The sequence below is a fragment of the Varroa destructor genome, unplaced genomic scaffold (genome assembly GCF_002443255.2).
Source record: "Varroa destructor unplaced genomic scaffold, Vdes_3.0 BEIS01000001.1, whole genome shotgun sequence".
NCBI lineage: Eukaryota > Metazoa > Arthropoda > Arachnida > Mesostigmata > Varroidae > Varroa > Varroa destructor.
This window is the reverse complement of record NW_019211454.1, coordinates 1,312,089-1,384,177: the sequence shown is the minus strand read 5'-3', so window position 1 is coordinate 1,384,177 and position 72,089 is coordinate 1,312,089. Positions and strand designations below refer to the sequence as shown.

Below are 72,089 nucleotides of genomic sequence, written 5' to 3'. Positions count from 1 at the left end.
TCATCGTCATCCTGAATTTAATTTTTATCCATTTCAAATAAAGCACACGCGTAACGGAATTACAATTCTTGAACGCTCTTGACTGTTGACGATAGCACCCAGTCTATCGCCACCTCGTCATGTACAGTACGATTCCCCTGTTTATCTTGCCTCTGTTTCGTCTAATCAAGCAGCGTGCGGAGGCGGCAGTTCTTAGCCTATTTTGCCGCGAGACTTTTGTGTGTGAAGCGCAATTTCTGATTCGCTTCTCCGCTGGATATTATCACCTTTCTTCCTGCGGTTGTTTTCGATGTCATGGATTTTGTTGTCAGCGCGGAGCCCATTATTGCCGTCGCGGGTTCAGCTGTGCCGTTCGTATCAGCCCATAGCTTTCCGCCGCCTTAACAACGAACGACGAACAGAAGAACAAAACGAAAGTCCAATGATTTTAACGAAAGGTCCTTAATCTCCTCCACTGTGTTCGTACTTTGATCATCTTCTAGATGACCCGCTGTCATCATTGTTATTAAAGCTTCGCAGACGATTAAATCGTCGTCAGTGTGTGTGTGACATAACTAAATGTAGATTTGGCCATTGGTTCGTCGCGGCACTAGAGAAACGATGGAAGCACCCGGGAACGTAGCGGCAGTATTGTTAAGCCAGACACCTGGAGAAACAAGAGCTTAAATCTGGAATTTTCCATTCATAGAAATTAACGTAATGTCTCCGAATTCGTTGAATCTATACTACTTAAGTTTTAATTTATTACGATTTAGGTAGTGTCATGAGATATGTGGATAAATGTTTCTAAACAGATAAAAAAATATGACTACATTTTTTTTATTAGATATTTTCCAGTTGTATTCTCACTTGAAGATACGTGGATATGACAGTTTAATATAATTTAGGCACATCGCTTTCCATAATGAAGCCCAAAATACTCCAGAACCGGAAAACTATGACGCACTCCAGGCTGGGGTCGACCAGTAAAAGCACTTAATAGGCGTCAGATGCGAACGTCATATTGTTTACAACTCTCGTTTTGTTATCTGCAAGATCTATGGATGGTGTTTGTTTATTTACATAAGGACTATGGTGCTATCCTATAGTACGAAATAGCGAGGTGATCTTCCACAATGGCTCAGTAGTTTATCGCACTCTGCAAAAAGATATATTTAAGGAAATTAAGTCGGATTGCCATCGTGATAATTTCACGAAATCTCGTAGCTTTACTGCGGTAAAATAGTTCAGTTATCACGAAGTGTATCATCGTTGTCATCACTGAACGACGCGACATAAAATTCTAATGTTCAACACGCGAGCTTCACTTAAATGCATGAAACCATGAAACTACCTCATTGGCAATAAAGTGCAAATGATAGCAGAGCAAACAGGATTATAGGACTAGCAATTGCTTTTATCTTTTACTTGCAGTCTGATAAATCCTCCACGGAACCGGGATAATTGCATCACGTTTTTTGCTTGTTTGCTTGTTTAAAGCTTAAGTTGTATCTGTTATAAAAAAGAAACAGGGAGAAGGGAAAAACAATCTCTCCTCAGCCTTCGCAGCTACGTATCCTCAGTGCAAAAATTCACTCAGTAAATCACAGCTTCAGCTACTAATCCTTGGCCTCAGCTTCAAATTCAACGATCTTGTTTGAGGACAACCGATAGCAACCATTTTCGGCATCGTTAATTACTTTTTGGTATTTAAATAGGCTGTGAATACTAAGTACTTGACGGTGTTAGCGAGTTCTTGAAGCTGCGCTTGTCCAGCCAAATGCAAGCACAGCTCGAAATGCACTGCATTAAATAATTCTTAGTAATGTAATGTCTTAAATAATTGAGCTTCTTAGTATTTCTTTCAAGTTTCATTCTACATTATCATAAGTTAAATAAAGGCGTGATAAGCACATAAAAAGGGAAAGCATGATTGTGAAGACGGGACAAAAATGCGACCGCCAATTTAGCATTAAGCATAACTTTAGCAATCAATTTTGATTGTTTCATATCTCTCTGTGGTGATAGACCCAAAACCGAGTCATTGATGTAAACTTGGACTGAGCTATGTGGAGGAGACCGAAATTAGTTATAAGGACGTATAATGCCACACGGAATGAATAACGTCTTTTTGTAACATCATTGAGGTTATTACTAGTTCCCGGAATTAGTTCCACTTTTACGTTTTTTTCTTTTTTAGAATAATTTTCGTTACGAAATTTATTTAGGCGCCCTACGCCGTCTACCATGAGTTGTTGAACTTTACAACTTTAGAATGGGTTCAACAACAATCGCGACGCATTGCAGTGGGTTGATGGATTCTTTAGCTGCATCTGTAAAGAGAATCTACGATTGGGTGCCTCTGTAGAGTACGAACTAACCATATAATGTAAAATAAAGAGTGATAATAGACTAATGTGTGTCGTATCCGTCTCGGGGGACCAGATCATTTGACATAAAGTATATACGCTATAAGAGGTCATGTTTTCAAATATTATACATACATAAAACTACGGTTTTCCGTTGGTTTTAGTAACCCCAGTCGGTTCAAATGTCACTAAGCAGCCCAAATGTAGTTCTTTGCAAATATCTTCAACAGTGAGGGAAAGACAGGCGCTTGCATTAAGCGTTTTCCTCTTTTCAAAGCAGACATTGGCGATAAGGCAATAGTTACAGCGCTTCATCCATACAATGACGTTTAAGTTTAGCGACGCGTCAGGGCCAAGGATAGTTTCAATTCTATTAGAAGAATAGACGAAACAGTGGCCTACGGATAATGCTAAAAAAACGTACATCCTTTTTAACGTCTTTGCTGCTACGTATTCATCTCTTTAGGAAATTAGTCAGCGCACAATTCGAGTCTATCATTCGTCGATGTTCCGAACAACGTTAATGATCTCGACATTCTGTCTGTAAGTGTCGAACGCCACCTATAAAAACTGGTAAGCGAGTACAAAGAGATACGAAAACGAATTTCTGCCCTTGCTTCTACGAAATACAGAAATGTTATTTGCTCGGTCTGAAATTTTTTCGACGTCTGTCTGAGGATTGCGCTGTTCTCGGTCTGTTTCAGATCAGTCTTCTCAGCCTTCGAATTCATGAGCGTGGTGAAGAAAGCGATACGTCCAACAAACGTTCCGTTTTTCTATCTCCGGTCGCGTGTAAATGTTTAAGAAGTATAATCTTCTGTGCTATCTACAACAGGGCAAACATCCAAAGTCTAACTGACAAGGAGCAATGCACATGTCAGTTGAAACTTGCTGCACCAATGCAGCTGTCGGAAACACAAGTTGATCAGGCTGTCATGATAAACGATGGAAAATCTTCTAGTTTGACTTTAAATTAATATTCCAGTAATACGGAAAACTTCAGTGAGCTCCATTGAAATATCTTTTCATTATTTAATTATATTCGTCTTATACTATACGTCATCAATTTTATCGAAAAATTACGTAGGAAAGACATAAGTGAACCATACTATTTCACCCCTTAGGAACAGAAACGTTTGAGCACGAGTAAACGGCAAAGTCAGCATGTTCCGCCCGCAAATGTATATACATACAGAAGCCTAGGCTGAATTCGTGAAGGTATACAGAGACGAGAAGCAGAGGGATATTTCGTGGGAATCGTTAAAATGTTTATGAGGATGATAGCTTAATCTTGACTCTTGGCCCTGTATGCCGAAAGACGCTGCATTGCATTTTGGGCATCAGAACTCTAAATCACTCTATTACTTTGGAGAGAAGTTATCCTAACTAAGTCTATTATGAAAAATCCAGGTATACTTATTGCTGCTTTTCCAAAGTGGAGCGTTCAGGTGGCTAGAATTGCAGCCATCACTTTACAAAAAGCTAAGTGGATAATGCGAATGTATGTTCTCGAAGATTTTAAACTATATATGTTTAAAAAGTGTAATTTCTACGCTATTTACGACGGGGCAAACAGCCCGATGTATATATATATACGTATAACTTACTGTTATAATACACAGTTAGCGCTGAAGAACACATATGTATAGAGAGATGATTTTGGGAATGCAAAAGTTTTTACGGCATGCCAGTTACCACTATGACGTTAGAACGCACGACGTCCAGTATGTCGATATCTTTTAAAATGAAGCAAAATGATACTTATTTGTTGTGAAATAAACCGATTCTTGCCGATTTCCGATTTAATATGTAAGCCGGAGCAAAACGAACCAATATGAGTCAATGTTGACTCTGTGATGTAAGTTCTTGGATTTCTTTTGGCAGATCGCAGAGATTGCAATATTGCCCTCTAGTGCTTCATTTAAGGATTCCCTCGAAAATGCAACAAATCACTTAGTCTTCGTGTTACTTGGCAAAGGGATAAACGTTCCAATTTTGCATACTATCTGTATTTTCGAATATGTTCTTACGGAAGTCAAACTCTTACAGAGAACCAATTTACACCTGATAGTGAGCTCAACATACTTTATTTTGTCCTACTCATTTCCATCGCCTGTTTAGTTATAGTTTTCCTTAATAGTTACAGGCATTTGAGTCAGAGAAGCCTCATTACTCTAGTAAAAGTCTGTGCGAATTGCAATGAGCGGCAGTTAAGAGTATATATGTATTTATGTGAGTCTGTGTATTCCCTAGAGTTTGGTGGGACGAAACCCATGTTTTGCATAGCAACCTAGGACTTGCATGTCTTGGTTTAGTCACCTTAGCTAGCCTTGCATAGATGCCTGTTTCTTTACGCCACAGTTACAGGTGACGCCCGGAGTTATTCAAGTTCAGAAGCGGCAAAAGTCTTTGAAAAGTATGCAGCGTGAGACAGAGAGGCAACGTAGTTCCCAGTAGCCGTATGGCAGCTATATGGTGTACACGCACGATGCAAAGGCTATCTGCTGCGTTTCGGGACCCTCTTCCATCACCAGCCGCCATCTAAGAATGGCTGAGATTTTCTTACAATATGCGTTCATCCGTTGTCCATGTATATCTATGTGACGCACTTTTAAAATAGACAGAGTCAACTGTGTGCTCTGTACCAAAACGGATGGATGCATTTTAACGTCGATCCTGTAAAGCCCTCGTGTTATCAAACTCGAGCAAAAACGCCACCGCCGACCTCGACCAGCTAAAGAAAAGCCCGGGAATAAAAGGAAGGGCTGCCAGTACACGCTACAACAGCAGCGGCAACGGTAATCTTTTCAAACGTGAACAGGTGTTGCCGGCGCGAACAGTGCCTACGCATCAGTGGAAGCAGCTGTTACAAGAAACTCCGTTCTTGTTGTCACCTCCTTTGCTGTCTGAAAACGTTGTTGTAGCGTCGTCCACGCACAAAGAGTCGGCAACGTGCAAAAGCCAAGACACCTCGCTAAGTAGATTGGTCTCTTTATGCTTGTCCTTATCCCGTTTTGCCCCCTTCCTCTCTCCGTTAGCCCGTTTCTTTTACATTAAGAGCGTGTTAAGGTTTTTCGAAGACAAGTACTCTCCGTGTTTGATAATGATTCTGCTGTGCACAGGCTGAGATTGTTTTATATGGAAGATCTAATAGTTGAGGTGCAGTCCAGTTTAATTTTTATACTGCGTATAAAGTAATATGAGTTCTGTCTTTCGGCAAATATACAACGAATCTACATATATTCTATACGACTGAACGTTTATACAGTTTAATTGAACATCTTGTCGACGACCCTCGAAAGCAAGCATGGGCTGGCACATTTTAGTCACCGATGCTTTAAACCAGAACATCATGTTTTTTTTGTCAAGGTGTTTTTTTATTAATTAATTTTGACGAAGAATGAACTTTAATTACTTTGGGATCACGGGTTTTTTGAGTTAAAGTAAATCGCATCTTACTATAAATTTCTATGCCTTTGTGCTTAAAAATAGGCTCTCGACAGAGGGTCGTCCCGCTGTCATGACAACAACAACAACAACAATAATGCTTTCCGTTTTTGTTGTTGTTGACATTGAAGACTCAGAAAATGTCTTTAGCCAGAGGCTATTTTCAGCGACTTTGCAATATACGGGCAAGAGACTCGTCTGACAGACAACATCCGACACACGAAAACATGGCTTATAAAACTGTCTGACATGAAACCAGACACTTAAAGTGGAGAAGGATTCTTTCCTAAAAGGTTTCATTTTTGTGCCGAGGCACTTGCGAAGACCTAAAAAAAAAAAAAAAGATTTAAAGCAAATACCAACTTTTGGCAGTTCCCACAGGAACTTGTAGACAAGCCAGGGCAATCTTTTAATCATGAAGCTCAAACGAATTCGTTTTAACAAATAATAAATTACTTGCTTAAATATTAAATGTGCGCAAGTTAACTTCTATGCTAGAAAGTGGCTCCACAAAGTATGTTTCAATATTCTTAAAAAGGCTGACTGTGCTTAAAATATCAAAACAAAAAAAAAAACAGGTTGAATGGGTTTTGAAAATTCTATTTATTATATGGATTTATTAATTATATGGAAAGAACAATTTCGATCGAATGGGTGCTCAAATTCCGCCGATATTAGAATGGCCAACTGTCAACATTCTGAATGAGGGAACTCGATCAGGACTTGTATTATTGTTTGTGTATATTGTTTCCCACATACTCCCTAAGGAAGTGCCCGAGAAGCGTTAGATTACGGAAACGCGAAGGCTACAAGTAGACCCAGCTTCTGGCGCTTCGAAAGCAACTGCTTTCAATACGCTATCGAAACGCGCGCAAATGTGAAATTTGTTACAAACTTAACTTGTATGTCGTGTGTGTATCGTGCAAGAAGGATGGTGCTAACGGGTTCTCTGGACCCTTTTGAGACCTTTTCTATCATGGAAACAAAAGAGATTTATTCAACGGCTTACAAGCCGATCATGGCTTCTATAGATTATTGCTTCATATGATTTGAGGTACCTCAGATAGATTTGAACCATAGTCCAAAAAAAACAATGTGATAATGTGAACAAAAATTATATAATTATGGGATATTAGAAGTGCAAGCAAACATGACAGACAACCGGCACAGGGTGATAGCATTACTTATGTGTGTGTTACGCGTATAATATAGCTATGTACGCCAGAAATTATCGTAAACTTCCTCAAATAAATCAAAACTGAAAAAAATACAGTACAAATCAGGCAGAGTAACTATTCTAAATAGCATTTGCCACATGTTGCTAGCCTTTCTTTTGCTGAACTGGCACATGACGTAAATTGCGTATAAGGCCACTGTACCTAAATCCGGTTAAAAGGCAAAAGCGCGTACCTGCAATCATAAGTTCTTTATAATGCTTAAGTACTTCTGCTTTTTTTTGTTTGTTTATTAAAGAAATCATCAGAATGAACAAGTTCTATTAAACGGCATACAACTGCTCCTTAGTGTTATTGGCTGCCTTCAATTAGCCAGCTGTTCAAAGGACGTCAAACGAACGGAGGGTTCTCGAAGGATTTCGCGTCAAAGTATCAGTTAGCATTGCAACAGAATTTATTGGCTATTTATAGATGCGTTAAAAACAGCCCAGATATTCGGCAATGTGACAAGAGTATACGATATATAGAAGAGACAAAGGATACAAATAGGATTCGCGTTCATTTAACAATCGCTAAACGTATAATATATAATCTTATTCAGCTTCTACAACTGTGACGAGCACATTTTGGTTGCTTTGTTTTGGCCATACATCGGAACCTGATAACTAATATACAGTCAAAATTGTCATATAGACAAAATGATAGTCCTTTAAACGCTTTCAAGGCTTTTGTTAAACGATTAAATAGCTTAGGCACTCTTTTTTAACCGATTGTAGTTTACCCACTCATGTTCCGTAAGTTAAAATTACGGGAATGGATATTATAGCGTTTAAATTGTATACTAGTTATTTCCTAAACTGGAATACCAACGGTTGCCCATTTTTAGAACTACCTTACCTTCATGGTCTTTGCTAATAACGCGATGTCCTATTCATTGTCTAGTGCAGTCACCCCCTCTCCTTGATACGCCTATCTTACTTGAATCTAATTCAAATACTCCGACTCCGGAAGTACATGGAAAAATGTGTTTGTTGGAAACCTATGATACTGGTCCTTTTTTTGTTGTCGTATGACGTGGGAGCTCCTGCGTGCCTGGGCGGCCTCGCAACTTCGCTGCGAAAAACACGGTGACCATCGAACGTGTGTTTTAAAACAGAACCCTGGCAGCGTTGGCTTTACTTTGCGTGCTAAATGCGTATGTTGCGGGTATCTATCAACGCCAAGGTATTCGCAGCACCGTCGAGCGTATGTCGTCATGTACAAGGTTTAGCATCAACTAATTTACCAAAGAATCAACCGGACAGAATGACAGCTGGTTCGTCGGCTGGATCGAATATGAGTAGGCCACAGATGGGGGTTAGCACGCCTCATACTAGCGTTGTATCGTATGCACAAATACCCACATACACGCACCATATATAGAGACCGACGCTGAGAGTGAGAGGAACATAGAAGACAAGGTACACTAATGCGCTGTCTGTCGACAAAGGGCCACATTCGCACCCATCCAAAGCTCATAATTGTCGTCGGGTCGGTTGCCCCTCGAGGCCAACGATACAGGTTGCTCTGGTAGATCCTAACGCCGAGACCACATGTTAAAGTCGGTTAACATGTGACAGCAATATGAGATAGATAGTTATGTACAGATGGTGTTTTCAGGTCACCCTTTAAACTATCACTGCTCGACAAAGAAATATCGGAGCTTTAGTTTGATAATTTAAGGCATTTATTCATAAGATGGGTTTAAAAATTCCTTCCCATATCTTTCTTTAGCGTATACGTATAAAGAAGACAATAATTTTTGTAGTGCTATCTTACGATTGACTTATAGTAAAACGTTTATTGAATAAATACGGCCATTCTTTTGCGACGTCGTCATTGAGACGTCGGCGAATTTAGTGAAATACTTTCGAGCTGATTTCCGTCACCTCAAATATATATATATATTCCCATTATGATCTACTCTCCGGGTCATAGCATTAACTTCGAATCTCTTTAACGAGATAGAATAAGGTAACTCTGAATTACTGGTTGTAACCTTCAGTTGTCGGTAAATTTTCCATTTCAATCAGTACTGAGATTCAGCTTGAAACTAAAGTTCTCACCATTGTACTTCTACATCAAAACAATTTACCTTTACAAAATGATAATCGAAGCCAGACTAGATAATCTTCCAGGTGAATCGGTTAAACACTTAAAATGGGTAAAATGATAAAGCAAAATTACATCAGGTGTGATCGTTCATTTTTAGAGCGTTGTTTTTAAGTTACAGTAAATGATGACAGATGACGAACGCTAGAAGCCCAGAAAGTATGGACAATGACTGCAACGGGCAGTTTAGTTATTTAGACTGCTTATAAAAAAAAAAAAAAAACTAATGAAATGATTTTCCTAAAATATAAAATTCTACTAGAAAGAGAAACGAATTATGTGACAGACTCCTTTGGTGGTGGAACAGGTAAACGTACATCAGCATAAACATTTTGAGCTCGGTAGCGTAGTTCATACGATGACACATGACGTGTCTTTTTTCGTTCGAATTGAGGCGTTAACACACTTCGATCTTCCACTAAAAAATCGGACTGCATGCACAAATATATAGAGCACTTCCTTTCTCTTCTTCTGTCTTCCCTGACAGCTCGAATCATACATAGTCTTTTTTCAATGAGTACCTTAAAACAGTGCTACACCACAATGTGCTCTACGAGTAGCCCTATGCTGGAAAGAACACTTAAGAAGCTATTTAGAAAAAAGTTTTTTCTTCTACGTTGGAAATTGCATCATGAACTGAAAAAAAGAACGTTTTTTGCTCGTACTAATATCCTGATGAATTTCGTGAGCAGTCCGTGTTGGCGTCTGCATGGCTAATCACGATCAGGGTACTTCTATATAGTCCTCTAATAGGCACAAAAGTGTTAAAAAAATTCCAAATTTCAAATCGATTTCTTTAGATTATATTACAGAGTGTCTGTATGTACAGTACATGATATCGTTCAAAGCACAATTACAAGTGGCCTGAAAGTCAGAGCGAGATCTGGGTTAAAAAAGGAGGAGAGAGAGAGTCTACGTTTATCCAATAAATACCAGTATTTAAGAAATCCAGGGAAAACGCTGGAAAAACAGTGGTGGCATGCATGTACGGACAACGGAGCAGGATTGATGTCGACAGACAATCGTTAAAAACCTCTATGTGCTGATGTATGAAATAGAAAGCCAGCATTGGTGCCGTAAAGAATAACATGCTTGACCACGCAATTATGTCCCTGTTGTTGCTCAGTCTGTATATACAAATAAATCTATCGCAATTATTTTTGCAATCATTTTTTCGCTGTTTTCTGTGCATTCTAAATAGCCCTCCGGACCACTTCTGACACCATACAATATGTGAATGATACAAACTTCTCTTTGTTTTTCCCATTTAGACTTTAGCCTTTTTCCTTTTTCTGTGGAGATAAAGCTAAACCCAGCTTACATAGTAAGGACAGATTAAATACGTTAAATTTTTATGTGTTGTCTAAACCATACGATTAATGAAGAGCACAAACATTTCTAGTATGCACTAGCTGAACGCATCCGTTGTCTTTATACAGAACAGGGTAGTTAGTCAGTTCTATGGAAGAGTGTAAAAAGCGTTGGTTTCAATGAAAAACTATTTCTTTTCTTATTTATGCTTTAGATTCGCAAGGTTTGAACCGATGCTTACTTAAATCTTAATCCTTTACAATAGGTTTTTTTTAATCTCTATTTTTTTGTCTTAACATGTAGTCAGCAATTCAGGTAAACGTCTACCCAACAAGAAAATAAAACTATTATTCGCAGTAAGAGCTATGATAAAGTTGCACAAATTTACACACAAAAGGGTACACACAATTTGAGTGGATGTTGTGTTGTATACACCTTTAGAGTAATTCCTAAAAGTCTGACGGTATACAATTATGTACAACATTTTATTAACATAGGTCAAACGGCCTATATTAAGTTAAGCAGCATGTGAACAGGGGCAACATGACGTCCGGTCTCTAAAGGAAGATGATTTAATTTAGCTGGAAATTATAGTTATAGCCAACGAATCTTAAGAGGAATATCAAATATGAAATAATATTACTATCACCCATTTCGCTTGAAGAGGAATCAATGGTCACCCATTAGTTTGAAGCCGAAGGGGGCGTGCTTTACTACGTGACTGACTTATACATGGTATTATTATAAGGTTTTATTTCTGAGATAAGGGATTCGTAGATCATCCAGGTACTATCTTAATTTCTCGATTCCATTTCTGAATGAGATCGTAGTGGTGACGAAACCCGACATATTCTTATTGCATGTCATCATTACACCTGTCGTATAACAGCAAAAAAGGAGTTGAGCCTTCTATATTAGCGTTCCGGTCGAATTAAGATTAACTCTAAACAAATAGTGTTTTTTTATCCTTACTCTATGCAGACTCTATACGATGCTACGTATAGATTAGTGAGCGAATCGAGCTCTTGCAGGTCATTCGTGGTACTGTCGCTGTTGAGGAAGAGACCCAGAGAAATAAAAAAAAAAGCTCCAAGTTCTGTAAAAAAGCATTAGCTTATATACATAAAAAGTGTCATGTGCATACAGCAGTTTTGAGTGCGCTTATTAGCAGGATTAGATCCCATCGATACAGGTCTGAATGAAAGCTTGTTATAGTTTGATGATACGGCTTGCGAAGCCTTCTTGTGTTCAGCTCCTAAGTCTGTGGAAATTGTCAAATTTCAACTGATATAGGGTCCAAAGAGACGGTCTAGCTAGTTAGCTCGGTCGCGATAGAGATGACGGATGGTCGACGTTATCGCTACCAATCTGAATTCTAGCTAATAGAGATAATTAATGATCACTATTGCCGGACACGATGATGGTTTCAATATATTTCGTATTGATTACAGACTGAAGATGGACTCTTACGCACATCAAAAAAAAAAAAAAGAGAAAGACTCGTGGAAATGGGATCGGCGCCCTAAATATGGGGTATATAATCAAGATTAGTCAAATTCGATGGTGCTGCTCGTACAGATAACTCCGTCAAACGCATAATGTATCAGCTGGGATCAACTATACTAGAGCCCTCTTCGTTACTTAATTTGACTTTAACTATCGAACAGTATTTCGTTCCGGTAACACAGCAAGCCTATTTGGAACTTCCTTGAGTATTCCGTGCACTAAGGAAAGTCGTTTTACCAAGCGTTTTTTCCAGCGGCTTGTATCGTAGTCAGCAGGCAAGGGTCGGCCCCAGCTGTGCCTGTTTTCGCTTACGTTGCCTACAGTTACTTTCATTGGCTTAAATGGTATTCTTATTTACAACGTAACAACTGTTACTACAAAACTAAGCCAAAAAATCCAAACGTGGAAGGAACATGTTTCGTCAGCGTGTCAATTTGGCAAAAATACGTACAAAAAACACACCATTCTTTAAGTCCCCATATTTAGCCGCCGTATAGCGAACAGTTTATAGTATTCTTTATTCATCGGAAATACCTGTTGGAACCTTATCGCTAGTATTCTACATGCTGTGAAACAGCTACGTAATCGAATGCGCGTAGTAGTGTACCAAGTATCTGCTGAAACACCGTTGCTGAAGCTCCAGTTAAAAAAGATGGGCTTAATCATTGCAACGCGTAACTGTACATACGAAATGCGTTTGCAGGCACTTCTTCTTGTATCCAACCTCAATGAATTATTTACACGGTTACGTAGAAGTTACGTCAAGCATATTGATTGTAGAGAACGCCATCAAGCTAGCCAAACAATGAACAAGGGAAATTGATTTAAAAAAGATAGGTATATAAAAACAGATTAATGTTGCCATGTGTGTAACCCAGCTTATGGAAATATTATATTAGGTCGTTAAATGTGGTGAGCTTTTCCTTGTTGAATCTTTTTAGAGGTTTGCCTTTCATCGAAGTGTGAACTACTGTTATCCACAACTTTTTGTTGAGATTTCAGTTATTCTCTTATCAAGAAGTTATCGAGACTTTTCAAAAGATGATAATCTGTAGGAGCAAAATTTTTGGCTAGTATGATGGCCAACAGAGAGCCTCCATCGGCAACACCTTATCCATCCGCCCCAGAAACCGTTTGTGGTTATCGTAAAATATGAATTTTTTCAGTGAAAAAGCACGGTGCACAGTTTGGTGCAAGCATAAATCAGTGCTGAACTGGGACAGCAAAGAGAAGCATGCGTCCCTTCGTTTCTGCTCTTGATCCTCACTCAAATTACCGGCACCTATTTGTCCAGTTTTTCTACCTTATTTAATTTGATCGAGGAAAACAGGTATGGTATTTTCGCATACACTGGACCTGAATGCTGATATTTGTACATTTTGAGATAGGTTGCCCCCACCACAGCCTCCAACTTTTTCCATAACGTTCGCAGGGGCCCTTCCACTTCAAATGACATTTGAAACATTTTTTTAGCACATGCTCATGATGCTTATAAGGTTTAGACGGCAGGCTGTCTCCAAGATATATGTGTTCCAAGATGAAACTTTTACTTATAAATCGACTCGAGTTTTGCGTAGTTTAGCACAACTCGACCGACTGACGACAACCGGGTAAACGGTTTCAGATTTTAAGGAACGCACCGAATAAAAAAAAAGCGTCACAAGATGTTGCACCGTTATAGAATATAAGATTAATATTTGTCACGCTTCATATTAACTGATTTAGCATCTGAAACAGCAGAAGACGACCTCCAGCAACTCAGATGTATACGCGAGGTTTAGCTTAAATAACATATTTTCCATTCTAAAAAGGTAACATTTATAAGTTAAGCTTTTCCAAAGATTCACTAAATTACGGATTCAGAATGCCGGCAAGCCTACGATGACGATAAAGTGCATATATAATATTGAGCTGTTGAAAAGGCATTGACCGTCTTAAAGCCAAAACAATGTTACTGATCAATAGTCATCTGCTAATTTTCTAATAACATCACTATCCTATCGTTTTGGAACAAAAATGGTAACAAGAGTTGCTTACAATTTTCCATTGAATCTAAGGGAGCTTTAAGGATAGTTGAGCTTGTTCTAGTTTTATGAACGGCTCAAAACCTTTGAGTGGTGGGTGCTTAATTCCTCGGTGAGTCGATCTGATTCGCTTCCGCAATGATTTCGTTAACTTTTTCTATAACTGGTCAGCTATTACGAGGAGGATCTTTCACGTTGAAATCTTCAAAGCAAAAAGAAAAAAGCTATTTAACTTATTTCTTTCGATAAAGTCTTTTAACCATAAACAACGTAATCTTTTTGTGGGCCTAGGCAGCATTACATTAAAAATACCATGATATTTTACAGGAATCTCACTTACTTTCAAGGTACGCGCTTTAAGTACAAGCATTGAACGATTTTTACAACGTCTACCGGTACCAAACCTCAACCTTCAATTGACGTCGACATCAATCCAACGCGACTCCTATTTTTCGAAGTATGTCACCTGGCAGCCACCTAGTTAGAAAAATGGTCAGCACCTCTCCGACAGCCGAGTATTTCCACTAAATACATAATTATATATATGATTCGCTGTTCCTACCATAAGCTGTCGCATTTTGCACGCTGTATAATAGTTGCACAGCCAAGATGATTGGTCTTGCTTCTTCCTAGAGAAGAAACGGAATACCATACCATACCATACCGTATCGTACTGGGATGTTTGTTGTTACATGGAGCTACATATCCTGGCTGTTTCTCGTTGAATTGTAAACTCATCGACTCACTCATCCTTTCAGCTTTGCAGCGGAACAGTGGCGCGCACGTTCGTTATCGTATGAGGCCATGTGGGACTTCATTTGTGCCAGATGGAACGTCAGTGTTACGTGCCTCACTTGGGGGTTTTGTCCGTACACAACAACCTGATACAAGTAGGCCTCTGTAATAAGATGGCATGGAAAGCGTTGTCGCCCTTTACCGAGGGTGGGCTTCTCAAATACCCATTGAGCAAAAAAGCGATGAAATTAGGTAGTGTGACTTAGTCGTCTTGCTCGACACGATAACTGCATTTGGCACTATACCGCTGTAGATGCAGTCGCATCCCTAAAACAAATAGGTCCAGGCCGAACTTAATAATAATACTCGAGCATACGAGGGGTAATATAATATAATACAATGACCGGGAAACTAGCGGGGTACCGACAGGCGCTAGCCGGGTCCTGAGGCTTAATGGTGCTATGTGGACTAGGATAAAGCGTAACTCACAAAGACGCTGACAGCAGCCATGGTAAAGTTGCCAAAATTCGAGACAAGATTACAAGAAACACAATCGCGCAGCCATCGATAAACAGAACGATAATGTAGCTTTCGGAGCGTCGTAACGTTCGGTAACGTCATCCATCGACAGGCCTCAGCCAGAAAATATTGCTTCCATGGTAATAGCCGTCTTAAAGGTTTTTTTATCCACTCGAAGTTTACAGGTTTCGAGTCGCAGAACATATCAGCATCGATGGTTCAGTATTCTTTTCGGTTTGCATGATTCTATTGCGTGATGAGTCGCAGACGACGTACTTGCTCGCACAGTCGTCTGGATCAAAGTACGTCTATTTCGTACAGAATACTAGCAATTTAATTATGACCAGTGAAATGCTGATCCCCAAATGGTCGTAGATCAATAACATCATCATCACATAAAGTAACAAGTAGCATAAATACTGGCGGATAAAGCATAAACGTAAGGATAGCCAATGGTCATATAGGGTCTAGCGATGAAGCCAAAAGGGACATACTTTAAAGCCTTGAACTTGATCATTTTCAAGCGCCTACATGCTGTCACCCTCATTCGTATAAGGGTAGCGTGCCCGCGCAAGTACCATGAATATATAATATGGCAGAGGTAATTTTTATACGATATATTCTTACATATAATCAGAAATGATCGTGGGCATGCCATTGTATCGATACGTCGTACAGATTATATTTTGGCGTCCTTTTGTTGTTAGCCCTTTGCCGCGGAGGCCTGTTTGCACAGCTTAACTCTTCACTTTAATTAAGATTATTTGTTTTAGGGTTACTACGGCTGAAGCGTTTGAATATTCGTAGTGGATCTCTGAATTGAAATTGCCTGTGCATTCCAAAAAATATTGGCTGCAAATATTTAGTTTATATTGACTTGTATCAAATTGTTTGCATCATTGTCATTTTTAATGGTTTATTATTTAATTTGGTCGTTTTTTTAACAATCCAATACAAATTTTACCCATTTGGGCAACAAGGGCTAGAGTACTGGGTAATTACTGGCAAGTGACTGTTGTCGATTTATCGCGGGCTCATCGTCTGTGAGCCGCCTTTTAATGAATGGTCTTTGAGCGGAGTCATTGAATGCTGATTATATCTCGTTTCTATTACAATTTAAAATTAAATGGGTCATCAATTTTACCAGAGGTCAGCGGATTTACAATCGCTTATAATTCGTGTGTACCATTTTTTGCGCACTCCACAATGTTACTAATGCTAATTATGTATAATTATAGCGTCAATGTACCTGTAAGTAGCTCTTGGCCGAAGTTATCATTATTGCGAGTTTACCATTATTATACTAGTGCGGAATAGCGACCCTACTCCCATATTTTAATGTGTGTTTTTTTCTATTGCCGGGCTAATTTGTTTTCTTTTGGCCTGTCGCCCATTTTATCTTGCTTTTTTCATCGATTGTTGACCACATATTATTGTTGCTCGGTCCGGTCTTTTCAGTCACTCGTACCGGCGGTGGGACCCTTGCATGGAATGACGCATCACTTGTAGGCCTGGTATCGCTTGTTCCTTGTTTATACCGAGCTCGGGCTTGTTGTTTCTGGGTTTTTGCGCAACCATGTGCTTAGTTGGTTTGCGCGACGATGTCAGTGCGCGATTCTTTAGCGCGCGGATAGAAACAGTTGTCGTTCTCGCGTTTTACTTGGATGATTCGATTGTTCCGATGACAGTCTGCCGATATCTTTGTTCCTGCTGGTACTAGCTCTCTTAACCGATCACAAACGAAAATAGCGCCTACACATATTTATTTAGAAATTTAACCGTTTGTGTTGCACTGAACTCTAACCCATTTTTTTGGCAATATGCCGTACTGACGATACCGTATGTAGGACCGGCATCGCATCAGCCGAGCGCATGGTCACATCTACATTCCCATTTATTGCCTCTGTGGCTCGACCGGTTTTACGATCGGCCTCTGTATATGGTTCAATACTCTTATGTTAATTATTAGCTCGATAGTTATCAACATCATTCGATGTCGACCTAAGTAGTAAGTATCTTGACTACCTTTACTTTATTCTCGGTGCAAATTTCGTATGTCCTGAGCTTAATTTCTCGATGTAGGCTTTTGTCGTCCATTCGATCGCACTAGACTTTATTGGCCTGGCAAAATTTTTAAGAGGTCTTTTGTTCCCTGATGATAACTTTTCTTTGCTTTTTATTGGCATTTTGAGTTTTTTTGTATGATACAACAAGGGTTTCAGGTTCCGTATTTCAACTCAAGCTGTGTCTACGCAGCCAGAAATGTTTTTCTTGCAAGCGATAACCCATCAGCTTTTTCTGTTACTCGTTACTTCGACATATAGACATCCCTATTATTTGGAGCAGCCTTTTCCGCTAGGTGCTTAGCTATTTTAACTGCACGTTCAGTCTTACCGTTGGCTTGATGATAGTAAAGGCGCGTTTACTATATGTTTCATCGGCCATGTTGCACAAAGCCGTTCGAAGCGTTTAGATAGACATCCTAAATATGAGTGCATCAGTATGTTGCTAGGTCTTCCATTTCTCTCAAAACAAATACTTGTTTTTTCTAGCTTGTGTTGCTATTAGCTGCCGTATCTTGTGCAACTTAGTTAAGTTCGAGCAAGTCGCTGTAGTTATCTAAGGTGACTACGTAGAATTTGTCGACCCGTACAAACTTGTCTTGGCAACTACTATTGCATTGGTCAACTATAGGCTATTTCTAATTTCACCTATTCCATCAAGGGATGTGACGTTTGTCTATAGTCACAGTGCTCTGTTTCTTCTAGCTCTAGTCTGCATATACTTTTGTGCGCTTTGAATCTTTCTAAGGAGTGTTTACTAAGTGAATCTTCCTTCAGGATTGTCTGCTGTGGTACACGCCACACTGCCACATCGTACGTTATTATTTCTAGTTATGTATATATAAACATAAACTTAGAGATTTTAGGGGCATACTTTTCAAAAGCTTTTCTGTGCTTTGGTCGTCGTAGATTTGTAGTTCTTGAATCTCCGCATGCCGTAAGTATGGCTAGGCACTATTTTTCTAGATGTGAGCAGCCTTTTTCCATTGCCTTTAATGAAACAGATGTGTATACTAAAGATTTTCCTTTCGAACTAATACTCCATTTAACCCGTAGTCGCTTGCATTCGCTTGCTTTGTTGTAGCGCTTTCAGAATACAAGAGCGCAGCGGTTTTAAAGAGTTTTTGTTTGGTAGGTTTAAAAGTTTCCTCCTGTTGGCATTATCATGGGAACGGGTGCTATTTTTGGATATACGTTCAGGTGGGTTTTCAAAGCACGGAGAGGTTGGGTACAAGTCACAATGTACCTGAGAAAATTAATCACGTCTGAGATCTTTAAGAGCTAGTATTGTCTAGTATTACCTTGATTTTTTTAGCCTTCAGTCCTTCCCTGTTGATTTTGTTTCCCATATATTTTCCCTCTTACGTTCCTAAACGTAGTTTGCACTTGTTGTGTTGCAATCCTATTCGACAAGTTCTTTCAAAGAGCACTTGTAGAGTTTCATACAAGTTTTCCTATAGCCTCAACGACTTCCCCCATGCAACTGTGTCGCTTGCGACTACTAGTACGTTTTTAAACTTATCATACGCTTGTATCTGACGTCTCTGATATTTCGTAAAAACCCTTGAGGTGCCTTAGAACACTAGTATCGATCTACGAAGGTCAATAAGGCAGTGTAGCTTCGGATCTCGGTGCTTTACACCATTTGATATAACCCGCCCCTAGCAACGAGTACTGAGAAAGCTTTTATTTTGCTTAATCGGTGGTGTGTCATTGAGCGCTGGCATGGGATATCGCGTTCTTTCTTCGGCTTTGTTCAAATCGTATGGATCTAAAACGATTCTCAACTCACAAGCAGGTTAATGTAAAGGTGCAAGGTTGAAAATTTACTCCGTTGATTTAGTCCACTTTTTGTACTACGTTGAAGTTCTCAAGGTCCTTCATGTAATTTACTATTTCCTCTGCAAAGAATTGGCATGAGCGTTTAAACGAATTGCCGGTATCATATTCCTCGGACCCTTTTTTGCGTTAGACTGACCTGTCTCTGTGCTCCTGTCTAAGTTTAGATTTGTACGGATTCTTTTTGCCGTATATTCGATACTATACTTACATATTATATATATTATGGGGTACTCGTATGTTGGGCGAATCATCCTCGTTGCAAGTGTGTCTCTGACATTTTCGGCACTTCTTTTCGATTGATAAGCGCGCGTTAGCGAACGTCTTTTATGTTACATGCTCTGCTTGTAACGTTAGTTTACCCCCACTATTGATTGTTCCGTGGCATTCTTTGCCGGTTTTTTTTCAATGACTTGCAAATCTCATTTACATCACTGGTTCGGTTGTAAGTTTTTTGCATTCTTTTTCTGGAAATAGCAATCCTGCAAAGCGGATCCCAGATATCAGCCTGTCTCTTCTTTTTATTATTCTCGCACGCACACCATTTCACCTACTGACTGATACCTTCTTTAAACTCCCTGACTATCTCGGTGTTGCCTTGCGTCGCTATCTGGAACATGCAGCTTTTAAATATGATGTTCATGTGGCATATACCATATATATCATTTGTGACCATTTAGGAATACGTGTGTCCTCGACAACTGGCCTAAAGCGGGCGATTTATTTGCAAAGACTTTCTTCTATTAGTGCGTAATTTGTCTAGGGTTCCAGGAAAATTTCCCGAACGATCACCTTCATTGCTTATTGGTCGAACAACGCCGAATCTTTCGACCCCACCGTTTTTGTCGCTTCTTTTCGTCCTTTCGCATTGCCTCAGGTCGGAATGACGAGACCTGCGGTCTTATCCTCTGAGTGCGAACTTCCTTCTCACTTTTCCCGGGTTATCACTTCTCACTTTTTTTTTTCATTTTGCTCCAGAAGCTTCTAGTGGCAGAAATACTTTTTGCGCAGCTGGATAGTGTCGAAGCCCACCTGTTCGCAGCCTAAAACATAGCTTTCTTGATGGCCTGAGTTGGTTACCCACTAAAAGCCACTCCCCTTTATATATATATATATATATATATAGTGCTTGTTGACAGAAGACGTACGCTGGAAAATCGTCGGAACTTCACTTATCACTGTCAGGCTACGCTATGCTGATCTCTTTGGTTATGGCAACAAGAGTGCTGAGTGTCTACTAACCGTTGCTGATTTATTGCGTATGCATCGTCTACGCATTACCCTTTCTTGGAGTGTTTATTGGACGGGATATTTGGGTGCTGATTACGGCTTCAAAGAGTTTACGTGGTACCAGTAGTGCTTAAGGTCTACTGCACATAATGCAGCACATGCTGCACACTTCAATTTTTGAAACATTTTTCATGAAAATCACGTGGCAATGAGAATTAAATTGATTATTACGTATATAAAAGGCATATATATATATATATATATATGTTCTTTACTGTTTTAGGGTAAATGGGCTTGTAATATAGAGATGCCCACAGAGTGCACAGCTACCCAAACTTCTTGTTCGATCTTTCCCAGCAGATACCTTTGTTTCTCATGTTGCATAAAATAGAAGTAGTTTGATGTCTTTCCACGGACTTAGGAGTAAAGCTCTATTTAAAATCCTTTATAAAAAAGGAGACAGCATTTCGCTTATCTGTCTCAAGTCGGCAAATCACAACATTATCGAGCATCATCAAATTCACCTATTTAATAAATCAATTCTTAGAATTTCATTTATTTTTGGGTCTGTTATCAGTCACAGGGAACGTCTGTGATATCACCTTTTATCTAAAAGGTGAGGAGGTTTTAATCAAACCTACGCTAATATGTTTATCATTTTACTTGGGCGAAACTAAAAATTTATTTGTTCACAAATATAATTGTAATATGCATATAGTTTTGTTATTATCTATTAGGCTTGAAAATGACATTTCATAAGGCAAAACAAGGAAAAAAATTTCTCTTTTTTAAGGATTAGGTATCTTCAAGTTCGGTGATCAGCAACGCTCTTATTGCCATTCGCAGGACATTATGTTTGTTTTCATAATCTGACAAGCCCGTGCAGACATGACGCTGCGGATCATTACAAATGGATGTAATATAATGTATTATAGCATCGTAATAGTCCTGTATGATAAATATAGCATCATAATAATTAAGCCAGCAGGACTGATTAAGTTGATTTGGAGTTCGTTCAACGAGCTGGTATTGGCTAGTTCAACATGCCGGCTCCCATCTTGGCTTGATATTAAAAGACTTTAAGCTTGAGAGAGAGTTTGGAATGTTGGTATTGCCTAACTATTTACCCCCCACACTTTCATGTTCGATGATGTGAAGCGGTGAAAAGAGGGCTTCTGATGCTGTAGTATGTGTTAAAAGGGAGCTGGCAATTATGGATATTGACAGCCTTGCTGGAATGACTAATTCTTCCATTGGCGTTCTAATCTTCGCCATTGCGACTACCCCAAAGCGAATAACTGCGAGCCACGACTAAAGCGAGAATGCAAAAGAGGAATCGGGTGAGAGATAGAACAAGAAAGGGAGACGGAGGGTGGAAAGGATAGCGGGAATTTTAGGTAAGAATAGAAGGCGAACGTCGTGTTGGGTGGAACGGGAAAAATCCAAATGCGGGTTGAAAGAAAATTGCGGAGAGCCCTAGCGGGAATATGAGTGAATGAAAAATCGTGTACACTCCCCCTGGCTAGGGGAAACACCCAAGAAAACCAGAAAACACCCGAATTGCTCTCCGAATAGAAAATCCGGATGACCATTTCTCTACGTATCTTTCACCTAACGATATCTATACGCGGCCATGAACCAGCACGAGGCTTGAATATCTAACAGCATAGCGTTGTGAACGATATCGAGCAGGCAATGTGCTTCTTTCCAGCGACGTGTTCCAGTGATATCAGATGCAATTTAAACTATCACTATGGCCACAGTCATACTTACTTACAACCCAGCATTGCTGATTCCGCGCTCTGCTCGCGGCATTGCAACCATCGAAGGAAACCTAAGTGTTTAGATATGTGTGTAGTAGTATGGGTGTAATAGGATAAGAACTAGCAACCTTGCATCTAAGCATATGTGTTTACCTAGCTATATACTACTTAAACTCTATGGCGGTCTGTTTCCTATGGCTAAAATAGATATTTTTGGCCTAAAGAGGCCAAAAACCGAATATAGTAGCTTTTTCTTAAATTTCAATTTATGACTGAAAATGCCGTTTAAAAGGTGAAAACTTAACACATTGTTTTGTGTTTTTGTTGACACTATAAGCTACAGATCTTGGTGAGCTGAGCAATAATATACAAATGTTTAAAGTAAATGCTTCGGTATGAAAGAGCAAAAAAAAAAAAGTCAAAGCGCATATGTTTTCTCCATGTGACAATAAAGAGCAAATCTATCCCGAAAGTGTTGTTTTTTAATTGGATTTATGGTAAGTGTCAATTAGAAGGTTGTAACGGCTGATGTAGCAAATATATAATAACAAAATTTCTTTGCGAAAACATTCTTTGAAAGAGTCGCGAGGATTGAGATGGACTATATTTTGTTGAGATATTTATCAAAGATGTTTTGTGTTTGCCAAAGAACGACTGAAACTTTGCAGGAAGCTCTATGTAGGAGCGTTATCTCAATGCCAATTGAATGCTCCCGTCAAGCTGAATTAAAAGGATATACTTGTTCCTGTACCCAAATCTTAGTTTTCGGTTCAAAAGGAGGGAGGACTAAAACTTACTACAGTATGTGGAGAGTTTCTTAACCGCAATTGGTAGATTTAAATGTTTCTATACCTAAAATGGATAATTCGGTGTAAAAGGGTTCGTCCAGCCTGCGTGACTATAGAATAAACATGCGTTTCGAGCTATTTTTTCTGAGCAAATTTTTATAACTGTCAATTATATAATAGATATTTTTTTAATATTCTCTAAGAGATTTTTTATTTAAATATCGAAAACATGCTTTCTACGCAAAGTACAGCCTTGTTTATGCCAATTCCTTGCACCAATCGGTAGATGGATAACTTAAGTAAAATACAACATATCTTTATACATGAAATGGATATTTAAGGTATGTCAACGGTATAAAAGCGACTAAAAAAACAATCTGTAACTCTCGTGGAGCAATTCGTCGCAAGAGTTTTTTAAACAGTCTTTAATGGAATTTTTAATGAAATGGAAAATTAAAGCGCTTGCTATGGCGGGTGTTTGATGATACAAATTTTTCCAAAATATTTTATAAGAGATTATCTAAGGGAAGCAGCAACATGTTGACAACATTTTTTAAATGCAAATTATCACTTTTTTCACAGTTTTCTCAATGCCGGTCAATAGATCTTGACGAGCTGAGTCAAAATTCGTTGTATCTTCGAATATTTAAAGTGGGCATTTTGGTATAAAAAGGGTCAAAAATTGAATGTGGTAACAGATTCGCGCATATGACGCTGAGATGATAATTTCTACAGCCAGGGGGATATTCTTTGACATCAATAAAAGCTCCCGATGAGCTAAATTAAGATGAAATGTATGTTCCTGAATTTAAATTTTAGTTTTCAGGCTTACTTCTCTTGTGTCTAAAATGGCTAATTTTAAGTGAGAATGTAGAAAACCATGTCGGTTTACCTTGTTGTGAGGTGTTTTTAGCTGCTTTTGAATGGTTTTTGAGCAAATTTCTTATAAATATAGGTTGGAAAGTTGTAGCTGTTGTGAAGCCAATTTTCGTTAAAAAAAATTCCCTAATTGGTTTTCAGAGAAATATGCTAAGATTCAAAGAAATATATGTAAATATTTATTGCACGAAAAATATAGAACAGTCTTTCATCAATCAATATCCTAACGAGATATTTTTGTCTTAACTGAATATAGTATATGTAACTACTTATTACCTAATTAAAAATAACCGTATTGGTGCCGCGTTAGCAATGGAGTCAGCACGGTAACCTACAAATATAAGATTATAATGAAATATCTATTACATTCCCGTTTAGTTTGATACGTACTGGAGAAGCGAAATATGGAAAGACAATCTCTTTAATGAGGTTCCGGAAACGAGATCAATACAACAGGCATCATAAGTCTATTGAATCATATATATATCTAAGTACGCGTATATGTCTTCACTTAATAGGATATGTACCATAAAGATTCAAAAAAAACTCTTAAATCTTGCTGGCATCCCAAGAATAAAATCAATAAGTTGGCTGACTATATTAATTGCAATTCCATTAAAGATCGGTTTATGGCCGATCCGGTTCACGTTTCTGCTGGCCCACGGCCAACTCTGTTTGCGTGAGTCCTGCAAACGGAGTCAATCAGCGAACAAAGGAAAGCGCCGTAATCATGTTGTAGAAATGTACCAAAAGCCAGTACCTCACGGGCTAGACAAATCCAGAGCTGATATACTTTTCCGGCGAATATTCTAGAACAATCTGATGAAATAGCTGCAAAGAGGCGACTGCTTATGTGGGCAGGTTAATTGCAACGAGATAACGACTGATTTGTATTCGACCTATAGTTTTCACTTGCCTGGGTGAACGAATCAGATTAGGTAAATTAATTAATGACAAAATAGCTGCAGATGAAACCTGCGGGTCCTTCTGATATTTCTCTAAAATTAATGTCGTCAGAGCGATGGCAAGCCGAGCCGCTCTCAGTGCATGTGCTACCTTCGATTTGCCTCAAATGAACCAATGTTGGTTAGCGCGTAGAGGAGAAACACAACTAAGCCAACCCATTTTTAACCCAGATACGGCCTTACAATCCGCATCACGGAGGAGGGCCTCCATTTAGAGATCCCTCTATATATTTGATCAATCTGGCTACTGGCTATTAACCGATTGGTTTCTACAGACTAGTCTATTTGCTCGTTGGAACGTCATACCTTGTTGCAGGCCAAACCATCAGTTTAAGAGTTAAGAATATCAAGGGGGCTCTCCAACATGCCAAAGGTCGTATATCCAGGTGAAAACATAAATGTTTTCCTTTTAATAAAACTTACAATTGAGGAATTTTACAATTAATTATAAGGGAAAATTATTGAGTCACAAAACTTGAAAGAAGAATAATGCTGGAGACCTGTTTTGGAAAATGTAGTAAACGCAAAAACTTCGATGGCCTCGTATAGCTGTAGAAGTTTTGGTGTTTTTTTCTTTAAGTAAATCTGCGGCGGCGACACAAAGGGATGCATTTCCAAAAAAAATCCAGTGAAAAACAAAAATGATACATAATTTTTTTGTCTAATTAGATGATCGTTCATTTGCTGCATTAATCCGATCCTCTGATACAGAACCTCTAGAGTACCCATAGTTCAGTGATATAATTTTTTCAAGTAGAGAGAACGTCTGAGCGGATTAATCGTATGGCCAATATGCACGCTAGGGGGTACTACAAAATAAAATACTTGGAGCTTTGTCGCATGTAAATTGTGTATTATGTTTTCGACGATTGATGTAGTAGCTTGTGTTAGAAGATTTTGGACAAATTAAAAAATTATTCTTCTTTGTGTCTATTTTATTTCCTCGAAGAAACACTTACGACATATGAATAATAGCTATACCTCAACTCTATATTACATCTTAAAAGAATTCTGTCAGGGAAGACCTTCAGCACGGCCAAATGTACTCGCTATTATCATCTGCACACGTGAAGACATTAAACTAATAAATAGTCGTTATTTTCGTTGAACGCAGAAAAGGCCAAAAACAACTATAATTTTTATTTGGTAAGAGGCATATAAACTTTACTTATTTTTTCTTTGTTTTTTTTTTATCTTACAGAGTTTAATGTGAAAATCTTGTCTACTACTTCATACCACGGGTATCGGCTATACTATATCTTCACCTATCCTGGATTTTAGGTCGGTACTCGTTTCAACACTACTACGACTTTTTTCTCATGTAACGCACTAGTGACAGAAGTTCTGCCTTCTGAAAATTTTTCGCTCTTATTTTCTATGAGCTTTCTAACCTTTACCATATACACGGCGATCACAGCCCAGCATGTTTCATTTTAAACATTCTATTTAATTATAGAGTCGGCATTCAATCGTGCCGTAATTGTCTTTCAATTTCCGCTTTTTTCAAAAAAACACATCCAGTCTGTAAATTGCACTGTTGCAGGCACAAGCGTTGCGTGTTGTGCATGCCTTTCTCATTATATAAAAATACCTGGCATTATTTGTGAGCAGTAAAAATCGGCACTTTATGGTAGGGCCCTCTGAAGTGTTTCCCGTACTACTCTTTAACCTCTGGTATCGCTTTTCTTATCTTGGCAGCGGCCTTTGCTGTGACCATTTACTTTCGTATAAACTTTCCATGAGTATTTTTTTTCAACCAAGGTAAGCGCCTTAATCTCACGGAACGATGGAATCTACCGCTGAAGCAAGTATTTTTCCACCTTCGTTTACTCTCGTTATGAGCCTCTGTGTGAACAAAACCGCTTCACTTACCAACTGCCTCACCATTTTCTCTAGTTGGGTGTCTTTATTGTTATTTAGGTTGTTTATGCTTTGGCCTCTAGTTGCGTCTTGGTGTTGGTTGTGTGACCAGGAACGGTAAGTCATCTGCATACGCCAGGTCGGCTATTGTATTTTTTCTTCTAGAATAGATTGTCCGAACACTCCGTTGTGGGCGAAGCTCTAATCAAAGTAGAAAACTTTGTGACATTCCCACTGTGACATCATACTCAGTGCGCTTTTTCAAATCGCCTAAATTTCACTTAAATGCGTGTTCAAAAAAGCCTATACGCAAAAAAATTCCCGAAAAAAAATATTTCATCTTCCTTGAATTTGCCTTAAAATTTTTAGTAAGCCCGCTTTGTTGTTTCTTAATAAAGAATAAGCAAATATATCACTGCATTAACGGTATATTGAAAGCGTATAAAGCCAAAACATATAAAACAACCAAGGAAAATCGGGAATGCTTTTAGCGTAAAACGTAGCGCCCATATTCGTAAGCATTATACAGAGCAAATCAAACAATATTAATGAGCTGATATACTTAGTATTCTCTGGGTGTTACTGTTTCTATTTCCATAATTTTCTTACGAAGATATATTTTAGAAATCAAGGAGGACGTAACCCTTTGAATTTTTCAGAGGCAGCATATTGCGGGTAAAGAACTCGGCATATATTTACCAATCTGCATGAAACAAACCTTCACTGACAGTGAAATAAATGAAATAGTAATTTAAATTATTAGTTTTCGATAATTCTATTTGCATTTTTTGTATTTGATATGTGTAAAAGCCAAAGCATCAATAGACACTGGCTCGAAATTAAATTCTGCTTGAAGGTCAAGTCGCGGAATTTTTAATTCCCGCTTTCGGTCTGATTACACTTACAGGTTGACAGATACAGTTGGTTCGTAAACAGATATTACAGAAAACTAATCTCTAAAAAATATGTTGTACCCCCTAAATTGTTTGTATTGACTTCACTATACAGTTCTCTCAGTGTTTAAAAGAGACTTTAGTGATCTTCTTTTAGTTCCCCTCCTGTGTTCTAACTAATATCCATCTAAGTTTCGGTATCAAGAAGCGTGCATATCGTTGGCGTAGGCAAATGAGGCACCAACTCGTCATGATATACCAGAGTCTAAACAGTTTTCGCTACCTACGGTGGCATTTATTTTGTTGAACTGTTTGTCTTCAAGCACTGCATCTTTCGTACACCTATATCTTCTGAATGCATCATGCCTGCATGTCGTGACAGCCTTTATAAATAGTTTCCATAAGTGAAGTAACTTCGAACGTCAAGCATTTTATTAAAACGTCTATTAAGAAATTTGCTGTTTTATATACTATGTATAATTACACGAATTTATAAATTCAGTCCCATTCTTTCTGATTCATGTTTCGTCAAAGCGCATTACCTCAGTTTATATCTCAGGTCTCGTCTGTAATATATATATTACCAACCTGTACGTTCATGTCTTGGATAATACACTGTGTGATCCAGCTTTTTATAGTCCCCTTAGCCCTTATTCGTAGTTGTTTTTGTAGGTTCCTCAGACTGTTTCTGATTCAGTCTCTTGAGCACTACAGACAGCCTGTTTGTGAAATCAGTTGCATAGCTGTAACTTCCTATCACAACAGTCGGCCATTTATACTGTTATCAACATTTTAAATGTAATATAATGCTTGTAATGGCTGGTGTTCAAATAACACAGATCTTTTGACGCAAGCATCAATCGCAATATGCTTAAAAACGGAGGCCGTGACGCCATGTTGTATGATATGTGTGAAGTTCCCATTTTTACTTTACGGTTTTGCAACTCGCATCGAGCATCTATTGCAGCGTTCGTTGCCCAATTTGTCTTTGGGACAGTCGATGTCCAATAACCCATTTTATATTGCTTACCTGCCAAGTCGCCCAAGCAGTTCGAATTGTTTTCTAGGAATTGCCGCTGGGGATTTTAGCTTTTAAATCAGCGCTATCTAGTGCGCTGGTCTTCCTGACTTGGCGTAAGTTTTATCAGTTCCTCTAAGTCTTTGACTCATATTGAAACATGTGCGCGCTTCAGCTTAAGCTTACAAGTTTGCTTTGGTGTCAACCTCCCGGATTAACGTCCTGCTAGATCTGATCTTAAGCTGCTTTGCCTCATTGTCGTCATCGCTGGCTACGTAAGTTTCTTTTGTATTAGCTCACCAGCAGCTCGAATTGATAACCCGTTTGAAACTTTGCAGCTTGCCTTTGCAGTAACTATTTTTTGAAACTCTTTGTGACTCGCATAGTTTCAGATTTCGTCTCTTTTTCCCTTTTAGTCTAATCACTACTTCTGCCGCCCGCCGTGCGTATAGCCTCCGAACGGTAACCTTGCAAATGACATTCCGGCACCTTTTTGCCTTCATTATGGCCTAGCTCTGCAGGCAAGTGGATGACTGAAAAGGTTCCTTAAGGGCTTTTCCTACTTGCTGAAGTCGGTATACCTCTCCGAGGAGTTGGCAGATCACATCAATAATACCAGTCTTCGCCTGCACTCCTAGTTCCTTCGCGATAACTTCAAGTTTAAGACACGTTGATTACAGTTGAGCTCAATGCTGTTCATTAGGACGCTGCCTTTGACAACGACACTAGCCACACTTTCTGCTAGGACGACTATGAGAATCCTTAGCTATATTACACCTGGCAGCGCTTGTCCTAAGGGCCCAAGGGATTTTTTAGACACCACGACTATCTTCAGTGCATTTTTTTAAAGAATCCCCTGTGTGCTACTTCTATCCTTGTGTGTGCATTCTCCAGCCGCATTTTCTTAACCACGGATGCTACGTCGTCGTTGAAGATTTTCTTCTTGTATCGTCTTTTGAGATTTCGGATATGTTTATGTAAGGTCTTCTTCCCACTACTAGCCTTACGGCACCAATCGGACGACACTATCATGCGTTTTTTTCTGGCTATCCGTTTCTCTCTGCTTTTTTTGGTTTTCCTTTTTTGGACCTGCGTTTACCTTTTTTTCGCTTACGCCGTCCGCCATTTGTTATCCTTCTTTGCTGCTTCATCTATGTCCCCCCCCCCAGAATGTTTGGAAGCCTCGCGGTGGAAAGGTTTTGAATTTTCAGAACTAGTTTGTAGAATTTTTTTTAGGTCAATAGAAGCTTTACCTTAGTCTTTCCGTGCTTCCATTTCGTCGGCCCTCTTTTTTCTTTCCACATACCGCCCGTTGGAAGTTAGAAACTTTCCTGATGTACGTCCGGTTATCGTCCGGGTTTTGTTCATTCTAGAAAAGCCGCATGGGTTATTGAGCGGCAAAAATAAAACATTGCTCACATATCAGTCCAAGCTCTGCAAACCAATACAATGTTGTCTTCTGGTGGAATATAAATAAAATTATTCTGAATTTTGAATCATCAATGGTTTTGACGGTAAAAAGTGGGCGCTCATCCGTCTTTTTTTTTTATATTAAAGGGCTCTTTCCCTGCGTTAGGTAGCTACCTAAGGTGGTAGATTGCGGCGCCTAGTCTTGGTGGCAGCGCAAATGGTGTCCTCCTCCCTGAGGAGGAAGCAATCTTCGGTTCTCAAGAACCCAACACAATTTGTGCTAATAGCTTGAAAGGACGACCGTCTCACCATGGTCTCAGCAGGTAACTGCTGGGAGGATAGGAAACATCTTCGAAACTGCAATTAATATGTTACCTCCTACGGTTTGTTCACCATCATGAGATTTGGTAAATTGGAATCTTTTATTAGCAGAATAACACGCACATAAGGATCTACCGAAAAACGAGCCACAAGGGAAGCAAGCAATTTTTATTTCTGTGGATCTTTATTAGAAATAATAATTTTTAAGCACCCTATGTTTTCTCAAAGGGTATCAGATGGTATCACCGAAGCATCGGAAATTTTACCTGATGAACAATCTTAGTGTCTGCTCACTGTGTAGCCGCCTAAAAAGTCTGCATGAAAAATACACGCGCTTAGAATTCAGCAAGTTCCTGGTATTGGAATCCTGCTTATGTGCAGATCGCAACATACAGCCTAGATGGGGCTGTACAATGTATTGAAATTTATTTAGATTTTAGACAGATAAGTTTTGAATTAATGCATTTACGGCCATTACAAAACCTAGAAAGCTTCTTCTCAATGAAAGAAAGTTTCAAAGCTTCTCTATTAGAAGGATGAAACATTGGCCATATTGGGTACGTCATAAACGAAATGCATTATGGTTATACTGCAACGCGTAACTGAATTTATGCTAGTCTAGACAGGCTACACTCTACATTATATATTACAAATTTTGCCCTTCACTTAGTGATTGAATTGTGTACGAACATTGAACCATGTCTATATTATAGATTATGGTAATACGTGGTATGCCAGCAATAGCAGCAGTGCGGATGTTTCGGCCTGCGAAAGGAACCCTTATTCTTAACTATCAACTACTAAATAGCCTGTTTCAAGGCTGAATACATCTTAATCGCCTATGGAGCGTCCTTCTACATACATCGAAAACGTAAATCTTTCGCGTCGGAAAAAGATTAAAATAGTTGAAAGCGTAATCATGAATATTCATCTAAAGCGGAAGATTCTGATAACTTCTCTTACCTCAGTTATTTTCATATATTTCGCTCAAGCACATCTATTGCGCAGAAATATATATATATATATATATAGACGGAAAGAACTAACACACGGCTCCGTGATAATAAAGCCAGAAAAAGATGCGCAATCGTGGCAAATAAGAGCAGAACGATGATTTATTTGAGTTGACCTTATCGAACGTAAAACAATAATTACTCAGAGCTGTACAAGCAATAGTGAATTTCCTAAACTTCTGGGTTCTTCTCTTAAGTTTGAGAATGGGTAATGAATCGTCTGCTGTTTAGTATATTTATTTGCAAGACACAAAGAACAGAACACACAAGATACCAAATTTGTATTTAGCGCTTTTCTTAAAAACAGAAAATTGGATAACTTTTTTACATTTTGTCTAAAGTAAATCTATTAACTGTGGTTTTAAATCAATGCCAGTCAAAAGAAAATTTTATTATTCTGTGATTATTTTTGAATTTGCAGTAGGACTACACAAACTGCCAAAGTACATTATTAAATATCATGTTTCAATCAAAATACAAAGTTGCTTATCGGACCTACTAATTAAGAAGACCAAAATCTTCTCATTTTATTGAAGGTAAACAAAATTTTTACTCATTCACTAATCATTAGCTCTGAAAAGATACTTCAACATTGAAGTTAAGCTGCTTCAGGAGTAAATGAAGCTAGAAAGATTGTTAGCTACTCCTGAAACCTCCAAGCATAATTAAATATAGTCGGAAGCGATGCTATGATTTGTTTTAGTAATGCCTGTCAATACTTTCCTCCTGCAGTTTCATCAAATGAGGTCTTTAGAAAAAAAAATTGATTAGTAGGTTGCTTTGTTATTTATTATTACCATTCCCGTTAGTACTATCATATTGAGCGAAACGAGTTGTCTATACGGCGGTGTTTGTTCATCACAATAAGGCATAAAAATCATAACAACCCATAGTAGAACAAAATATGTTTATACTAATATTTATTTACTATTTGCCTATCAAGGATGATTGTTTAATATAAACCTATCGTTAAAGCTGCCATTTACAATCGATTCAGCTTAAACGTTACGAGCATATGTTATTCTTTCCCAGGACCGACTGCTATGCGTCCAAAAAGTACCTTCGCACGTCCAAATCACTTGGTGATATCCTGCAACAGGACAGCACCTATAATCTCGTGTGTATCTTTTTACAGACAAACTTGGACAAAGTTCAAATTGAGTTATGGTTTAGGCGATAATGGAAAGCATAATTTCTGCCTGAGGGACGTTTCTCCAAGGGCCATTTTCCAGCACGCTCAACAAGAAACGAAAATTCCTAAGTATAAATCCAATTCACCTTGAACGCATTTTCTTTTGCTTTTTATCTAATAACTGCCTCGCATCGACTCAAATAGAACTAATCCAATATTTGTTCAATAAAATTCATGATAATTTTCTATCCCGTCGCCACTGAGTTCTTTTTTCACCGTTGCGAGCCCCTCGTTCATCTTGCAGACTAACTTTTTTTATCGTATAATCAATCCAACAAACGTGCTAACTCGTAGCTGTTTGTTGCTCATAAAATAATCTTTTAAGAGTTATTTAATAAAATACTAGACAATAATATTTAAAACCCATTCTGTGGAACTTCGATGATACTGTTCATGCGATGCGATACAATGAGCTCCTCTTGCAAGGATATTTCATTACAAATAATAAGCCGCGTATACATGAAGAACACCTTGTTTGAATACAAACGCAATTTCTTTATAACGTTCATTGTACAGCTTACAACGTTTTATCATATACCACCCTACCATATGTATGTATATACATACAGTATACGACAGGTACGTATATGTGTATAAAATACAATGTTGAAGGACTATAAGCTTGTCGCAGACAAGAAACATGTCTAATTGCGCACCAGCCGCTCCAGCTATTAAGTGCAAACAGCCGCATAATTTTACTGCTGCCAGCCGCTTCTCGGCCTGTTGGTTCACCTTTTACGTAGACTTTGGGAGTAGAAGTAGGTCGTTGTACAGATCGGCAGAACGCCACTGGCAGCAGCGTCGTTGTCAACGTGTTCCTCTTCCATTTTGTTCAGGTAACCTTATGTGTTCGTTTTATGAAGTAGACGGTAGGAGAGAATCAAGGTACAAGCTTGGAGAAGGTCTTTTGCAGTCGACCAACGGAAAGCGTGAGGGTCGGACACGTTGCCCAGAGGGCAGTGTCGTTAACGGCGCAAAGATGATGGGGAAGCTCGGCCCAAGAAAAGGAATAAAGACAAAAACGCGTTCGCGTGTACGAGCGCAACGGATGACGCTCAGTAAAAAAACGCTGCCCTACTGCCACCGGGCGGTTGTAGTATTATTAGCAGCAGCAGTAAAAGGCTCAACGCGGCCGGGATTTTTGGCGTTAGGGAAGCTGAGCATGCAGAACGCTTTAAGACCGTACTGAGATTGGCTGAGCGTGGTCGGTGTGGAGAAAAGGTGCTTAGTATACTGTTCATTTGTCTGCTAATTCTCTGCGTCAGTTAACTTGCACATGTTAACCAAGGCAGGCAGAGGTGATCTTTGCTGCGAAAATTCTCAATGAGCATTGTTACGCGCGTTAGAATTGGCGCAATCATGCAAAAGTAATTGCTTCAACTTGTATTGCATACGACCATAATCGTACTTCATTAGTACCTGAAAATAAACTTTTTGCACTCATCGAAAACTGGATTTCATGGTCTGGTTATTGCAGATGGCAGGCATATGTAACTGGTCACACTAGGTACTGGGTGTCCTAAAGCAGTCGACTCCCGTAAGAATGAAGTATGTTTTTGTGTTAATGGAATCAATTATAGAGTGCGCACATTTATATATTTATCAATAGATATGTGTGTTATACAAGCCTTCCACAAGATAAGAGCACAGGTTGAAAGGCCACTATTTCCAACAAATTTAACGACTTTTTCAATTACAAGGGTTCACTGGTCACTAAAATATATTGTGTACACATATTATATTGCGGTTAAGTGTTGATCAATCTGAGGTTCGGGTAACATTTGTGGTGCGCCCTGTACACCTGTGCGATATGATTTTCAATATGACAATAAAGCTCAAGATTTGGCCGATAGTTTTTGCACTTCCTGTATTCAAAGACAGTTCTGCAGCCTTATCAGAGTTGCTACTGAATGGCGGAGAGACTCGGCATCATTCTCAATTCAAGTGACGCGAGCTACCCTAAGCTAGCAAGGTTGCCTTGTCATAATAGGAGAGAGACAAAAAAGGAATGGGGGTAGGGGGAACGGGTATAACTAGAGCAAATTATAAATTGCGCAAGTAGCGGAACTGGTTAACTGGCTAGTTTGTTTGTACGCGTCATGCAATGATCACTAGCGCTGCTACGCACGCAGGTACGTCAAATCTTCAATTACCTAGCGCCTCGGCCTTTATAAAAGTTGCAGCAGCTTCTAATACACTAATTTTTAAGTTCTCGCTGTAGCTGTTGAACAGCCTGCCTGCTTTATAGAGAAACGCTCGGATATTACCTCCTGCTCGCACCTTGGACTCGATGCGCTGCTTATCTAGAGAGCTAAACGCGTAGGGGTATGTTAGAGTTTCGGTGGGAACAACAAACAGCTGCCCCCAGCTACGCGCTAATAGTAGAACTATCTGTGCTGCACGTTATGTTACGTGTGCAAGAAATGTGGGCTGAGGCTGAGCAGGTTTTCGACGTGTTGAAGTTAGTAAGGGCATTTAGTCTGAAGAAGGCAGCTGTCGTACTGTGAGGCTACAACGCGACCGTAAAAGATCAGCCGTAGGGCTACAGCTTTGGCATCAACCAACACAACGAGCAAAGAGACTGCGGTCTGTATGGCGGCGATGCTGTTATGGTGCCAACGGTACAAATATGCATGCTTTGTCTTCATGCTTTGGCAGCGTTTAGCAGTCTTGCCAGATTTGAAGTATGGACGAGCTGTCAGGCGTACAACAGCCGTTCTTTATGCGCTGTAAGCACGAAGTTGATGGTTGATATGCGAGAGATACAAAGAAGAAACCGGATATTTTTTCTTGGGCCCTTTTTCTGAGGTGCCGCACTAAACATTCGCCTACCCGTTGATTCCAGACAAAGTTAGGACTATAGGAAAGGAGAGTGGGGTCCTTGAAGAACGCAGATACCTTTAACTTCTTGCCAGGCGACATTCTAGGCTCTCAGAAGGTTTCCTCTACCACTTTTTATTGTGCACTTCTTTTTCTTCTTCCTTGCTCTATTTTTGCCTTTTTCGCATTCGGTAGTTTTTCCTTCTTTTCGTACAGCGGAAGAGGGCTGCATTCGCTTCTCGGGAGTGTTTTTCCTTTGTTTGATAGAATTTGGGCATATCAGCCAATGCTGCCTATGGTAGCTAAGTGTTAGTCACATTGATTAAGGAGCTCAGCTTGAAATTGGCCAGTCTTATGCGTATTACGAACCGCCTCATTGGAAGCGTTTTGTAGCAATCGTATACGAATAATTATTGTCCACAAAGAAATAATGTCCTGTCAGATATTGAAATGTTGTAGGAGCTTCAATTGTCCAAATAGAGTAAAAGAACTAATCTGCATGTAGTAGTTATTTCCAAACACCTAAGGACGTCTTAAATATCGTTGAGCGAATGAAGTACTGTCCATATTTAGGAGTTCATATGTCATTCTCAGCAACAAAAAAAAAGCACCCACACCAACAAAGCCCAACCATATATTACCCTCCCATACTACAAGTTGTGCGAAGATCTACGCATGTCACCTTCAGGTCTAGCTTGTAAGGTAAGCTAATATTATGTTAATAGACAATCAAGCATTTTATTACTTACTTGTTTCAAAATTATCTGCTTCACAACCTTCAAAGTGAGATGCTGGGTTAGCCCAGTCTTCGCTTTAGTTGTATTACAGTTAACGTCTTCAACCCCCTTTAATGCTAGGGTCGAGCGTCGTTTTGTTCTCTTTGATTAGGTAAACTTATCTTTGGACCGATAAGAAATTTTGCTGTGCTTAGATGTTCTGTGTTAGTCCGTCTGTGGGAACGCAGGTTAGGGGACTTGGCGGGTGGAGCAGCAGTGCGTATCGCCATCTGTGGCAGCAGTCGGTGTGCGTGCATTTCATTGGTTGGTTAAATGTTTGATTATCTGTGCACAAGAAGGCTGATGTTTGCATCACCGAATCTATCATTTTCTTTCTATTAAGCCGACTATGACGCACCACAGATGCTGACACCAAATTCTTCACTAAACGTCCGTCACCGATCCATCGGTACATGGTCGTTAGTGGTGTTAAAACGCTGCCTTACATCCTCCTGAGACTGCTGATAGAGACGCATACATATAGTGGTGAGCCAGACATGAATGCTAGTAGTTCGATTGTATAATCGTGTGATGATGTACGGCGTTTCTTGATCTTGGCATAGTTTGGACTCCTCTGCAGGCATCTTTCGGTCTCCCCCTATGTTCACTAATAACTGCCGCAACGCTTGCGTCATACGATGGGACGTGCGACAAAAACGGACTCTTTCTTGTTGGCACGCCCCTTGGGAAAAGAACCTTAGATGAGTCTTGCTACGTTAGCCTCCGGCTGAAAGCGTGCTTGTCAAACCGTCATGGGGCGCTTGGTCGGGAAGAAGCAAGAATAAATACAGGAGGGATTTGCTGCCGATGTGATACTTCAACAAAGAATAGTAGCGGCCACGGTTTTCCAGCAAGTAAAAGCAAGCAGAAAAGTCAAGCTACTTTCACTGAGCCAATAATAAAAATCTTTGCTATATATATATCACCTTATTACTAAAATATGGTAATTTTTTTTTATTATGTATGACTCAGTCTGCCCGGAAAAGAAAATAAGGACTCGTTAGCAAAGATGTCTCCGTTTCAAAGCTAGAGTCGCCTGTGGCTACCTATATACATTCGATAAATCATGCACCGGTGATTTCTGGAGGGAATTTAGGAACACTGAACACACACACCTCAAACTAGGTTAGCTAGTCTACTTGGCTGAACAGACAATTCTACAAAGATGTGGGGCGAGCACGAAGACCTTGAAATCGTCGACAGTCGACTGGATCCTCTCGCTGGACAGTGGGCAGAAATGAAGTTTTTAATAATGCTTATTTTTCACTTGCTACGGAAGTTTAGGCTACCAAAAACGCTAAGTGAATCGACTAAAGGGGGACGGCGAAGCTGAAGAAAAAGGAGTATCATGTATGCCCGTGTAGCAAGATGATGTTCCGGGAGATGCTTTTCTCGCGAAAAAGGAGAGGAAAGAAAAGGTGTATAGTAGTTCCCTAAGGAATTCCAGTGCCGTCGCTATATTAAACGGTACCAACGAAGAATTTGCTGGAAGCACAATAACTGGTCCATCGAGCACCAGGTTGCTTGAGGGAAATCCGCCAAGACAACTAGTAAGCTCTGGGTTACCAGGATTTAGCCTCCTTATGATGTACTATCGCTGGTTACGCTTCCTATCGTTCTGTCTCGTTGGTCTTCTTCTTACTTTTTCGGTCTAGTTCTTTCTTGCCGATGGTTGAAATACAACGTTGAGGGCTCCACCACCCCCCACAGACGCGGCTTGTCGAAAAGTCGAGTGTGTGCAGTAGTGAGTTTTCGCAGCTGTTTCAGTCGTATTATCACATTTTAACCCCATGTCTTCGGCTATGCTATCCACTTGCTGCTCGATACGAAGTATAACAAACGTGGTAGCAAACGACGCAAGAGAATGGACGAGAAGACGGTGCCCTTAGAGACGGGAAAATAGGGCAGTTGAACGGGGGGCGTAAGGAGGAAAGAAGTTTCATGCTGGTCTGTGGCTACTGCGGCCATCGCGGCAACCGCCGCCGCGGATGCAGAAGCTGCATCGCTATGCGCATGAGAGTGGGCGCAAAAGAGAATATTAATTTGATAAAGCTAAAGACGAGATGTTTATGACTCTCCGAGGAATTGTGAAATATTATTAGGCGGAAAAATAGAAAGCAAACCATACACAGGCACGGTGGCACTTTGTGAGGCTAGGCCTCATCGTGCCGATGTAGAAGGGACGGGAAACACCATGAATTCTCGTTTGCTTCTATATGCCGCTGCTTTTGCGATGCTGTACAGGCTCTGTAGGAAACCTAGCTGAAGTCGGGCGGTCCGGGGGTGGGTCAGGCCTAGCTATTAGTTAGGTGGTAGTGCCAAGACGATGAGTGACTACCAGCTCATCGTTACTAGCTTCTTGTAGTGTACCGTAGCATAGCATAGTAACAGAGCGTAACACGATCGTATGGCTTTGACGGCATGTAAAAAAGCTAGCAAAACTGTAAGAGTGCAAAAATGGAAACTTTTTACACCCATCCCGAGCTGGTTCGTCTCGTAGCTCCGTGCGACCCGTGGCGCCTGAAACAGGGACTAGAGAACAGGCTGGGGCTAGATAGAAGGATAGTTTACCCCCATTCGTCGCCAACAGTTCCAGGAGTGGCGATACCAGAAACGGTATGAAGCCAAGCATTCACAACTGCCTTTACTCGTCGGGTTACAGTGGCGGCTTCGCTGTTATTGGAGGCGTCGATCCAGGACACCATCAAAGTGGCGCTTCAAGAAGGGGCTGGAGACGAATGAAGGGTGCCGACGGACGAAGCGGGCGGCTTTTTGCGCCTTTTTCGTGGTTGTTTCCATAACAACACATGCGGAAGCTCACGGCTTTGGCTGTGTATGTGTCATGTTGGCAGCTAGCCATATATTTCTACAGCGTGTGTTTTCGGTATTGGATGATACATTGTTGCTCATAACAGAGGCTGCAGATTGGTATTGGAAAATATAAGAGAAGTACCCTTATACGTTGTTATAGCAACAGTTTTGGCACGAGGACTCGAGATTAGATTGATACACGGACGTAGCCGGGAACTTGTCGTATTCCATATTGTTGTTTCTAATGAAATTTGATGACGACTATTGGAGTAGCAGTGCGCATTATAGGTGCAATGGGGAAATATATGAATCACCTCGCTTTATTTTAAGGTAACTCATATACTAGAAAGCCGTTCTGGGATCAATAAAAATTGGTCAGCACATCGAACCGGCTATTCAATATCTAAATTCAGTAGAAGAGCTACGTAGGTTGATAGAATTTTTTCGACGATTGCGGTAGTGATGTAAAGTTCTAGAATAGGAAGTCTGACAAGTCTACCTATTCACCATGTGCTCCGATACTCTGGAGGATGCGTTAGAGTGTAGTTAATTTCACCGAGAGATTAGATTCAACTTTGTCTGAATGTGACTAGGACGTCCTTAATATGCTGGTTGTATACAAATACGACTTTCTACTTCTATGCAGTCTATACAACCGCCTTGCACCACGTAGCGTAGTATAAAATAGGTGCGAAAATGCTTTTTCGTTGATTCTGGGGGCAGTTAAGAGCAGAGGACCTTCACAGCGTTGCTCCACAAGCCCGAGGTCACCGAGGCGGTGTCAATACATGAACGAAGTAAATCAAATCATTATTCAAAAGAACCCTCTAATATAATTTGTCTCATGTCATTTTTAATCACTACTAATTTATTATTCAGCAACCGTTCGACATCATTGTGAACGACGCTTATCTAAAAGCCAGAGTGTTCCGTTCCGAGTAAGTTGCATTGTCGTCTAGGCAGACTGCCCACAGCTGTGGTTCAAACAAAGTTTTATTAAGATAAAATATTCACATAAAGTATACCTAACTATAGCAATGGTGTGATAGATAAGAGCAGACCGTACAGCTATAATAAAAAAAAAACTTGCCAAAGAATCTCACGGGAACGAGCTGAGCGACGTATAGCGGGTTTCTGATGATTAAGTATATCAGCGTCTTGTGGATCGTTGGTCGTTATACCTACTGATCGATAGGTGTGAAAATGTTGTATTATATCGTGTTATAAAATTTCAATTAGTAAATTGGAGTATTAGAATTGTTTTAGCGATTGGAGCTTGAGGGGCACATGTTATAATAATGCTAACTTCAAGTTATTGTGCTTCTGAATAGAAAGTGTTCTTATGTCTCTTTTAAAATTTCCAGTCCTTACAACGGTGACCAGACCGTTCGCGAGAGCAAGCCAGTACAGTTTCCCCGTTCCTTAACTTTAACTTTCTCCGCGTTAATAACTTTGCGTTGAATCTCGTTCTACAGCAGTCTACAGATTACTGATAGGCCCCAACAAACTCTTTCCCAGAACAGCTTGATGATGTACGCTTTATTCAATAATGATTAAACGCCGTGTTGCAGCCATATAAAAAAGTCTGGGAGTACATGAGCATACTAAGCAAAGCTTAGTACGTCCCGTCGGTAGGACATAGATAAATGTGTCTTATACATTCAACAACCTAGGAAATTTGAAAAGCAAAACGAGCAACGCAGATTTAACATGGGTGAAAAAACTAACTGATGACTTATAACTTTATACTAGGGATATAATCACGTAGGTTGACTGCCTCCTTCAAAAAAATATCCAGTTCCATAACTTGCGATTGGGTTCTGTGCGCATGTGTCAAAAGTTCGAACTATGTACGTTATAATTCCGATTCCATAGATGTTCTGTAATATTCTTCGTTACTTTATGAATATGGTTTTACAAGACTCACCTCTTCGTGTAACAGATCATTTAAGTGAAATATACATATGTCAAACAACATTTGCGTATTAAAAATATTTTTCCAATGCGTTTTCATTTGAAGTGTGGCGTCGTATGAGGGATTGAACGATGTATTATGTTAGAGTCACTATTACATATGAACACTTGAAAGAATCGCAACTTAAAAAAACATTTGAAAAGCTTTTTCGGAAACGACCGGGTTTTGCTGCAGCTATTCGTTTTGTACATAGATCTATTAGATAGATATATTCGTTTTATTCAGATTCATTCCACCCCATTTGTGGGGTTCCTGTTTAGTATAACTATATACAAAATAACACAAGTATTTTAATTTATTATATAGAGCTGCGTCCTGTGAACATAGTCGGGGAGTGAATGGTACTATGGTGGTGAATAGGATTAAATGCAATTATCGTCAATAACGCTTTTGTCGATTAGAAATTTTTCCCTGGCTCAAAAAGGATTCGTCCTTGGAAGAAGGTACACTCAGGTGCATCCTAATGGGAGCTTTTTCAGTTTTTCGTTACGGAGCCTGTTAGAGGGAAATATTCGGTGCTTTATAAGTTCATAATCTCTTATCAGATTCGGCCATTAATAGATAATAGTCAATAGAGGGAGTACGCTCAGAGGCACTGAGCCAGTCGTCATTTGGTGATACGGCTCATACAAACAGACCAAAAAAAGGGTTTGTGCGCATTGCAGAACAGAAAAAGTAAAATAGGTCTTTAATAAAAAAAAATCTATATCTTCTAATCTAGAAAAAAATAAATGCCTGTGTTTGAATGTCGTTTGATGAAACAACTCGGTCTGATCTATATGTGTGATCTTATAGTAGTGATTGAAGCTGAGCTAAGCAAGGCTTCATAAAACTAAGACGATTGCAAGCACCGTTACAAATTTTACAGATTTATAATATTTTGTAAAAACTGCAAAGAACATTATAGGCAGTGAAAGCTAAAAAAGGAAATTACGCAGTGTCACAGTTATTCGACACGCAATTGAATATACAGGTGAATTACGGTAAAAGTTAACGAAACCGTAATAGCAATGTGTTTTTTTTACATAAGTTATGGATACGTAATGTCGTTTAGGTTCAAGAATTGGTATGCATACATCTTATTTCGCACTGAAGACCAAGCGTCTAACAGCAAGAAGAGCTCGAAATATTTTTCAGTCCTATTGTTCAAGAACCCAAGAGAATAACCTGTTAATTCATGGGGTCCTTACACAAACGATCATTACTTTATTTGCTTTTTTTTTTTTTTTTTTTATTAATTTAGCAGAGGAATCAAACAGTGTTTAGTGTATTAAGTATGCTAAAAGTGTCTAGTGGCTACGTTACAATATCCAAAATAGAGAATTTTGGAGTGAAGTCGTTCTTGGGGTGAATACATCACAATTTCTACCTAAAGTCGCTATTGGGCTTCGTCCTCGAATTATATCATGTCATAATGTATGCACAAAGATCAGAGCTCCACTCGGAATTTAATATGGCTGACTAAGAATAATGCCGGAATCAAGTGGCTGTTGGCACGTAACGTTGGAGTTTATGGGAAAGGTTTCTAATGTGTCTTAAATGTACACCAGGAATTTTCTTGTCATTTTTACCATCCTATTTTTGAGTACACAAAAACAGTCATGAAAATTATTCAGAAAAGAATTTCGACACCTACGTCAGAAAAAGGTCGTTGTTAAGGTAAACCTAGATTTTATAATAGTTCTGAAATTATTGACATGTCTCTTATTTTTACTCCACTTTCATAATTGGAAATACGATACATTTCTTACCTAGTATAAAATTTAACTGTATATTCTAAGCTTCTGTTAACGAAATTTGGATCTGTCCAGCGAAGCGGCGCTGAAAACGACGAAGACTATTCCTTGGTAGCTAGGCTACACAAACCCAGAACGGTACTTGCACTAAAAGCTTATTAACTAGAACTTGTTAGAGCTAATAAAGTAGGAAAAGAAATTTAATCTAAGGGAGTTATTCCTCAAGTACTTCTGTAGGTGGTTTGCATACAAACCCTTAAAGAAACAGCACATGCTAGATCTGACCCGGAAGCCAACGGCCACATCGATACGTACATATATCCACCTACCCTTGTACAATGCGTATGTCGGCAAGCATGCATTTTAAATACAGATGTTCCATATGAGCTGGAGTATCTGTGTAGCTACTTCCCAGTTCTTCGTCCATGGATATTTACGCTTGCGTAGGTGGAAGAAAGCTCAGTGTGACCCTTTTCCCCACCACAGGCACGGCAGTCCTCTAACTTTGCTGCTTTCAGTTTGAAAGGCAGGGCGTTCGTGTTACGACTTGGTGACCGGCCGCAAGCAGATATATGGTAACGATGCTTGTGTACTCTGTTCCCGAATCGGCGATGGAGTATACCTGCTCCTCGATGTACGTGGCTTTTACAAGTTATAGATAAAATGCCAGCTAAACCCCGATAGTACGGCAATTTCGAAGCAAAGCGAGTTACCACAACAAGCGGTAAGGTTGTGCAGCCTTGCTGTACAGACATTGTCAACAAACATTGCCAGGTAAGGTGCGGAAGGGGCTTGCTACACGAAATCGCCAATTTTCGACAGACCCACCATGGCCAATTCGAGCTCTCCATATGTTGGAAAGTTACTCGCATCGACTGCAATCGACAATCTGTTTGCACACATCTGTGACTGGTGATTTTTAAGTTAGTAGTTTAGTTAGACGGTTCTCAAAATGTTCGACTGAAGTATTTACTGCGCGTCTTACGATTGTTTTTGTTTTTACCAAAGGTGGTAACTTCCAGTTAACTGGAACAAAAAAAATTGTTATATCTGCATAGCTTTTATTGTAACGTATAGTAGCAAAAATGGTATTGTCTCAACCTTCTATAATTAGGGAAGCTTTCTTTCAACCTATCTGCTGCTCTAATAAATTTCAAGAGATTTTAGGAAACAACTAGTCGGTTTGCGCCTGGTTTTTTCATCAAACATTCTTTATTAATATTCATATAAATTCTATACTGACCATAACCAATCCATTTATCTGTCTGTTGAGAAATTGTCGTGGTCTATGCTTGAAAGGCAGTTGGCACACCATACCTGCAGGCTTGAAATGTTTTCGTACTTTGGAGATTTGTGGTTTAGCGATTGCACAAACTGGGAGCTGAGCAAAAAATAAAATGACGTCTTATGAGCTACTGAATAAAATGGAGTGGACCTTAGAAGGCGCGCACCCTAAACTCTGCCCTTTGTCTTTTTCGACCTAATTAAAGATAATATTTTTCCTATTAATATGTGTTAATAAACTCCGATAAGCGAACTTGCACAAAATATTTCTCATCAATCTAGATTTAAGTTTTTCGACTCATTGTGAAGTATGCATCCACATGAACGGTACTCTATGATGTGTTGCTTCTTCCTCGAATCCTACTTAATAAATATAATTCAACCTAATGATTCAGCTGAAAAAATAAATCGACCTTTGAATTCTTTTGGCGTTAGTTTAAATAATTAAGCGAGGTAATAGGGGCCTCTCCATAAGGAAATGTAGCATAAAATGAAAAAATTTGCCAACGTATTCAAATTTTTTTTTTGATACTACTTTATTCAAATCACCGTCTCATAGACCACTTGTACCTGCAAACGGCAGCACTTTTTGATGTTAACGGTACACTTCGTCTGAGCGGGCAAATAAGATAGCAAGCATACCCTACATATGCACGTGCATACGTACATAATCTCAGCCGAATCAGAACAAGTTCTAACATGTCGAAAAAAGAATTTTTTTTCAATAGTCTTAGCTGAAAGGAGGATCGACACATTGAACAACCTCTTGTGTGCTTGCATACAATCCACATTACCATTGACCTTATGGATAGTAGCCCGGCTTTGCATCAAATTCAAATAGTAGAGCCGAAACCATTCAGAGAAGTCACTCTGGTACATTAGGCAAACACTATTTTGATATACCCGGTACTAACGTTTCGCATAAAAGTTTTAAATCTGCAAAATAGAGATATTGAGTAGAGGAGGCCTCGCAACTTGCGGAAAACGTCATTGTAGAGCAGAAACGGGTTCTACGAATATTCAACGCTGTATCCCTCCCGCTAAGCATCTTCGCACCGATCTTCAACTCATGTAAGCAAAAAAGTGACAGATTGCTGCAGGTTGTTCAAATGCATGATTAGCCGTTTATTATATATATATATATATAGAGTATCGCCTTTAATTTATGTGCTTATCCGTATGACCTTCAATTTCGTTGTCAAGATTTCAAGAACGCAACTGATCCGTATCTGGCGCAATAATTCAAAACTTTACGTGACGTTGCCTCATTTGACACGTCTGTCTGTCTGTCTGTTACGTGGATGTATATTATACCTTTGAAGCATAATAACTGTTGACATTTTATATAGAAAAAATAGTGTCAAAGTCTGAACACAATGAACAGGGACCTGGCGTGCAAGGTCAAAAACCTAACTCTGCCGTCTTGCAAGCATATAAACTGGATCTTTATAAGGGAGACAAAGCGTTCTATAAAGCTTAATCAAATAGATTTTCTTAGATGTTGCATCAGAGAGCTTTAGGTTTCAATTGTCTATGGTATTCGTACCGGTAGAGTTGAAAATCGTCATGGTTTACCATTCTAGAATAGGCCTCTGTGCAGGCAAAAAGCTTAACAGCTTCTTTAGGACAGAGGATACTTGATATAAGGGATGTTAATCAATCAATGCATTATTTATCACTAATATAGGACACACAAACCAAAACTGAAAATGTGTCAATAAACGGCCATGGATATACTTTACCATTCCAAAAAATTATTATATTCAACAGCGAAACATACATTTATCTGTTGTTTTGTTTATATCATGCAGCTATTTTTCATTGATTCAAATAAACATTACCCACTATGGATTGTAGTCGAACACAAAACATTATATACATCAGGAGAACGTAATGCAGTAGAAAGCAAACTTATGCAATTATTAATTATTATTTCTCTCTTAAACCCACACACGATTTTACTTGCGTATATTTGCGCGGTCCCAGTAGAACCTAGAACGAAATTAGGCAACAGGGTCTACCTTGTTCACGCGATCCCAAGATTCTTTATCATGTGTACTTTGCCCGTTCGGATTTGAAAACATTGTGTAGACATCACCCTTTAAACATGTTACAATAAACCGTGTAATTCTGTGCATCCCGGCCGAGTGAGGACACGGTTTATCTACATGCAAATTTTACAGTACATGAAACTTAGCCAGGAGCATGCAGCTGTACCAATTAAATTTTGTACCTATTTAAACGGTACATCTGCTATTGACGGATCAGTTGATCCGAAACGTCAGTAATCTGAGAAAAATCAAAATAGCTGTCGACCGTATTACCATCGAAATTTTAGTATATGGTATTTAGAAAGTAAATTTATATTATACAATACAAAGTAATTATTTCATTCATTAAGGTGGCAGGACTGCTCTTTTAATTATCGAAACCTTCATGGACACCATACTTCATCCTTTGGCCACAGTTACTAACTCATAACATTATTCAGCGTCTTTGCGGATAAAACTTCAAACCTACCGACCTATAAGGGTGCTGGTCTACTCGTCATATCATAATTTTTAGTTCATTAATTATGAGCTTAAATTTTCATTACGGAGATGGATAGATCTAAAAAATCTAGGCACTTATTTTAATCCATCTTTCATAATAATATCTATAACTTATTTACGTTGCGACAATGTGTAAGGTTGTACAAACCTGCACAAATGCTTGCCATGACTCTCGGCTGTAGAGGTCTCTCTGCGGGTCATCCAATCACGACTTGTGATACAGTATTGCACTGATTCCCAAAATCAACGTTGACGGAGCACATCTCATTAACAGAAAGCGCTTGTTTTAAATATATCATCCATATATATGTGTGTGCGTTCATGTAGAAGTGCGTACCACCATTCTTTTTAGCTTTGTTTTGAATTTCAATGTACAGCTTAACTCGTTCCATTCGAGGTAGGAGAAAATGAGTTACTCGCGCCGACTTTCCTACGTCGTAACTATGCTGTGGCCCGTATAAGATCCAAAGAGCTAGCTCTCTCGAAGCCGTTGGAAACACTATTCAATCTCTCGTGGCGTTTCACGGCTTGACCGTCTACTTTCGAGACAAAGAGTGACCCGCCAATCTTACGGACATCCCGACTAGGCGCCCGCGGCCAGATCGCAGAGCGACTCGGACGCTCCGTTCTTTTTGGCTCCCTAACTTGTTACCTTTTTTCTGAGCGTGGCCTCTAGCGCCCAAGCCCGTCAACGGCTACTCACACAAATGGACATTTGCATTTCAAAGGAGTTCTCTGTCCAGTTCAGTTACTCAGATAGCGCACCAGCCACCTGAATATCCTTAACACATATTCTCCGCAGAAGCATCAGTGACGGGTGAGGAATGCCGCCTTGGGTGCCTTCGTTGTTTGCCCACCTGGTTACTATCTAACCAGAAAGGTAACAAGCGATTTGGTTCAGCCATGTCTCGTCCGTTCATCTCATCTTCTCGGTCAGGTCGCTCTATGGATCGGTCGGCTGCCGACGAACCAATGGACGTACGCATACACGCACTCAACTGCTCGGGCGTTCGTTGCAGTCAGAGTCGTTCCGACGATCATCTCTACACCTCGTAATTAGATTCCACCGTTATTTCAAATGCGTCGCCCGAATGGAAATGTATATCATTTATTCATACATAGTTTGACATAGATAATCCGTTAAAGACAAAATAAGTAAGGTTTCGTATTTCGGAAGCAACGGCTTTTGTACAGGTACGTACTTTATACTAAACAGTTTGTCAAGACGCAGATATGTTACCTAATGCGAATAACATATTTGTGTGTAAAAGGATACAATTATATTCTGTGAACGTATAAACACATTTCGAACTTTAACGTCGATTGGAGAGACTGCACCGCGTAACGCCGCATAGTAGCTGAAGCTTATTATAGGTCCAGATTGACGCAGCCCTAGCGCACGCAAACCCACTGTCCCACGTACGCGATGCGATGAAGCTCTTCTAATGCAGAACGTGAGCCTGTGTGCCGATTTGCTCTCATAGCTCTCGTACCATCAAAGTTAGAATCGATCCCAGAAATCATACCGAGAACTCCTTGACGCATTTTTCAGATGTTGTTAATTTCCTAACGTAAAGGTTTTCTAATTAAGGCACACGCGCAGCCAGAGCCCAGTTAAATGCTGAACATCTAAGAAATTAAGCTATAGTATTTTGTGGCATTAGCAATCCAATATGACGAAGGGTTGAGCTGTAAGTTTCGTCAGGTAGTACGATCACTAAGAAAAATTAGACAATAAAGAAAAGATAACTGTATAGCCTTAGCTTGTTTTGAAACGCTATTATTGATGCTATATTACGTGCACACAACTTGAACAGACCTTTACGTAATCGTATTGTTATACAAATAACTTTAGTTATTGCTTGGCAATGGCAAATACCGGTTAACCTACCAACAGCTACTGAGATATTTCCACGTTGAACTTTTCTGCGTTGTCCATTTTCTTCAGTGCCAGCGCAACGCCTGTCGGCCTCGTACGCTTTCAGTTGTTTGCCGTCTCCTGCGACCTGTACGACGTCAGTTGTCTGTAAACGTGTTTAACATTTTTGAAAATCTACAATTTCCAAAAATGCATAAAAACTTCTACAGTTCAATATATTACGTACGGCTTTATATATACCGAAGCCGAATATAGTAAAAATTATAAAAAGCATTGCCCAGATGTTCTTACATACAACGAGGCATTCAAGTCTTGTACTCGGTCTTTATAGGTACCAAAAACAATACATATTTCTGCCGCCGCTACATGCTACTAAATAGCGTACGGTAATAATTGCTAGGAGAGGTTATTTTCTATGGTTTTCTTTCAGTAAATCACAGGCATTTTTTTGAAAAAAAAAACAAGGTAGCTTCCTGTTTATCTGTTCACGCCATGTGACATATCTAGACCATTCTGCTTTGACCACACAGATTTGTATGAAATACCATTCATACAGTGAGTTTTTGTTGTATCCAACTTGTTTTATAGATAGATCTAGCTAAAAGAAAGGCATTTGAATCTTTTATACTACCTATCTTAAAAAAATCTGGAGTTTTCGACAGTTAAGAAAAAGAAGTTACTCTTCAGTGGTAATCATAAGACATATCTATTCCTTTTACGTATCTAGTTTAGTGCCTGGTATCGGTATAGGACTGCAAAAGTAAACAAAACTTCCCAAACAAACATTTTAACGATTACAAAAGCTAATTGTATACAGAATTAGAAACAAACCTCTAAAGAAACTCTACTCATTGCCAACATCTAACGCTCGGCTCGTCCTGGGATGGAACAACAGTTCTAATAACCACAAACGACCAGATGAGAGCAGGCACACACAACAACTAAATAGGTATGCAGGATAATGGTACCCAGTTGGAAAAGGGATATACGTGCAGATCCTGAAATAACGTAATTTTCAGCAATTGCTTTTGTTTTCCGCATAAAAAAATATGCTAAACGGTCGTCCGAGCTTGTAGGAGAAAACGTTTAGTATAGGGCTGAGGGGTGGATCAAAATTAGAAGGCGCAACGAGTCCGTGGTACAGCATTGGTTAGCTAACTAGCCAGGACTTCGTTGCTGCGGTGCCTGGAGCTTAGAAACTGGCAAAGCCACTAATCGCTAACAGTTTTTGGTTGTGACAGAAGCAAATCATCTTACAGGGTAATTGAAATTTTCCAAAAGATGTTTTTGGAGAATTATCGAACCAACTTGGACCAAATAGAGTTTTCAGTTTAGTACGCGACGCTCCATTGAAGTGTTCCAAACAAGCTGTCTGGATAGGAAATCCTTTGAAGCATATCAAGCTACAAAAAGAGAACTTTTGAGCTTTAGTTGATTGAAGATAAATAGGTTAAAGTACTATAGACAGGTTTTTCAGCACACAGCTTAATCTCCATGCAGAATCCGTCAATCCTTTACCGCCTTCACGAGCTGAATGAAAACCAATGAAAAGATCCACATTTTTTAAGCTCGTTTGTGTTATTTATAGCACAACAAAGCGTGTTGTGTAGTTAATTATGCAGCTAAAACTTTATTTGATAAAGTACTTGAATTATAAGTGTGCTATTGTAGGACACTCATGCGCTCCGTGAAAATAGGTTTAGACCCTAAGGCAGGCCTCAGACGTCTGACAAAAGTGATCTAAGACATCAAGCGAAGAACCATAGTAGCTAGCGGAATGAATGTTTTGAAACGATACATTACTTTTCTTGAGCGTTTCTAACGTGCAGAACATCAAATAGTCCACAGGCTAACTGGCGGGCCTTGCTTGGCTCACAATCACATCATATAACAGCAGTATAAAAGAATGCTTTTGATGGATGCTTCTATCGGTTGAATAGTCCGATAAACCGGTCGTTTTGTGAGACGATGTAAGCAAGGCTACTTTTATTTATATAAACCCTTTTTGTACGCCGTAGAGTCTTCGACACGGTGTGCTAGCTGAACGTGTAGATGGCGCTGTAGGCCATCTACATTCAACGCAACCAACGATTCCAAGGATCTGCAATTACCAAATCTTGTCGCTCTTCCGATTCTGGGAGCCTTCGTTCCGTGATAACTTGGTCATCTGTCAGCAGGCAAGTGCGAAGATCCCTAATAGCCTTCTTTGAGTCTGTTCTCTTGTAACGGATTTTTCATTACTACAAACAAACGTTCTAATACTGTATTAATATAACGCTCATTGGCTCAATGCTTTATAGAGCTCTACGTACCAACCATAAGCCTGTAGTTCTGCAGACGAAAACTAGTCCGATAGATCTTGTGCCCCCGAAATTCGCATCATCGGCTGGATCGCGATAATCGGGGTTCAAATGCTGTCGGTGTGAACTCGCAGTACTTATTTCTCGTACATAAAATGCATTCGAAACCATTTTAATCTGCATTTGTATCCGACTTTTAATCTGACATTTGAAAAGTGGGTTACATTATTAAAATTTCTTAATGAAAACATTCTAGTCTGCCTTCTGTATTTACATGACAGTAAACGAATGAAAGAATACTTGAAAAATCATATCTTATTTGTTATCGGTAAACAAAATGAAGAAGGACGACATATTTCCATTTACGCACGGTAATTAGGGCGGCCTAAAATACGTGAAGGGTCGACATTGTGTGAGTTTTCGAAGGTAACCACTTTAGTTATGACACTACTTTTCAAGCAGTCAACACCGAGACCAACCACACAATGTTACCAGCTGTGATTTAATGATCGGTCGAGACACTGAAATTATGAATCCGTGCTTTTCTCTGTTTACTGACTATTGGCATTGAAATGCTGGGGTGTTCAGCGTCACCTTTTGCACGATCACAGCTTATGATCGTCTATTACAGAACTATGGTTAATACGTCACGACCAGGAGAACTTGCATTCAAAGGTTTTGGCCAGCTTTGTGTTTGGGTGCTTCTGTTACATGCGTGGCCAGCGTATTATTGAAAATAGATAGCGAGAACAGTGTTACAAAATCAGTGAAGTTTTATGAAAAGAGCGAAGGAGAAGGCGAGATGCCATCAGGAACTCCTAACCGGTACAGGATAATACCCTGCCTAATGGTAGGGCTATATTTCTTCAAGAAGTTTGTTTTCATATATAGGGATAAGCAATAGGTAGGCCGAGCGCAAATTAATATATATATATATATATATATATATAGTCCTAGCAAAAAGCTAAAAAATTACAAAGAAGCCTACTCTCGAAATCAATTATTTTGTTTTTTCATCTATTCCACACTAATATTTTGTAACAACATTTTACAACCAAGTTACATTTGTGTTTCGCTGACTGAATATATAGTTTACGTGTGATTCTTAAAGGACAAGCAAAGTGCACACTTATTGGCTTTCGCATAATGGGGAGTTATAATGCAGTCGTCTGGCTCTGTCCTATCCCAATGCTATTCTTTTCAACAGACATATTTTTATTTTTTCATATTTATTATAAATTTCCATTGGCATTCAAATTAAACATAAATATGTTATGAAATTTTAGAAAAACCGTGTTGAGGGTAAGAACTTCTATTAGTTTACAGTTGAATTCCATTGTTTATTTGATAACCCTGCTGTACGTTTTTGGATTACTAGGACAGAAGGTCTCTTAGTTAAACTCTTTCAGCACGTGATAAAATCCGAGTGCGTAAACTATTGAAATAGAGCCTAAGCATTTGGTAAATTAATACTTTAAGCAAAGCATAAATGGGCGTCAAGATATGGAGTTAACTAGTTGCTTATTTAGATGATTTATAGTGAATTTATAATTCTAACTGTTACAAAACGACCTGTTCTCATTTGATCGGTGAGAAATTTTAGGGCACCGCGCCAAAGGTTACTTTAAATAAGGATCAGGAACCGACACTGCCATTTGGAGGTTAAGCACCTGAGTTGAGGGTTGGTTTGTAACCACCCTCTCCCGGTGGTCAGCTGTCGCCCGCAGAGACTTCTCTTCAAAAGACAGGGTGGATAGTTTACCTGCGCTGTGTACCCAGTCAAGCATAGTTCTTATCGAGCGGAGCCCTACAAGTTGCATTTCACTATAGGTTGTGGCTTTCCTGTTCAAAGCTTTCTGACTTGAACTCTAGCATTTGCAAACTGAGTACACTACCACACTGAGATGGGTTCGGTTGGACTACAAGAAGCTCATTCGAGAAAGTCGTCAGGCACCCAGAGACCTAGGCTACAGGAAACAAGCCAGTGAACCGGCCAGCTTAAACTATCAGGAAGCTGAGGTAGAACAACACTAGCAGCGATGAAGGGACAGGTACGAATTGTCGAACGCACGAAAAACAAGAGAACTCAGTTAGGTTCTACGTGTCTACGTTTCTATGGGCGCATACATACCATATAATGAGCCCGATTTGACACCTACAAAAACCCAGGGAAATTCCCTCTTCCCTCCGAGCTCCTTTGACAATAACTGTAACGAAGTAGCTAAACAACGAGCGAAATCTCGACATGCGCCGGAATCATACAGCTGGCAGGAGCGCCGTCGAGCAACAATGACGCAATAGGTCACTGGTGGAAAAAAACCAACCGTTGTGATCCGAAGAGAGTTTCCTTGTCTTTTTCTTCTTATTCTGTTTTCGCCATCGCTCTATCTGGAGTACTTTCGAGCCTTAGGCAAAGCAGAACAGTGAGTGGCGGTGCCGCACGTATACCAGTATCTGAATGTGTTCCCATTTGCTGTTACTGCTGCTTGAGGTCGTCGCCTCATGAAGCACGGCTTCATGGACGGAGTTTGCCACTCGATCAGCTGGCCATGCCGTGAGACGAGCGCTCCAACAGGGATCATTCTTTTGTCTGGGCGGTGGTCGGAAGCCATTAATGACGCATTCGATGCTCCACTGTACGGCTCCAAAGACGAAAACGAAACGGAAAAGGAAAGGAAGTTACTGCGTAGTGGCGTACGGAGGCCCCCTGATGCTATCCGACTGCTGACTGTTAAAGCGATTACGAGAGAGTAGTAGCCAAAACGGCGGCCGTACCATCAGCAGACCGATATAGTAGTAGCATATGTTTTGCAGGCAGCAGCAAATAAGAGCCACTGGTAGACAGCGGGGCGGAGGAGAGCTACTGAATGTAACGCACCCGTGAAAAAAAAGGACAAGGGCAGACGAATTGTATTCGCACGAGGGGAACGACGTTTTGAGCATTCTCCTTCATCTGCGACTGCAACAGTCCGTAATATTGTTGAAAAGAACGGCTGACTATGGCTGAATCTGCGGATCAGATTCTTCTGATGCGTCTTCAGGAAATGTCAGAGATAAATCGAGGTTTAGTGAGATTCTTGGTCGCCTGTTACATTATAGCAGAGTTTGATGGAGTAGGTACAATGATGTAAATGTGAAAATATGAGACTTTATCATCTGTTGTATTAGCATGCAGGCATTTTTTTTATGTGAAGGCGCATCTAGCATAATGTAACGGCTTTTCAACCGCCACATAATAATACACTGATTAGAAGATTGTTCAGTGACATATTAGAGCCGGTATCGAATTTTCAAGCAAAACGTGCGGCATGAAGTGATTATGACCCTACGATTCTCCAATAAGGATTTACTGCACTCCACTTAGACACTGACTGAAGTATTCAAATCTCGAAATATTTCTCATTACTTAAATATGTATTAAACATTGATAGTACTATATTTATAATTATAGCAAGCGATTCGACGAAATGCACTAACATACGAAGGTGGTATTCACGTACAACCGTAATTTAGCAAATTACTATACGAAGGCCGTGATTCTCCTTTCAATAGATTAATGTTGTTATTTTATAAAAGATAGTTCTCTAATTCCTCTTAGCTATTCTGTATATATAGTCATGAGAGCTCCTGTATACCACTTCCCTCGTCACATCGCTTGTAACGACACCCAGACAGCTTTCTATCGGTCCCAATCGATATTCAGAAGGCTGTTTGTCTTCTTTTGCTTGAGGCTCGTTTTGCAAAACATAGTTAGCGCGCCAGTTCCAAAGGGCCAAAGCAGGAGCTATGTCTGTCAGGATTAAGACTAATCTTAGATAAGATAACATTCGTGTCGTCGGAGGCATTAGGGGGTTAGCAAGAAAGTGGACACGTTCAAGAGACCTGGGAAATTTTCAGTCAGGAATTGGTTGGATATCTTAGAGGGGTGAGTCAGTTTTGAATCAATTTGCGACGACGACTTGTCGCTTCTATTCTTGAAAGATAGTCGCAATGACTGCAAAGATTTACCGTTCACTCTCTTGTGTACCATATAGCGTTAGATGCAGAATATCTAGACTTCATGCAGCAACCGAGCGAGAGGGAGAAAGGGCAGCGCTGGTTCCTGTGTCCCAGTAAGAATAAGGGTAGTTGATGCGGGAACTAGTGCAAACGAAGGACGATAATCCCGAGCAGCGCAGATGAGAAGCACGAGCTTGGACGAATGGCAATGATTGACGCTCGATAAGGATCCCAGCCAAGGAAATGTCTCTCTCTTTGGCATCTCTTGCTAACGCTCCCTCATTTCGTCGTCTTTCTCTTTGCTGCCCCCTCGGCATCGCATACAGATTCATCTTGCTACGTCACCGCGCGACCTGATCGGAGCTGCAGCGGGATAGCCCGTCACTCACGATTAGGGAATGAGAAGCCACTGGTAGAGCGATTTACCCGTTTGAAACCTCCGTGGACCATTGAACTCCTCAAGAGTTGTAGATGCCAACCTTGATTGAGACGGTCGTACACAGCATCAGTTAGTGGTTACATTGCTCTGAAATGCAGCTGGTTCACCAAGAGTATTTCAGCCATATTCTTCGAGTGCTTTGATGGCAGCGATCCTCCTTCCGAGTAGCTCTTTCCTGACGACGATTTCATCTGCGATTCGAAATCTATAGCAAAGCACTACTCGAGTTTAATATTCAGAACAGAACTCGAGGTTCGGAGAAAAGCATCGTGATGGGCGGCCCACCGAGTGAAAATCAAGTAGGTGAAAATTATTAGGGAATTCATATTTATATTTTTAGTTGCATCTTTGATGATCGCATAGACATGAGTGGCTTGTTCAGTTTTTAGACCCTATATTACATGTAATCGTGTGTTAGGGATAAAGTGAAGCATGAAGGATTAATTCCGGGATACAATGATCAGTGCTAGTGCTGTTAAATCTGATAGGTCTGATAAGGGTTAGGTAGCCTGTTTTATTTACTTTATCCTGCGTGGACATTGAATTCCGAATACCGTATTTTATATGAATTTTATCATGCAATGAGTGCACAGAATAGGTTTTTCGAGTTGGAAATAAACCTATGTTAAATATATAATATCACTTAGATCTTCTGCAGTCTTTTGGTGGAATCTGCCGTCCACCGATTCCGCAAGACCTAATAATATATTCGATGCCAGGTTCGCAGTAAACAGCGGCGACACGTATAAAAAACCATGACTAATTTTAAAGCGGACACTAATACATAATAAACTGTTGGCTGCGTAAGCAACAATGATAATCAACCATATACAACGAGTTTACATACATGTACATACAATAACGGTCGTACCGATCTTGATAGTTCTTTGTCTATTAGTTTTTTTTGGAGAGGAAAACTATGATGCGAAGTGTTTGTCTGACGAGATCTATTTTAATGTTTAAAAATATATCCAGAGGATTTATATATCGTGTGCTAACGAGCAACGCTAGCGAGGGGACACGTGTTCACGCTTTGAGAAAAAACCTATTGGATTGTTATTCCTGCTATGTCAAAATGTGGTAATGAATTATAAAGTATGAATTAAAATTTAAGCAGAGTTACTGTTAAAGAAACCAAATGGAGAGGAGTTATCTAAGCGACTGCGGTTTTTTCCAAATGTATTCCGAATTCAATATCGAAATGTTACTAAACTAAACACTCAAAGATCGTAATTAAAAATGCTACAATAAAATATTAAAGAACGGGGTCAGAATGGCTTGTATCTAGCGAAGGTATCTCATTGGGATCAATTTGAAATTTACATATAGACACGAGAAGACCGCTTTCAGACGGGTTGAATTCGAATCTTACTTGCTTTGCACTTGTTTAGGGGAAAATCTCAAAGCTATACAGGCGAGAACCTTTGCCGCTCAGCTAGTCTTTGTTCTAGCCTAATTCTTTACCTTTATTCCACCCTGTTTAAGATAAAGTGTCTCTATCGTTACTTAAACTGTGGTGCCCTACTGTAGGATAGCTGCTCCGCGTAGTGAGCCACTTTTGTACTCCTTAAAACTTCCATGCCGTCAAAAAAGGATCTATCTGAAACCGGACAGTGGCAAGCCTGGACGTTAGAACCACTGAAAACCCACTTCCGCTAAAATCCATCATCACCATTTTATGACGACTGAGTATATTGGTGTTCCTTAAATGTTTTATTGCTAGCATTACCATTAGTAGATAAGACAATACACGAACGCATGCATCGGTTCATAGAGAACGAAGCTTACGTTTTCAAATTTGGAAAAACAAAGGCATCCGAGCAGTACACACAATGCCGCTATCTCGAAGGTTGGAATATAGGTGGATCTGTAGTATATTAGCAAATTAGTTGCTTCCACGCTATCCGACAGCAGCCGTAGGGCCTCAGCGATATCGATGCATCAAGTTACTTAGTGCATTTCCTTTAAGTTAACTCAGTAATGATGATGAAAATGAAATTTACTAATACGGAGATTTCAGCCACTACTACATTTTATAATAGCGTTTTCTTATAAGCACCTTTACCCAGAAGGTGCACAGTGTTGTGCCTTCTAGATGTATATAGATAAATGTACATCGTGCGCTTCATTTTATCCTTGGTCTCTTAACAGCGATACGAAAGCTGTCAGTGTATTGGATGGGTATTTTTGTAACAAGTAGTGCCTTTTATATTCACGGAAACGCACAATAGCCGATGTAACTTCTATTTTCACGTTTTTCTTTTTTTTTTTTGAGCTTAAAAAGCCTAGATGCCCTCAGCGACATAGTCACAGAGGAAGCAATTCAGAAACTGTTAGATATTATATAGGTTTGATCGAGACCGTGAGCGCTATTAGGTGTCGAAAGTGCTTTCACATTGCTCTGAAGCAAATGGAGATCTTCACTATTTTCTTTACAAATCAAGAGCATACTTTAAACAGGTTTAAAGTTTCGCGGGCAAGCATTGCCATTTTACAAGGCACAATGTAATAATACGTTAGGTTACATTTTGCGTAGAGTTCATATAAATGATATTAAAATCAATATTATTGTGTACCTAAGTAAGGAAATATTATTTAACACATTCAAGTTCATTTAGTGTCTTTTTCTGAGTCATTCAAGATAATTAGCTGTTAGTTGTTTTATAGAGCTGTAATTTGACCAGGTTGACAACATGAAGTTCACCAACACAGGTATACTTTGCACAAAAACAAACGGTTTTCCACTCTTTTCCTTAAATACTTATAGAATCTGCTTAAACACATATATATATATATATATATATATATATATATATATATATTTAGATTATTGGATCGCCGTGGTTCATTACAATCAAGAGCCCTGCCATTTTACGCATATAAGTTTCGCAGTTATATATAGGCCGCTAACTGTTACATTATTTTCTTAAGATTTTTTACTAAAATTGTCTGTTCCATTAGTTATTTACAATTCTAAATTAAATGCATTTTATATGAAAAAAAAACTATTTTATAAAAAATTACTTTTTAGAAAATTATAGTTTACATTTAATATTTATGTCAAATTTAACAAAAATTTAAATATATGAAATAGAAAATTACATACTTTTTAAAATCTATTTTAATTTAATCGTGTTAAATTTTCATAAAGACTGCGCTCCTAATTCTTATTATATGTTAATTTTCATAATTTATGAACACATAGCTCTGCGAATGCTAAAAAAATCTTTAAAAATAATTTTTAGGCATTCAAACAATTTAACGTTTTTCTTTTACTATAAAAAGTTTTTAGGGATCAAAAGATAAATTATTCCTTATTAAAAATCTGTGATCTGACGATGAAAAATTATGAAATCTGCGAAATGTCAGCACAGTCCATACGATCAAATCATATATATATATATAGAGATAGGCATTGATTGCGCTCTCCATCGGCGGTCCACTATGGAATCTATCTTATTTTCTAGAGAAATCGAGTACAAATCATTAAACGGATCAACTCTCGGCTATGGTGTTACGGGAATCTTATGTAATGTGCCCTGAGAGTACTTCAGAAATAAAACTCGAGGCTGCCGTACACTATCTACCCTTCATTTGCGCAGTCATCTATCCAACTTCACTCCGTCTTCATACGAATTATAAATTTTTTGCGTATTATACGCAACATCGCGACCATCCTATGCATTGCCAAAAGCACCTATCTAACAGCATCTTAATTTGTTCATTGACGATTTGTCTACTTTAAATAATGATAACCTGTTATCATGTTGTCAACATCTACAGCATTTATTCTACATTAGAGAAAGTAGGTATCGCCTGGCTGTGAATTCCAGCTAGATATTTAGTAGTCAGTGATCAAATTTTCTTGGAAGAATTGTTTTTTCGTTCGTCTGAGATATTATAAACGTTTTGCCAAAAATTGTACAAGCAACTGTAGTCCGTATGACAAATTTAGGAATATAAAAAGGATTCATTAAATAAATCTAACGTTACTGAATTTTCCCGTTGCTGTTTCAAGTCGGTGTAGTATCTTGCCTTATTTTCGGCACTACGGATAGAGCCTGAAATACTATATCTAAATTTCTATCAAAAAAATAAGTATAAAGCGAAGCGTTGAAAGTGAGCGCTCGCAATTCATGAACGATGACGCTATTCGCGTGATCTAGTCTTTTATCTATTATGTGCACGTATATATATCTAGAGACAAGTTAATGGTACCTAGACCGGTTCACAGGGCCGTAGCATCGTTACGTTCTACTGTAGAATACACTAACCATTAAAATATTCAGATGGCCAATTAACGCCGAAAACTAATAGTTTTTTCATATGTATTACCGTTCGTTGTTAGTTCCTATATGTTTTTTCCCCTGTCACCGACCTTGTCAAGGTACGTGTAGACGTTTGCTATAAATGAAGGTAATCTTAATGGTGGTCGATAATATCTTTGGTCAAAGTGAGTTTCACATAAAAAATTCGTCACTAATCGAGAAAGTACTACTAATCTAAGTTAAATATAACCTGCCAAGCAAGCTTTTAATATTAGACGTTTATTTCAGACGGTTCGGGCTAACAGTAGTGCCCGAAGCCATTGAAATATAAGCTACTGTATAGAGAAATTTCAAAATAGCATTGAAGAATATTTGCTTTCCGTAACGATGCCGTCAACGAAACGTAAAATTCGGTTGTGTATTTGTGCTAGCACAAACGATGCTGAACGTCAGTATATCTACTATTACTAGCTCGCAATCTATTTTTACCCATAACAGGTGTTTGTTATCTTTTGTACGTACGCATTGCTATGACATCGTGCTTTTGTTTTCTAGATCCTGTTGGAGAAAGCTTCTACGCGTTAGATCTAAGTAAGAAAGGCTAGAATTTATTGTGTAACCAAATGAAAATTGGTCAAAGGAAAAGAGTAATCTAGGAAGTCTTTATTGCACCTATACTAGGCCTAAACGAAATGCTCATAAAGTCAGAAACACACAAGCGCAGTTTAGACGATAGCTGGATTACTCCATTGGCTATTGAGATCGTCGTGTCTATGCCGGATGCCATTGAGGTATTGCCACAGGAGCTGAAAAAGGGGATCCTCCGTAACAATAGCTCATGACTGAAAAATACTTCTTCAAAAAAATGTCGCTGAGTGAGCAGCGCGGCAGTAATGGTACATTATCGGGAGCGTAGATTCGAGCAAGAGATGCGTTTACTCCTTTTAGCTGAGCATATAAACATGTTTTGAAGTAAACGGCTGAGCACATATGTTCGAAAATTAAAGTATACATTCAGCTGGGTCTACTATTCGTCCGCGAAACTGAATGATATTGGTTTAAATATACATTTGAATATTTATTGGTAAAAATAGGTATTATTTACACTATTAAAATCAATATCAGCCTTCTCGATAAGGTGGAACGATTGCTAGGCAAACTGAAACGGGCAATTAAATTACCATTTAATGCCATCAAATGGTCATTGAAGAAAACGAATTAGTCGATGATCCAATATGGTAAATGGATAAAATAATGTACATAGACAAAAAAATAATCATTATTTTCAAAAGATAGCCAGTTAGAAACCCCAAGGATAACGTTTGCAGCATTTGTTTATAAGTCTATAAACATTTGAACTATTGCCATATAATTTATGCGAAATTCTCATGAGCATCAAACCTTTGAGAACAAAAATGAAGATATCGGATTGCTACATGGAGGTACACGGATGCCGAAGAAATCTTCAGATCATTCGTAACGTTTCCTTCCTTTGCATTGCTTATGTGACATCTAGCCGCATGTGGACACGTTATTAACAGTTAACGGCACGTAGGTCCATCAGGAAAAACAGGAATGATACGATCGGGTACGAGACGGAATGACTTGCACTCACAAACAAAAAAATAGCAATCACATACAGGCATGGAAAAAAAAGCAAATACCAGCCCCTTGAGGTGAGCACAATCCCTTGGGTAGTGTTTCCTATAATACAAATCTTTTCCACCTGAACAGATGCTCACTGCCACCCGCTTCGTTCTACATCTAGTTGCGGAAAATAAGAAAAAGTTAACAGCCTTGCTTTACATTGACCGCGTATATATAATCTATATAATCATCTGTATACTGAAGGTAGCTTTACACAAAAGGATTAAGGTGTGACCAAATAATAAACTCACTACAGAGAAATTATTATAAGCCTGTCGCGCTATGCAACAGTCGCCTCGTGTGCATGACTAGGTGTAGGGCTCAACCAATCATCAGATGAACCATTTTTATTTATGTCAAGTGTGATATATATATATATATATATACGTGTCTTCATATATAGTTGTTGGAGCAGAACCTTGCGTTCCAAGCAAACCAATCGGAGTATAGTGCTTGAAGGCGTCTCGTATACAGCAAGCAATGCAAGTCGCTCAATGGAAGACCGGCACTGTGAGAAGGATTTTCTGCGGGACACCGGTTCTCTGTTGATCGTAAACATTTTTCCTAAAACCTACGTTAGTCGGAGCGGCACAATGCATTCATGTTGTTGCAAAACGGTATGAAGACATAAGTGTATTTGTTACACTCGTATAATCATATGAAGAATGAATCATTCTTTATTTGCAAGTATTAGTAAGGTATTACATGCGCTTCTTAAGTTTTTCCTTGATCGCAGAGTTGAGTATGCCAGATAATAGCCGAGTAGCTATGGTCTGACAGTGCTCATCAAAAGAAATGCAACGATGTCTCTATATCTTGACTGCAACTTAGTTCTTGCTTGTAATTTTAGGACGACAACCCATGGGTCCGCACAGCACTGAAGTCTTAACCTTGCGAAGAATATGTAAGTTAGATAGTTTTTCTCTGATTTTGAAAAAACTAAAATTTTTCTGAGCAAAATTACTACTCATGTAGGGTTGCGAAATTAGTTGATATAATCTTATGTTCAACCTATGTGAATGGGAAGTTATTTATTTATGAGCTCTACTTCTTTGTCCGATGTTGTGTCAATTGAAAGGCGCCGTTTGAATCGTACATGCACTCTGCGTACGACTGTGTTTCTCATAAACCTGTGCAGCCGACCTTTAACCTCGCGACCCCGATACAAGCGACAATGGCAGTTCCTCCTTATCTATGTCCGTTCACCAACGGTAACAAGGGGATAAGTTGAAAAATTAAAACCGGAAACCGTTAGCGCAGTGGTCGCGTGTCCATTCCACTCCATTCCGCCGTTAACGTTCCTGTCTCTCCCTTTCAGCGTCTTTCCTTCGAGTTCGTCACTTTTGTTGTTGCCATTTTCTCATTTAGACCTTTTGTGTCCTCGCAAAATGTAAGTACACGCACAGAAAAGTGCATATAAATTGTCCACAGCAACCCGTCACGAATTCCGTCGATCTTCCACCCTGTACAGCCACCCAAACCGATGACGGTCATCGAGCACACGAGGCACCCTATGCTAAGGTAGAGAGAAAAGAAACAGGCAGAGGGAGTGTTACAATCAAATAGCTAGGCTGGCGCAAACGTAATGGTTAAGTTTTAGCGATACATGCATACGCAACAGTGGCACAATTGAAGCACTTTTCAATGGTAAATGCCAACGTTAGTACGAGTAGAGTGCAGATTTATTCAGTTTATGTTAAAGTACACTTGTTCTGCTTGCGCCGTTGGGAGTGAAGAGCCAAAGCGATCTAGTAGTTAACTTCCCTGCTGTCTGTACGATTGGCAAGCTAGTCTGACATGGTTCAAAGCAGATGAGTTGGTATGTATACAATGCATTAGAAAAGGTTGGCTTTGTGCGTGGGTGTGGTGGAAAAAGGGAAGAAAGGACAGAAAGCGAGAAAGATGGCGCTTTTGTCACTTAGGATGATAGAGCGCCGGCAACATCCGCTCTGTCGTCACCGCAACGGCCTCGCCAGACTCGGACAATCAATTGACGGTGGAGCTGCGGCGACTAACGTTCTCAGTGGTCTATCTGATAATTACTTTACTGCAAAAGTGCGGGTACGGGCCGCTACATCCACAGGAGTATCATAGCAGAAGAAATAAGGGGCTGAACGCTTGGGTACTACGAAGGAGAATGAAGAGGAATGAAGAAGGACATATAATTAGCAACTTCCCGTTCTCATTGGCATTTAGGACTAGCGCGACCAGGAGACGGACCAGAGAGGGATGGAGGGCTGATGTTTAGTAAAAGAAAGATACTTGGATGTACAGAACGTTTGGTGGACATATTCGACGTCTCTCTTGCCTATGTAGCTAAGCACCTAGCATAAATCTATTCGCAGGTGTTCGTAAAGGGCTTAATCTTCCGTTCAATATAGGTCGACGAAGGATGCATACTGTGGTGGCATTGTAAAAACATGAAACTGTATTGCTGTAGATTTAAGCAAATTCATCATTTAAAAAGAACCTTTTGTTTATTTAAATATAATTACGGATAAGGAATACGAATTTTTAGTAGTTAACTTAGATTCGTATGAGAATAAACTCAAAAAGGTTAGTACATGTCTTAAGATAAATGTGGAAGTCGAGTCACTGCCGAAGATGATCACTGTTAGTGTTGCCGTTTTGCAATATGTATGACTCGGAGAAATGAATTAATCAAAACGAATGTAATAAGTAAATAAAGGAATTAATATAGAGGAGCTCTGCGTATCCAAACTCTAAGGTTTCATAATATGAATATTATTATATATATTTATATACTAAATGCAAAGTTTAGAGGTAAAGCCAGCTGTTCGTGCGCTGGACATCAATGAGAACTATATATAGAACCATATATGGTAATTGTGTCTATTTTTGAAAAACGTTGGATAAGATTCGTTTTTTCGTCACTTACCTTTGAGCTCAAACGTGGTATGCTCTAATAATACGAAGATAAGAGGCAGAACTACCGAACGAAGAGCATATATAATGTGAGTTAATACTGTGTGCGTATACGTGTCAGTGGGTCTTTCCTGTGCGTTCTTCTCTGAATGTGTTTTTATTCATCCTATAATAAAGTGCTCCCGAAAAACAATATAATGAGGAACAATGACCCATATACCTTACATACAATCCTTACATAGTAACTGGATTGTTTTTCAATTTGTCGTGAACTAGATTGTAGTCTTATAAACATTACCTGAAACACCAGTTTATATGTATAAAATTAATCGGGGGCTCGTTTATTGTTGAGCATCATAACTTTACGTTTGTAAATACTCACGCAGTCGCATGCATTTTTAAGAGTACATGTTCATGCAAGTGTATAAGGAGGCTGTTAAACTGACGGAAGCATGTAGTGGCCGTGGTTATAAAGGCAAAAGCGGAAACGGGGCCCGGAAGGACCAACTAACTGTGCAGGGGCTTTGCAAAATCGCCCTTCTCCTCTATAAGAACAAGCAAGGATTATGCATATGGTCGATCACAACTCATGAGGGCCTTAGAGGACTTCGTTTATACGTTAAGCCAGCAATGGGGTAGTGTGGTAATATAACAAGAGAAATGGATTAAGTAGCGAGGGAAAGCTGGATCTTGAAGCAAAGGGACATAGCGTGGTTTGAGAAGCTTTCCTTTTTCCTGATGGACATCCTGTCACTGGACACTTAGCTGGCCCGCAACCAATCGCCAAGTGGTTGATGAACCAGACACCACCGGTTACGTTTCTGATTATTCCCTTCCGGGAAGAGCGGTGATATCAGAGGATGGACTAGGGATCGACGAACTGCCCGTCGGAAAGGTCTATACCGACAGAGAAAACTGGCTGTGCTTGTAGAAAAGGTAAGCAGACCACACGGAGAGGAGAGGCTAGGAAAAACACACAAGAACAGGGGAAGCCACCCTACTAGGTAAGAAAAACACCACAGCACCATCCCCACTTTTTGCTACGACCACTAGGCTTTCTTAAAGCAAGAAATGTAGCGTAGAGGAACGAATGGACGGCCAAGAGTGAGAACTGAAGACGTTGGGTCCAAGCAGCAGTTCATTTTCGACAGCTGGTAGTGTCCACCCAGAACAGGCAGGAGCAACGGACCTATCGGGACCAGAGCAAGGAATGACTAAAGGGACCGAAGAGCCAAGAAACCAAATGGAACGCCCAACATGAGCTCCCTGAATGCAGCTTCACTCACTATTCATCCGTTCGTTGCATCCCCCACATGGTCTCCGCGATTTGAACCGCTTCGCGAGACGCTGACTGTTCCTGTACGAGTCACTGCGAAACACGGTAACGATGAGTAGTGAAAGAGGGAACGTACTCAGGGCTAGAGGGGTGAAGTGATAGTAAGCTGGTCCCTCAGTAAAAAGAAGAACGATGATAATAAATATTAATGGCGTAAGTCCCCTCCGGCGGTCGACTGGGACAAGAGGAATAGTCGTGGCAGCAGTGGATAGAGCGAATCGACGTGTCCAAAGGATTCGATAGATGGACCTCAGGAGAAGGATGTGGAAACGGCTGAAAAGCGCAGGGAAGAGCTGCTAGGCCAGCTGGACCCTGTTTCGGCATGCTGCAAATGGCTTTCAATTACTCACAACGTTGCTCCTAGTCGAGGAAATTCTGAATAGAGAAGTGGCCAGAAAATCTGAAAAACCCTTTGTATAAGAGATCGACACTAAGGGACCTTGGCATTGCTCTCCACACTGGGTGTGCCAAGGCAACCGTCGGAACACAGGATAGCAGCAACAAAGCAATGTGCAGGTGTGCAGTCTAGCTGCGTTAGCCTGCAAGCAAGGGCCTAAGGCGGTTTACCAGCTTTTGGTGGTAGCGTTAGCAGTAGCTGCTCCTGTATCTTTCCTTTTTGGCCTACCTGGTCGGTCGTTGGCATTTACCGTCTGGTGCAGGAAATTGCACTATCGAGTCTCCGGACCAAGAGAACATGATCAACGCGGGAACACGGTAGCGCATGGTTTCCATAACATGGTAGTCAGGGTAGGCCGGGGTTCTGGATCTTGGATACCGCTTGGTCGATCTGGTAGTCGGGCGTAACTGTTACCTAAATGTACTGCGTCTATATATTTAAGCTCAGAGAAAAATTTGTCTAATTAAAAGTCGTGTCGGCGCACACAATCAAAGCTTATATTGGAGCTGTCCCAACGTTAGATCAAACGTTGTTCAGTTGTGTCGTACCTGGCACCAAATACGTTAGAATTTTTTAAGTAAGTAAGTTCAATTAATATCGACGTGGAGACCACTCATGTAGCAAACTCTGGAACGGAATAAAACCTAAAATGCTCACACATAAAGGTATTCCACTTTTCTTCCTTGCTTCGTCTATGGCTTGGCCTGGCTCATATGTGGATGTTGCTAGAATTTTCGCGGTTCCTAGTAGGTGTGCTTCATGTGGATGAAAGCAACAACAAGTAGTCAGGATACTCATGCCGTTGAGTCTGCCCATCAAGGCTATTTTGTCATTGGTTCACTATAGAAAACTATGCAGTATTAAGGATAATCGTGCTACTCAACTTTAGACCCTTTCAATGATGAGTCCTGTCACTCCAGTAAACTCTGATAGAGCTACGCAAATTGCGATTACTGTCGCAATGCCTAGCAGTAGTATTTGTTTCGAGCTCCTTTTGGCAGGATATTTTTATTTCTTTTGGATTATTTAGACAGAATATTGTATCGGAGCCAATAATCGGCAAATTGTAGTTTTCCTTTGTGATCGTACAGCATTACATAATAAAAACTAGGAATTATCTACGTAGGTTTTTTCCGACGACGATTTTTTTTCAGGAATCTTATGGCCATAATAAACACTACGACTATTTTCAACAAATTTACTTTGAATACATTCTATACAGCAGATGCCTTATGAAACATCTATGAATTAAGATCCTAAACTTTTACAACGCAGCGGCAGCAGCATAGTTGTAAGTACTTTTTCAATATTTTACAGCATCGGACAATTTTAGAGAAGTTCACCGAACTGTAGTGGTACTGAAAACGACAGATAGCGCTGTTTTCTTCTGTAACACAACTTCAGTGAATCAAGTTTTTTTGGCCGTTTTATTACACCGCTAGTGGGTAGAAGGAAGCTTGTGCAAATACTTAGAGGTTGTAGGTGCCACTTTCAAAAGTTCATCAGCTTTCTACATTTAGCAATGTAGCCGGCAATTATAGCTTAGCGGTCCAGTATGCCAATCAGCTAACAGATGTGTAATTGTTGGGGCCTGACTTACCCAGCTAGTGTCACAAATTTTTTTCATTTTAAGCCGTTTCTAACCTCTACACAGTCAGAACTATATCATATGATTATCACTAGGAACGAATAAGAAGGCTATTACTACTACTAGAATCTTCAAAAGGAATCTAGAACCCTAAATAGGAACTAAGCCCTATCGCTGACCGGCCAGTTGCATCGGTCGTCTGAGTCAAACGTGTGTAGTGATGGTTTACGACACCCGCTTGTTGTTAAGATACAGGGTTGTATCCTGTTGCAAAGCTGTTTTATATGATTATTTTGAACTTCTTTCACCTAACTGCTACATGAGCGGAAGTCCCTTCTTAACCGTTTTATCGAAACGCGCTTTGCGAAAAAGTTGTGGACAATGTCAACTTCGACAATAGCTTACATGTGGTTTAAAGCTTGATGGTTTACATTTTACATTATAACTTTAACCATAAGATACTCACAATCCTAGTAAAACGCGTATTGATAAATTAAACGTCTAGCTAGTTTTACGTCTGCGTGGAAGAGCTTCTACAACACTAAATGTTAAATAAATGTCATTTAATGTGTTTTTTTTTTTATTTAGCGCACGTCAATCAGATGCGGTAGGTTGGACCTGATTAGCTATCTATCAAAATAGCAGGTGGTGCATTGCTTCTTTACGACATAAGTGCGTTGTTAACTGCTATAATGAAGCACAGAAACGGTTATTAGCGTAATCACATAGCAAATAAGCGTTTAAGTTTCGACGAACAGTTTCTCGCAGCCAAAAACGTAGCTGTTTTAGTCATAAATATACTTTTATTTCTATTTTTTTATGGCCGCAAACGAAACTTCAATAACCATTCGAAATAATTTTATTGTGGTCCATAAAGATTTCCCATATTATTAAAAAGCGGTAATGGCCGATTCTTGAAAACGGACAACCCGGCTGCTGTTACTGGAATGAGGTATCGGTAGAAAGGACTGCATACAATAGGCAATACCATGCACCTGATGAGAGCCCTAAGTTTAAATAAATCTCTACGCGCACGTACATCACACGCAAGATATAGAAGCATGTAGTGCTATAGTTATTGCGTTGCATACACACGACATATTAGTGATTTATAATTTGTTTATTTGTATTTTTTAACGCAAAGCGTATTCTTGTAAAAGCAGACAAATGAGCACTTCTCCCAGAAAAGTTCTTTCTTATCAGTCCCAATCTTGGCTGCAGAATCAGACTGACCTGATATGAAAGAATGGAAATCAATGATTCTTTCTTTAGAACTTCTTTTTTCTTAACCCCTCTCTCACAGGCTTTTTCTCCCGAAGAAATTGGTTTTCTCGCCGCGGAGGCACCGTGCCAGAGATTTTAGACCAACATCGGATAGAGGACGACGCCAGGCATCTTACGCGTGGCCGTCCAATTTGTCACTTTGAGCTCTGAACGAAAAGCCAAACTCATCACCAAACGCAGTAGCAACTCTACATTTTGATCAATATTTTCGTATTACTGCACTGTATTCTGCAACTTGTTTCGTTTCCTTCTTTTGTAAGCTCTATATCGTGATACACATTTATTGGGGCGTAGCTTATTTGATACACACGGGCAATATTACAGCGCGATCCACAACCCAGTATGAAAAGAATACAGACTCAGTCTATGGGAATGAACATTTTCAACGGGCAGATGCCTAGACCAATAGGCAAAACATAACCGTATGGTTACTTGCAACTTATCACCGTAGAGCCAGCCAATCGATCTCTGTAACGTTTGAGTATTGAACAAATAAGCATATGACATACTTGATCTAGCTATTATAGTTAAATCCATCATGGCGGATCGATTTAGTCTTTTGTTTATAAGCAACTGGCCCGTGATTAATACTAACGTGTCGATAAATCTCTGGAAAAATAAAATAAATAGTCAAAAGACAAAACAAGGGCCAGTCGCCATTGTACTCTCGAAAGTTGAGTTGATTTCTGCTCAACAAATACTTCCTGATTACAAATTGAGATACTTTTAACAAAGTTAAAACTGTGTGCAATATCAGGTTCCTTAACGCCTTTCACACGGCCACGCTAGCTACAATCAAAGCTCTATTATGACTATTCGCCTCTAACCCCAATTTATCCAAATCTCTTTTTTTTTTTACTCTCCATGTGTAAGGATCGAAGTAACCCAAATAACCGTGCGAGCACATCGTGTTAAACTTTTACATACTCCCGCAAGCATCCATAGTTAACAATCTCAGTGAATTGCTTCCCTACGTTAGTTAGAGACGTTTATATTAGAATGTTCAGAAAAGATTGAGAGGAGTCCTTCAAGCTATTGGTACCTGAGACAGTAAGAGAATTACAGTATCGCGCCAAGTATGATGTGAGCAAAGGATGCAATGCCAAAGTCGTCAAGGTTCGCCCCCCACTTTCAAACGTCTTAAAACAATTTTATTACATTGGCTGCTTTATTCGAGCATACGCATTAATAAGAGATTTTTCATTTACAGAAGCCTATTTTAACCGAATTCCCTCAATCTAACAAATAAGCCATTCGTTATAAAAGGACATGACATTTTCCCCTTGAATATAATGTACAAATGCTGTATAAACCTGCTGCAAACACACTGCGCCAAAGCTCGGTCAGTTATATAGCACATTTCGATGAAAGTCAACGACTGATAAAAGGTGAAACTAAAGTTGCTACATTGTTTCGACTCTACGCTCTAGCGAACAGTTCGTCGTTTGCCCCTTCTGACTCCTCGGTGAAGGAAAAGGAACGGCAACCGATAGGGAAATTCCATTTCTTTGTCACCCGCCTTCTGCTCGAAGTATTGGGTCTTTTATCTTTCTTTATCCTATTCCACTACTGCTAAGAGTAGCAGAAGCAAAGTGGCATTCTACAGGCAAATGGGAGAAGGTGAGAAGTTCGATAGTGGCAGTGGCCATACGCCCGGAACCCGGCATACGAGGCTCTGAGTGGTAATAGATTGATGTACATAAACTCACCGCAGTGCTTACGCTATAATCGAGTGTTGCTGAGTGTTGTTGTGTCCTATTGCTCTTTTAGTAAGAAAGACGTTGTCGTCATCGTTTCACAGTCTGTCACAAAAGACTCTGTCATGCTTCTATGAGTTTTTTTTTTTTCTCTAGTCTTTTCATCGGCGTTCCATTCTCAAATTTTTGTGTGTCAGGAGGGAAGTAGTCCAAACGATTTCTTGACCAGAAGCGTTAAGATGATTGAACCGAACGCTCGATATCATTGATTTATGATGTCGAGCGTTTTTGGAACAACTGCAGGGATAAAAATAAACAGAAGTTTGAACAAAATGGGAAAAAGTTAGCTGAACCTCTTATGCTGTTTATCGGTAAGTGAGCTCTTAAAGCTGCTCACATCCCTTGCTCAGGCGGTCGTTCGGAACTATTCGATACCAAGAAGCAATATACTAAAACTCAGTGTATTGTTTTTTTCTTTAGCGTTGTAGCTTCGTGCCATCTTAAACCGACATACATGTAAACCATACATTCGTTATATGTTCCCGTTTCGCTAGCAGAGCTTCTAGTTCGCTAGAGACTGAGCGGCATGATTGGACGCTTGTTGTTTATAACAATTTGGAGGAAGTAAGTAAGAAGTCGAAAGGATTCTGGGTTCTGATCTCAACGGATCTGCAAGCTAGACAAAAAGTACAACTGCGCTAGCTCATTATCAGACGAAAAGTCCTAATGAGTTGTGAATGAACGTTAATTATAAACTGCCACTGTAATTATTATTAGATCTAAATGAAGACGAATTTTTAATAATAGATACCAACAATATTGGCGTACAATTATTCTAACACTGGATTATTATTAATAAAGTAGTGTAAATACTAGTATTGCGAGCTCAGCACCATCTCATTCAAGGGGAACATTAGGACGTGCGCCACATGTCCGTACAAATTCGTCCTCTACTAATCACCATCATAAACCTCGTCACTCAAAACACATGTGCAGTTCACAAAATGACAGGGGCCAAAAACAAATTATGAAAATGTCTGTGTGCGACAAAAAGTCAACTTCTTTGTTACTGTTCCTTTATGTCGCTCTGACTTTGACCTTTCAGCGCCTATTGCTGTCACGCATGGGCTGACGTTGCTGCAACGAACGAGAGATTCAAACAAGGAACAACCACGCCGCCGTCAGAATGCTGTTTGGAAAGGATCTAACCTGGGCTATAATCAGTTTCCTAGGCTATTTTGAGAGTACTTAGGCCGTCTAATTAGTCTTGCTTTACTAATACGCGTTAGCGGACTCCAGATACCGTCCTTAGGCTGATCAGAGCAGCATGCATCGTAGCAGCTTGACAAGGAAATTTCGCTCATAGCAAATACCCTTTGCCGGGCTTTCGGGTTTATTCTTGACAATTTCCTCCAGCTATATTGATTTGTTTACATTTCAATCCAATTACTCTCTACACTAGGTCAATGCGATAATCTTTTTCTTTATGGGTACTTTTCCAGTTTTGGCACTTTCTGCTATCTTATATGCATCCACGACTGCATGCGTCCTCGAGTCGCGGATTGCAAAACACACTGCAAAGCGACTATGGTCCGTAACCACCTGTCTTCGAGGTCCGTCCATTACCACAAGCGCTGTGAAGAACGGCTGTAGTCAGTTCAGCCATTTTGTTTACTATCTTATTCAGTAAATGCATCTCACATGCTCGGTTTTAACGGTGCTAATCTTCACATCGAGTACACGTACGTCTCTCTATTTCTATTAAAGATTATCGTAAATGAGTTACTGTTATACAAGGAGATGACCTGCAAAGCAACTTCCATGACATAGATAATATATCATTTACGCATGGGCCATTTAAAAAATTGGCAAAAGTAACTGGGTGCCAACTTATACTCCACGTTCCCGAACCTATTTACAAAGTTATTCAAGTCTATCTATAGTTATTTAAGTCAAAAAACTAGC

At 39.6% G+C, this 72,089-nt stretch overlaps 2 long non-coding RNA genes across 2 annotated transcripts; one reads left to right on the top strand and one right to left on the bottom strand.

Annotated features, from left to right (window-relative positions):
* The first annotated feature begins 38,473 nt into the window (after nt 1-38,473).
* LOC147758108 (uncharacterized) lies at nt 38,474-57,624 on the top strand. The gene is made up of 3 exons (XR_015316470.1): nt 38,474-44,923; nt 50,302-50,460; nt 52,187-57,624. It is a non-coding gene; the product is annotated as an uncharacterized LOC147758108 (long non-coding RNA).
* Nucleotides 47,722-49,426, bottom strand: LOC147758109 (uncharacterized). The gene is made up of 3 exons (XR_015319576.1): nt 49,115-49,426; nt 48,296-48,428; nt 47,722-47,970 (listed from the first exon to the last, which is right to left on the bottom strand). It is a non-coding gene; the product is annotated as an uncharacterized LOC147758109 (long non-coding RNA).
* Nucleotides 57,625-72,089: the final 14,465 nt, after the last annotated feature.